The sequence below is a fragment of the Cetorhinus maximus genome, unplaced genomic scaffold (genome assembly GCF_964194155.1).
Source record: "Cetorhinus maximus unplaced genomic scaffold, sCetMax3.hap1.1 HAP1_SCAFFOLD_1655, whole genome shotgun sequence".
In the NCBI taxonomy this organism is placed as follows: domain Eukaryota; kingdom Metazoa; phylum Chordata; class Chondrichthyes; order Lamniformes; family Cetorhinidae; genus Cetorhinus; species Cetorhinus maximus.
In genome coordinates, this window is record NW_027597595.1 from 1 (window position 1) to 57,500 (window position 57,500).

General features: G+C 50.2%; 1 protein-coding gene across 1 annotated transcript; it reads right to left on the reverse strand.

Moving 5' to 3' along the window:
- Positions 1–28,857: 28,857 nt before the first annotated feature.
- LOC144676513 (RNA binding protein fox-1 homolog 3-like) lies at positions 28,858–54,492 on the reverse strand (the record flags this gene model as incomplete). The annotated part of the gene is made up of 9 exons (XM_078536912.1): positions 54,340–54,492; positions 51,707–51,760; positions 48,000–48,092; positions 46,988–47,048; positions 41,727–41,780; positions 39,497–39,635; positions 34,521–34,560; positions 31,003–31,064; positions 28,858–28,936 (listed from the first exon to the last, which is right to left on the reverse strand). Coding segments are annotated over exons 1-9 (735 nt in total), but the record flags the coding sequence as incomplete, so codon positions are not given.
- Positions 54,493–57,500: the final 3,008 nt, after the last annotated feature.

Sequence of the window (57,500 nt, forward strand, 5' to 3'; positions counted from 1 at the left end):
TAGAGAGACAGACAGAGAGAAAGCTGGAAAGAGAGATAAAGAAAGAGATGGGATGGTGAAAGACAGAGAGAGAGGGCTAGAGATAGATAGAGAGAGGGGGGGAAGAATAATAGGCAGAGAGAGACATTGATCAAAACAGAAAGGCAGAGAAAGAATAAGAGAGCAAAACAGAGAGGGAGAACGGGAGAGAGATGGAAAGAGAGAGGGAGAGAAAGACGGAAAGAGAGGGAAGATGATGGACAGAGAGGCAGGGAGAGGTATAAACAAAGACAGAGTGAGAGATAGACAGAGAGGGACAGAGGGAGAGTGATAGACAGAGAGAGGAGAGAGAGGGAAAGAGAGAGAGGAAGAGAGATAGACAGAGACAGGGAGAAATGGAGCGAGATAGAGAGGGGAGAGTGATGGACAGAGAGAGAGTAGGAGATAGCCAGAGAGTGAAAGGGAGAGATATAAGTTGAGAGAGAGATACAGAGAGAGAGAAGGAGCAAGGTAGACAGAGAGAGAAGGAGAAAGGCCGAAAGAGTTGGAGAGAGAGGGATGAAGAGAAGTAGGGAGAGAGATAGAGAGAGGGAGAGAGACAGAAGACCTGTGAGAGATAGAAAGGGAGAGAGAAGGTGAGAGATGGAAAGAGAGGGAGAGGGAGGGGGAAATAGGTTGAGATTGATAGAGAGGGAGAGAGGGAAAGAAATACAGATAACAAGACAGAGAGAGCAAGAGAGATGGAAAGAGATGGAGAGATAAAGGTAAAGGGAAATAGAGAGAGGTGGAGAGAGTTAGACAGAGATAGAAAGAGGGGGAAAGAGAGAGAGAGATGGAGAAAAAATGAGATGGCTAGACAGAGATAGAGAAAGGAAACGAGATAAAGAAAGAGATTCAGGGAGGAAGTAAGAGAGGGAGTGAGATAGTGAGACAGATGGAGAGAGCTGGAGAGAGAGAGGTAGAGTTAGATGAGAGAGATAGAGAGATAGAGGGAGAGGGGGAGTGATAGACAGAGAGAGGGAGAGAGAGACAAAGAGAGAGGGAGCAACAGCGGGAGAGATAGAAAGAGGTAGGGAGAGTAAGAGTTAGGGAGAGTGAGTAAGAGAGAAGAGGCTTAGAGAGAGGGGGAAACAGAGAGAGATAGAGACATGGAGATGGAGAGAGAGATGGAGATAGAGAGAAGTGATAGAGGGGGGAGGGAGATTGAGAGAGGGGGAGAGAGATTGAGAGGAGAGGAAAGAGGAGAGATACAGGGAGAGAGATAGAGAGAAAGAGGCAGTGAGAGGGAGAGAAGTAGAAAGACGGAGAAAGAAGGGAGAGGATGTATGAGGTAGAGAGCGAGAGATATAGAGAGGGGGGAGCGATAGACAGAAAGAGAGTGGGAGATAGCCAGAGAGCGAGAGGGAGAGATATAGATAGAGAGGGAGAGATAGAGAGAGAGAAAAGGAGAGAGGTAGACAGAGAGAGACGGAAGGATATAGGTTGAAAGAGTTGGAGAGAGAGGGATGAAGTGAGAAAGGGAGAGAGATAGAGAGAGGGAGAGAGAGAGACAAAGACATAGTGAGAGATAGAGAGGGAAAGAGAAGGTGAGAGATGGAAAGAGAGGGTGAGGGAGGGGGAAAGAGATTGAGACAGATAGAGAGGGAGAGAGGGAGAGAAATACGGACACCAAGACAGAGAGAGGGAGAGAGAGAGGAAGAAAGGTAGGGAGAGATAAAGAGAAATAGAGAGAGATGGAGAGTTAGAGCACAATAGAGAGAGGGGGAATAGAGATAGAGAGAGAGAGATGGAGAGAGAATGAGACAGATAGATATAGAGAGAGGAAGCGAGATCGAGAAAGAGAGGCAGGGAGGAAGTAAGAGAGGCAGTGAGATAGTGAGACAGAGGGAGAGAGCTGGAGAGAGGTAGAATTAGGTGAGAGCGAGAGAGATAGAGAAATAGAGTGAGAGAGGAAAGAAAGGGAGAGTGATAGATAGAGGGAAAAAGAGAGACAGAGAGAGAGGGAGCAATGGGGGAGAGATAGAAAGGGATAGAGTTAGGGAGAGAGACCAAGAGAGAAGAAGAGAATTAGAGAGAGGAGAGACAGAGAGAGATAGACATGGAGGTGGAGAGAGAGATATAATTAGAGATAGAGAAGAAGGGATGGAGAGGGAGAGAGATAGCGAGAGGGAGGGAGAGAGATGGATAGAGAGGGAGGGAGAGAGGGGAGAGAGATTGAGAGAGAGGGAGAGAGATGGAGAGGAGAGGAAAAAGAGGGAGAGATACAGGGAGAGAGACAGAGAGAAAGAGATAGTGGGGGGGAAAGAGATAGAGAGTTGGAGACAGAAGGAGAGATGGTGTGTGAGATAGACAAAGAGAGAGATGGAGAGAGGGAGAGAGATAGAGAGAGGGAGAGAGGGTAAGTGATAGACAGAGCAAGAGAGTGAGAGAGATAGACAGAGAGAGAGAGAGAGAGAAATAAACAGAGAAAGGGAGAGGGATGGGCAGAGAGAGAGAGAGAGTGGTAGACAGAGAGAGAGGAGAGAGCAATAAACAGAGAAGAGGGAAAGATATAGGCAGAGAGAGGGAGAAAGATAGACAGGGAGAGAGAGAGTCAAAGAGAATGGGAGTGAGATAGATAGAGTGAGGGAGAGTGAGGAAGAGTGATAGAGAGAGAGGGAGATAGAGAGAGATGGAGAGAGATAGAGCGAGGGACAAATATAGACAGAGAGGGAGAGGGGGAGAATAATAGAGAGAGAGCAAGAGGTAGACAGACAGAGAGGGAGAGGGACAAACAGAGAGAGTGAGAAAGATCGGTAGACAGAAAGGAAGAGAAATAGAGAGAGGGAATGAGGAAGAGGGGTAGACAGACAAAGAGAGAAAGGTAGACAAAGAGAGAGAAGGGATGAGAGATAGAGAAGAGGGGGAGAGATAGACAGTGAGAGTGGGATATAGCCAGAGAGCAAGAGAGAGAGAGAGATAGATGGAGTGAGAGAGAAAAAGAGAGAGGGAGGTAGGCGAGATTGAGAAGGAGAGGTGTTGAAAGAGATGGAGAGGGGGATGAAGAGACATACGAGAGAGATGGAGAGAGTGAAAGAGACAGAGAGACATAGTGAGAGATAGGGGAGAGAGAAGGTGAGAGATGGAATGAGAGGAGAGGGAGGGGGAGAGAGGTTCAGACAATTAGAGAGGGAGAGAGAGAAATACGGATACTGAGACAGAGGGATGGAGAGAGAGGAGGATAGATGGAGGTAGATAAAAACAAAGAGAAATAGAGAGAGAGTGAGAGATATATAAAGAGAGAGGGAAATAGAGAGAGATGGAGAGAGAATGAGGCAGATAGACAGAGATAGGGAAAGAGGAAGTGAGATAGAGAAGGGGGAGATAGATGGACAGAGAGAGGGAGAGTGGTAGGCAGAGACAGAGGAGAGAGCGATAGACAGAGAAGAGGGAAAGATATAGACATAGAAAGGGAGAGAGTGATGGGCAGGGAGAGGCAGTGAGATAGACCGGGAGGGAGCAAGATAGACAAAGAGGGACAGAGGAAGAGTGATAGACAAAGAGAGAGGGAGAGAGATGGAGAGGAGAGGAAAAAGAGGGAGCGATACAGAGAGAGAGAAAGAGACAGTGGGGGCAAAGAGATAGAGAGTTGGAGAGAGAAGGACAGAGGGTGTATGAGATAGGCAGGGAGAGAGACGGAGAGAAGGAGAGAGATAGAGAGAGGGTGAGTGATAGAGCGAGAGTGTGAGAGAGATAGACAGGGAGAGAGGGAGAAATATAGACAGAGAGAGGGAGAGAGATGGGCAGAGAGAGAGGAAAGGGGGGTGGAGAGAGATGGACAGACGGAGAGAGGGTGAATGATAGACAAGGACAGAAAGATATAGACAGAGAAAGGGAGAGAGATGGGCAGAGATAGGGAGCGAGATAGACAGGGAGAGAGGGAGAGGGGGACAGAGGGAGAGTGATAGACAGAGAGAAAGGGAGAGAATGAGAGAGATGGAGAAAGATTGACACAGAGACAGATGGACAAAGAGAGAGGGAGAGAGATAGACAGAGATGGAGGAGGAGAGTGATAGACTGAGATAGAGGGAGAGATATACACAGAGAGAGGGAGAGAGATAGACAGAGGTAGAGGAGGAGAGTGATAGAGAGAGATAGAGAGATATACACAGAGAGGGGGAGAGAGATGGACAGAGAGGATAGGCATACAGAGGGAGAGGGAGAGAGATAGACAGCAAGAGGGAGACAGAGGGGGAGAGAGAGATAGAGAGAGGGGGAAGAGATAGAGAGAGAGTGGTAGAGAGATACACAAGGAGAGGGAGAAAGATTAACTTACAGAGGGAGAGAGATAGGCAGAGAGTGAGAAGGTGGGAGATAGGCAGAGATAGAAGAAGGAAAATAGACAAACAGAGAGAAGGATAGAGGTAGAAAGAGAGAGAGGGAGAGTGATGGACAGAGAGAGGGGAGAGCTGATGTATAGATCGATGATGGATGGAGATAGAGAGATGGAGAGATAGAAAGAGGATAGACAAAGACATGGAGAGAGAAGTAGTGAGATAGTGATAGATATATATATATATATAGAGAGAGGGAGAGTGAAATAGTGAGCGAGAGAGGTAGTGAGTGTTAGAGGGAGAGATGGAGAGGGATAGAAAGATAGATTGATAGAAAGATAGAGAGAAATTGAGAGAGCTAGAGGGTGAGAGAGATGGAGAGGAAGACATAAAGGTAGATAGATATAGAGACAGAGAGAGAGAGAGATTGATAGAGATATATATAGGGAGATAAAGAGATAGGGAGAGATGGAGATCTAGATAGATGCAGAGATAGAGAGAGGTAGTTAATTAGACAGAGAGAGAAGTAGAGACACAGATAGATAAAGAGATGAAGAGAGAAAGACAAACAAAAGGGATAGAAAGGTTCAAAAAGAGAGAGATTGAGATGGAGGGTCATAGAGATAGGGAGATACAGGAAGAGGGAGAAATGCAGAGATATAGAGATATGGAGATAGTGATATATATAGAGATATAGAGACAGAGTTTTTTAGATGGATAGATAGGGAGAAAAAGAGGCAGAGAGAGAGAAAATTAGATAGAGAGACAAGGGGATAATGAGATGTCGATAGGTAGCTTGATAGATAGAGAAATAGATAAAGAGAGGAAAGAGAAGGATAGAGACAGAAAGATAGAGAGAGATACTACGAGAGAGGAAAAAAGATAGAGTAAGTGATGGTGCAGTGGAGAGAAAAAGAAAGAGAGAATGAGAAAGATAGAGAAGGATAGACATAGAGATAGAAAGAGATAGAAAGAAGGAGAAGAGATAGTCAGAGAGAGGGTGGTAGAGGGATATACAGAGAGAGGGAGAAAGAAAAACAGACAGAGGGAAAGAGATAGACCAAGAGTGAGAGGGAGGGAGATAGCCAGAGAAAGAAGGAGAGAGATAGACAAAGAGAGACAAGAAAGGCAAAAAGAGATAGAGAGAAAGTGACAGTAGTGGACAGAGAGAAGAGAGAAGTAGAAAGAGATGATGAATAGGCAGAGGTGGATGGAGATAGAGAGATGGAGAGGTAGAAAGAGACATGGAGAGAGAAATAGGAAGATAGAGTGATAGATATATAGAGAGAGAGGGAGGGGAAGAGAGAAATAGTGAGGGAGCGAGATAGAGAGTCATAGAGAGAGAGAAAGAGGGTGAGATAAAGAGAGAGATCAAGAGAGGGGGTAGAGAGATAGAGAGAGAGAAATTAAGAGAGATAGCGAGTGAGAGAGATGGAAAGAATGACATAAAAGTAGGTAGATAGATGGATATAGAGACAGAGAGAAAGGGAGAGAGAGTTGGAGATCTAGAAAGATGCAGAGATAGAGAGAAGTAGGTAATTAGACAGAGAGGTAGAGACACAAAGATAGAGAGATGAAGAGTGAGAGAGAAACAAGAGAAATAGAAAGTTTCAAAAAGAGAGAGATTGAGATGGAAGGTCATAGAGATAGGGAGATACAGAGAAAGAGAGAGATAGAGAGATAGGGAGATGGTGAGATATATAGAGATATAGGGACAGAGTGAGGTAGGTGGATAGACACAGAGAAAGAGAGGCAGAGAGAGAAAAAGTTAGAGATAGAGATGCAGACAGATAACTTGATAGATAGAGAGATAGATAAAGGGAAAGAGAAGGATAGAGAGAGCAAAATAGAATGAGATGCCTCGAGAGTGGAAAAGAGATAGAGAGAGCAAGTGATGGTGCAGTGGAGTGAAAAATATACAAAGTGGGAGAGAGTAAAGAGATAGAGAGGGATAGGGACACAGAGATAGAGAGGAGAGATAGACATATAGAGAGACATGGAGAGATAGCAAGAGAGAGTTAATTGGGGTGAGGCAATATGGAAAAACAGAGAAAGATAGAGAGAAATTGAAGATAGACAGGTAAGTATCATAGGAGGATAGAGAGAGTTGAGAGGAGAGAGATATAAAGATAGAGAAACAGACAGTCAGAGAGTTCGAGGGAGAGAGTGTCAGTGACGTAGATGGGAGAGGGAGAGAGGTGGAGAGTGGGAGAGTGAAAGGGAGGCAGAGACAGAGACAGAGAGAAGAGACAGACTGTAGATATGTGGTTACAAGTAGAAATTAAGTTAGAGATATGGAGATAGGGTGTTTATTCAGATAGAGACTGAGATGTGGAGATAGGTCAGATATGCAGATAGAGTTAGAGATAGAGGGTAGATATAGAGATAGAGTTGGCGATCTCATGATAAGGAAGATATAGAAACAGGGATAGAGATAGGGTAGATATATAGGTAGAGGTAGGAATATAGAGATAGAAAGGAATTACATATAGAGTTAGAGATATAAAGATGGGGTAGATATACAGATAGAGCGAGAAATATGCAGGTACCATAGATATATAGATAGAGATAGAGACATGGAGATATGCTAGATATACAGATAGAGATGGAGATATGGAGATAGGCTAGATATACAGATAGAGATGGAGATAGGGTAAACATACAGATAGACTTACAGGTACAGAGATAGGGTGGATATACAGTTAGAGTTAGAGATATTGAAATTAGGTAGTTATACATTTAGAGTTAGCGAGATGGAGATAGCATAGATATGCAGAGAGAGAGAGATGCAGAGATAGGGCATATACACAGATAGAGATAGAGATATGGAGATGTAGTCTACATTTATATACATTTTGCGATAGAGATATGGAGACAGGTTAGATATACAGTTAGAGTTACATAAATGGAAATAGAGTAGATATACAGACAGGTTTAGATATATAGAGATAGGATAGAGAGATATGAAGATAGGGTATATATACAGGTAGAGATAGAGATATGGAGGTAGGTGTAGATATACATGTAGAGTTCGAAATATGCAGATAGTGTAGATATAGAGCTAGAACCAGAGGTATGGAGATAGACTAGATACACAGAAAGGGATATGGAGATAGCATAGATGTACAGATAGAGTTAGAGATAGGGAGGTAGGGCAGATATGCAGATAGATGTACGGAGATTGGTTGGGTATACAGATAGAGATATGTAGATGGGGTATAGAAACAGGTAGGGATAGAGATATGGAGATGGGATAGATATGCAGCTAGAGGTGGAGGTATGGAGATAGGATAGATATACGGATAGAGATATGGAGAAAGTGTGGGTATACTGATATATTTAGAGATATGGAGATATACCAGGTAGAGGTATAAAAATGGAGATAGGGTAGGAATACAGATTGACACATGGAGATGGAGATACAGATAGAGATAGAGATATGGGGATTCATATACAGATAAAGTTAGAGATATGGAGATTGGGTTGATATGCAGATAGAGTTAAAGATATGGAGAAATGATAGATATACTGATAAACCTAGAGATATGAGAAAGGATAGATATGTTTTTAGTGATAGAGATGAGGAGATAGGGTAGACATACAGATAGAGTTAGAGATACATAAATATGGTAGATATACAATAGAGATAGGGATTTGAAGATATGGTAGATGTAGATTTAGAGTTAGAGCTGTGGAGAGGGTAGATATGCAGTTAGTGAGAGAGTTAAAGAGATAGATAAAGATAAATATATGAAGCTGGGTAGATATAAAGATCAAGTTAGCAATATGGAGTTTGGATAGATATACAGATAGAGTAAGAGATACAGGTATATGGTAGATATAGGGAAAGAAATAGAGTAGATATACAGTTAGAGTTAGAGGTATAGAGATAGGTTAGATATGCAGTTAGAGGGGGAGATATGGCAATAGGTTAAATATACATGTGATATGGAGATGATTTGATAGATTGATAGAGTTAGAGATATAGAGACAGGGTAGATACAAAGATAGAGATGCAGATATGGATACACATTATGGATGTACATTTACATATAGGTATACAAACATAGTATAGATACATAGATAGAGATAGAAATAAGGAGATAGGGCAGATATATAGATAGAGTGAGAGATATGGTGATATGGTAGATATACGGATAGAGATACAGATATGGAGATAGTGTATATTTATAGATAGATATAGGGATATGGAGATGGGATAGATATACAAATAGAGATATTGAGATAGGGTAAATATACAGATAGAGTTAGAGGTATAGAGATTTAGTAGGTATATAGATAGAGTTAGGGGTGTGGAAAAAAAAGAGATTTACAGGTAGTGATAGAGATTTGAAATTAGGATGGATATGCAATTTGAGAGAGGGATGGCAATAGGTTAGATATACAGATAGAGATAGTGATAAGGAGATAGGTTAGATATACAGTTAGAGTGTGAGATATGGAGATAGTGCAGATATACAGATAGGGATAGTGATATGGAGATAGGATAGATATACAGATAGAGTGTGAGATATAGAGATAGTGCAGATATACAGATAGGGATAGTGATATGGAGATAGGTTAGATATACAGTTAGAATTAGAGATATAGAGATTGGGTAGACTTTCAGATTTGGTTAGAGACATCGAGATTGGGTAGGCATACAGATAGAGTTAAAGATATGGAGAATCGGAAATATACAGATAGATTTAGGGAAATGGAGATAGGGTGGGTATATAGGTAGAGATAGGTATATGGAGATAGTTTAGATATACATATAGAGTTAGAATTATGGAGATAGTGTAGATATAAAGATAGAGTTAGCGATATGGAGATAGTGTACATATACAGATACAGCTTGACATATGCCACTAGCATAGACAAACAGATAGACTTAGAGAACTGGAGAGGTTGTAGATGTATAGATAGTTAGAGATATGGTTATAGGGCAGATATACAGATCAGTTTAGAGATATGGAGATGGGCTATGTATATTGATAGAGAGATATGGAGCTAGGGTGGGTATGCACTTAGAGTTAGTGATATGGAGATAGGCTAGATATGCAGATGTAGCTAGAGATACACTGATAGGGTCAATGTACGGATAGCATTAGAAGTATGGAGATAGGGCAGATATACAGATAGAGTTAGTGATATGGAGATAGGGCGGATATACAGATAGAGTTAGTGATATGGAGGTAGGGCGGATATACAGATAGAGTTAGTGATATGGAGATAGGGCAGATATACAGATAGAGTTAGTGATATGGAGATAGGGCGGATATACAGATTTTTATTTTTATTCATTCATGGGAAGTGGGCTTCACTGGCTGGGCCAACAGTTATTGCCCACCCCTAGTTGCCCTTGGGAAGGTGGTGATGAGCTGCCTTTTTGAACCACTGCAGTCCATGTGGTGTAGGTACACCCATAGTGCTGTTAGGAAGGTGGTTCCAGGATTTTGACACAGCGACAGTGAAGGAACGGTGATATATTTTTAAGTCAGGATAGTGACTGACTTGGAGGGGAACTTCCAGGTGGTGGTGTTCCCATCTATTTGCTGCCTTTGTCCTTCTAGATGGTACTGGTCATGGGTTTGGAAGGTGCTGTCGAAGGAGCCTTGGTGAATTTTGCAAGAATTCACCAAGAATTCAGATAGAGATATGGGGATACGATGGATATAAAGATAGGGATAGAGATATGGAGATAACGTAGATAAACAGACATATTTAGACATATGGAGATGGGGCAGAGATACAGGTAGAGTTAGAGATATGGAGATAGGATAGATATGCAGTTGAGATATAGATATGGAGATAGGGGTGACATTTAGATAGCATTGGAGATGAAGAGATTGGGTAGGTTGACAGATAGTATTATAGGTGTGGGGATAGGGGACATTTATAGATGGAGATAGAGATATGGAGATAGGGTAGATATGCAATCGAGATAGAAATATGAAGATTGGCTAGGTATACATTTAGAGTTAGAGATGTGGTAATCGGTTAGATATACAGATAGTGATATGGTGATAGTGATATACTGATAAGAATCTGGAATCGGCATTATAGGAAGGGTGTGATTGCACTAGAGAGAGTGCAGAGGAGATTTACCAGGATGTTGCCTGGGCTGGAGAGTTTTAGTTATGAGGAGAGATTGGATAGACTGGGGTTATTTTCCCTGGAGCAGAGGAGATTGAGGGAGGACATGATTGAGTTATGAGGAGCATAGATAGGGTAGACAGGAAGGAACTTTTTCCCCTGATGGAGGAATCAATAACCAGGGGGCATAAATTTAAGGTAAGAGGCAGGAGGTTTAGAGGGAATGTGAGGAAGAATTTTTTCACCCAGAGGGTGGTGGGAATCTGGAACTCACTGCCTGAAAGGGTGGTGGAGGCAGAAACCCTCATAACATTGAAGAAGTATTTGGATGTGCACTTGCGATGCCATGGCATACAAGGCTATGGGCCTAGTGCTGGCAAATGGGATTAGAATAGTTAGGTAATTGTTTGACCAGCGCAGACTCGATGGGCTGAAGGGCCTTTTTCTGTGCTGTAGACCTCTATAAGTCTATGACTCTATGATAGAGTGTGTGATATGGAGATACACTAGATATAAAGATAAGGATAGAGATATGAAGATAGTGCTGATAAACAGATAGAGACAGAGATAGGAAGATAGATTAGATATTTTTTTTAAAAGGATAGAGATATGCAGATAAGGCACATATACAGTTAGAGGTGGGGATATGGAGATAGAGTAGATATTCAGATTGAGTTAAGAGATATAGAGATTGGGTAGGTATACAGATAGAGTTGGAGGCATGGAGGTAGTGATGTTTTACAGACAGAGATAGAGATATGGAATTACAGATAGGGTTAGAGATATGGATATATCATTGATATAGAGATATGGAGTATGATAGATATACAGGTAGTGTTAGAAATATGGGCTTTGGTAGATATACAGATAGAGTTAGAGAGATGGGGAATAGGGTGAGATATATAAATAGAGATTGAGATATGGAGACAGGTTAGATATACAGATGGAGTTCGAGATATGGAGACAGGGTAGATATACATTTAAAGTTAGAATTATGGAGATAGTGTAGATATAAAGACAGAGTTGGAAATATGGAGATAGTGTAGATATACAGATATGGTTTGAGCTATAGCCAATAGCATAAATATATAGATAGAGTTAGAGATATGGAGAAATTGCAGATATACAGAGAGAGATAGAGTTATGGGGATAGGGTAGATACGCAGCTGGGATATAAATATGGAGATAGGATTGATATACAGCTAGATTTAAGGAAATGGAGATAGTGTAGACATTCAGATAGAGTTAGAGACGCTGAGATTGAGTAGGTATACAGATGGATTTTGAGCTATTTGATAGGGGATATTTACAGATAGAGGTAGAGATATGGAGGTCGGGTAGATATGCAGTTAGAGAGACAGCAATGGTGATAGGTTAGATGTACCGATAGTGATATGGAGATGGGTTGTTATACTGATAGAGTGAGAGATATGGAGATAGGGTTGACATACTGATAGAGTTAGAGATATAGAGATAGGGTGGATCTCCAAATAGAGATAGATATATGGAGATAGGGTAGATATACAGTTAGAGGTAGAGATATAGCGATAGGTTAGATATATAGTTAGTGTTATGGAGATGAACTGATATACTGATGAGTGTGTGATATGGAGATAAGCGAGATATAAAGATAGAGATATGGAGATAGTGCTGATAAACAGATAGAGTTAGGTTTATGGAGATTGGCCAGGTGTACAGTTAGAGTTAGTGATATGGAAATAGGATAGCCATTCAGTTGGAGTTAGAGATATAGAGAATGGGTAGGTATACAGAGCCATTTAGAGGTATGGAGATAGAGGAGCTTTACAGGTTGAGAAAGAGATAATGGAGATAGGATAGATATAAAGAAAGAGATAGAAATATGGAGATAAGGTACATATACAGTTAGAGATGGAGATAATGGAGATAGGGTAGATAAAGCAAAGGAGGTAGCGATATGGGGATAGGGTAGATATATAGGTAGACTGAGTGTTATGGAGATAGGGTAGGTTTACAGTTAGAGTTAGAGATACGGAGATAGGGTAGACTTTCATATATAGTTAGAGATATAGAGGTTGTGTAGATATATAGATCGAGTTAGAGGTATGGAGATAGGGGAGATTGACAGATAGAGATATGGAGATAGGGTAGGTATACAGATAGCGTGAAAGATATGGGGACCGTGTAGATATAAGGATCGCAATAAAGATATGAATATGTGTTAGATGTACAGCTAGAGATAGAGGTACGGACATAATGTAGATATACAGACAGAGAGAGATATGGAGATAGGGTAGATATACAGGTAGAGTGGGAGATATGGATATAGGGTAGTTATACAGATAGAGTTAGAGATATGGAGATAGGATAGATATACGGTCAGAGATAGGGATATGGAGATAGTGCAGATATACAGATAGAGATACGGAAATAGGTTAGACATAAAGATAGGTTTAAGTACATGGAGGTAGGATACATATACAGATCGAGTTAGAGATATGGAGATAGAGTAGATACATGGATAGAGTTATATATATGGAGATGGGGTAGATATACAGATAGATATGGAGATATGGTCATAGGATAGATATATAGAGATAAGACAGAGATATGAAGATAGTGTAGATATCAAGATAGAGATAGAGATATGGATATATGCTAGATATACAGAAAAAGTGAGAGATATGGAGATAACATTGATATACAGATAGAGTTAGAGATATGGGGATAGTGCAGATATACAGATGGAGATATGGAGATAGGTTAGACATACAGATAGATTTAAGTTAGATATGGAGATATGGAGATCATGTAGATATACAGATGGAGATAGAGTAGATATACAGATAGATATAGGGTAGATTGATAGAGAGATAGCGATGGTGCTGAAGGCTGAGACAGAGGTAGAGATAGAATCGGCGACAATAATCGAGACAGAGGCTGATTTGGAGTTAGATTTGGCGACAGTATTTCAAACAGATAAAGAGAGAGGTCAAGTTATGAATAGCGACTGAGACATGGGATTGGGATAATGATCTCTGAGAGAGAATTTGGTAAAAGAGACCTAGTGAGGGTGTTGGAGATAGACACAAAGATAACGATTGCGATGCTATTGAACCCCCTTTTCTAACCATTCAGCCTTTTGGAAGAAAGTGTTTGGAGTAAAGTGTTCTCAGGGTGGGGGGTTACTGTCCTTCAGGCCAGTAGCACCATGGTGTGAGGTAGCCTGCCAAGTGATGCCCACCATACACCCGCCCCGCTATCCTCAGTCCTGTTTGACTTCACCTCCGGTAGGCCGCCCAGGCCATATCATTCCGGGTTTTTTGCCAGAACGCGGGCTGAATTCTAGCCCGCGCCTCCGCCCCGACACCTTCAGCAATGGTGAGCCGAGCTGAGAATGTGCTCGGGGAAGTCAGTTTAGCTCATGTCGGCGCGGGTTTAAGGTTGGGCCCTTCGCAGGCCAAGCCTGGCAGCGCTAACAATCACCGGCCATGACTCGTCTCGATGGAGTTGGTTATTGTCTGGGGGGAATGTGGCAGGCCAGACCTGGTCACCCCACCTCCTTTATGGCACCTTGCCTGACATGACTTTTTGGGTCCGGTGATATTGTAAACAAAGGGGGGGTGCTCAATTCAAGACAAAAACAGGCAATGCTGGGAAAATCTCAGCATCATCTGTGGAGAGAGAGCGAGAGAGAGAGAGAGAGAGAGCTAATGTTTTGGAGTCTGTATGACCCTTCTCCAGAGCTCTGAAGAAGGGTCATAGGGACTTGGAACATTGACTCTGTTTCTCTGCTGCTGAGGTTCCCCCAGCATTGCCTGTTTTTATTTCAGGTTTCCAGCAGCTGCGGCATTTTGCTTCCATCGCACTAAGTTCGAGATAAGTTGGGGGGTGGTCACCGTTCATTGGTTTCAACAAAGCAATGGAATTTCAGAACAAGGGGTCACCCATTGGAGACGAGGGATGAGGAGGAAGTCCTCCTCTCGGAGGGTGATGAGTCTGTGGAATTCTCTCCCCCCCACCCCCACCCCCCCGAGAGCAGTGGAGGCTGGGGAGGGGCTCGCTGAATACGCTCAAGGCTGAGTTAGGTTTGCGATCGGCCAGGGAGTCAAGGGCTACGGTGGGGGGGGGGGGGGCAAGGCGGGGAAAGTGGGAGTTCAGGGCCACAGTCAGGTCAGCCATGATCTCATTGGCTGACAGAGCAGGGTCAAAGGGGCCCGACCCCTGCTGCTAATCTTGTAGCCTTGTTCTCATCAGGGTTGAGGCTTAGAAGATGGGTGGGACTTGCCGCTTGTGTCATCCTGAGTGCAGGAGTATAACATAGCTTTTCAATTGGTCATATAGTGCCATCAATGCAACTGATACCAGGAGGGCAGCTATCCTAATTTAGGGGCTTTGTTTATTTTATCCCTCGTCTTGTTCATTCAGTTTGTTCGGTTGACTCCAAAGGAGTTAATACTGGGAGGGTTTACCCTGAGCAGCCCAGTGCTATTCCAGCTATTCTGAGAGAGAAGGTGAGGGAAATGCTACGTGAATTAAAACTCTACCGCAGTCTTGAATTGGTGGGGGGGGCGGCGAGGGGGTCTAGGGGAGGGGAGGTAAAGTTGAGCCCAGGCGTGGGGTCAGTGGCAGATGTTTCGGGTGCCGTCGCTTTGAGCCAAGAGCTGGAGAACTTCGGGGACGGGTGAGGAGGTTTCAGAGCTTTTTCTCCAAGGCAGAGGCAGGAGTTGAGATGGGCACAGGCGGCAGTGTCGCGACCCCTTGGCGGGGCATTTCACGCGACGGTCAGAAGATGAGGCAGGCACAGGCGAGCGCCGACAGTCGTCCCAGTTGAGAGACAGAGGGGAGAGCATTGAGATAGCTAGAGACGGAGATACAGAGGCAGGTTTAACCAGGCTCTTTCATATAGACAGCCAGCGCCAAGAGTAGGTGCACAGAGATGAGGATGTAGAAATAGCCGACAAATCGACCTCAGTGAGGAGGAGCTGGATAGCATAGAGAGAGACACAGAGATAAACAGGTAGATGAAGCTTTCAACGGAAGGGTTGTAATCGTAGTTCAGTGTCGGCACAGATAGAGACACACACACACAGAGAGAGAGAGAGAGAGAGAGACGGCAGAGCGAGGGAAAAAAAAGCCACTTTAATTACAAGGTTTTCAATACATAAAAAGACAGGTAGAGATAAGAGAATATGCAAACTGGCGGGAGAGAGAGAGAGGCAGACAGTCAAGGCGAAACATCGGAACGGGAAGCGCTGGAAACGAGAGCAACTCAGCAAGGCCACTGGCAGCACCTGCGGAGAGAGAGAGACAGAGAGAGGAGCGGGGGAGGGGGTTAAAGGAGGTTAGGAGCCCCAGAGGACAAAGTAGGGGGGGGTGCCAAGGAGGGTTGGGGGTGGGGGATGGTGGAAGGGAGAAGGAGGCTCGGCTCAGGTATTGGAGGGGGGGAGGGGGTAGGGGGAATGGGGAGGGGAATTCCTGGCCTGGCCCAGCCCCATACCCACCCACCCCGGCTTCCCAGCCTAGCCTTGGACATGGGGGTTCCTGGGGTGGGGTATGGAGACCTGACAATCAAGTCACTTCCCTTTTTTGGGGGGGAGGGGTGTGCGGTGGGGAGGGTGCAGGAGAGAGGGGTGGGGGTTGCAGGGGTATGGGGGGGCGATGGTGGGGTGGGAGGGGGATGTAGGGGGTGGAGGGTGTGGGTTGGGAGAGGGATGTGGGGTGGGAGGGGGATGTGGGGGGTGGGGGATGTGGGCGGTGGGGGTGTGGGGAGGGGGTGGGAGGGGGATGTGGGGGTGTGGGGAGGGGGTGGGTGGGGGATGTGGGGTGTGGGAGTGTGGGGAGGGGGTGGGTGGGGGATGTGCGGTGTGGGGGTGTGGGGAGGGGGTGGGTGGGGGATGTGCGGTGTGGGGGTGTGGGGAGGGGGTGGGTGGGGGGGTGCGGGTTGTGGGGGTATGGGGAGGGGGTGGGAGGGGGATGTGGGCGGTGGGGGTATGGGGAGGGGGTGGGGGGTGTGGGGGGGGGGTGGGGAGGAGGTGGGAGGGGGATGTGGGAGTGGGGGTACGGGGAGGGGGTGGGTGGGGGATGTGGGGGATTTGGGGGGTGGGGGGGATGTGGGTGGTGGGGCTATAGGGAGGGGGTGGGAGGGGAATGTGGGGGGTTGGAGGGGGATGTGGGGGGTGGGGTATGTAGAGGGGGTGGGAGGGGGATGTGGGCGGTGGGGGTATGGGGAGGGGGTGGGGGGTGTGGGGGGGGGTGGGGAGGGGGTGGGTGGGGGGGTGCGGGTTGTGGGGGTATGTAGAGGGGGTGGGAGGGGGATGTGGGCGGTGGGGGTATGGGGAGGGGGTGGGGGGTGTGGGGGGGGGGTGGGGAGGAGGTGGGAGGGGGATGTGGGAGTGGGGGTACGGGGAGGGGGTGGGTGGGGGATGTGGGGGATTTGGGGGGTGGGGGGGATGTGGGTGGTGGGGCTATAGGGAGGGGGTGGGAGGGGAATGTGGGGGGTTGGAGGGGGATGTGGGGGGTGGGGTATGTAGAGGGGGTGGGAGGGGGATGTGGGGGATTTGGGGGGTGGGGGGGATGTGGGTGGTGGGGGTATAGGGAGGGGGTGGGAGGGGAATGTGGGGGGTTGGAGGGGGATGTGGGGGGTGGGGTATGTAGAGGGGGTGGGTGGGGGATGTGGGGGATTTGGGGGGTGGGGGGGATGTGGGTGGTGGGGGTATAGGGAGGGGGTGGGAGGGGAATGTGGGGGGTTGGAGGGGGATGTAGGGGGTGGGGTATGTAGAGGGGGTGGGAGGGGGATGTGGGTTAGGGGATGTGTGGGGTGTGGGGGGTGTGGGTGTGTTGTGGGGGTGGGGAGGGGGCTCCTAATTGGCACACGGCGGTGTGCCCTCGATGGGTGAGAGGAGCTGAGGGGCAGGCCCTGTTTCAGCAGCCTTCCGGGGTGGGATTAGAGCCATTGGGAGTAGGAGGGAGAGGGAAGGTCTCCCTTACCCCTTCACCGCAATCGGTCTGCCGTGATTGGCAAACCGGGAAAGGGTTTCACAGAGCCCCGAGGTCATGAAAGGCGCTACATAAATACAAAAGCCGCCTGCCTAGTGGAACAATCTAAGGAGCGGGGAATCAGAGCCGAAGAAGGTTGAGTAACCCAGAGCGCTGCAGGGACACAGGGTGGACATTTCCCACATGGTGGCTGGATGGCCCTCACCTCCCACACTCAAAGGATGGATGGTTACCTCACCCCACCCAAAAAACCTTGGGGACAATGAAGTTTGGGGTCAACAAGGGAAGGGGAACAAGACCTGACAATTGAACAAGTTCTGATGAAGTCAATAAGCCAAACTCACACAGCATGTGTCAGATACAGAGTAAAGCTCCCTCCACACTGTCCCCGTCAAACACTCCCAGGACAGGTACACCACGGGGTTAGATACAGAGTAAAGCTCCCTCTACACTGTCCCCATCAAACGCTCCCAGGACAGGTACAGCACGGGGTTAGATACAGAGTAAAGCTCCCTCTACACTGTCCCCATCAAACGCTCCCAGGACAGGTACAGCACGGGGTTAGATACAGAGTAAAGCTCCCTCTACACTGTCCCCATCAAAAACTCCCAGGACAGGTACACCACGGGGTTAGATACAGAGTAAAGCTCCCTCTACACTGTCCCCATCAAACGCTCCCAGGACAGGTACAGCACAGGGTTAGATACAGAGTAAAGCTCCCTCTACACTGTCCCCATCAAACACTCCCAGGACAGATACAGCACGGGGTTAGATACAGAGTAAAGCTCCCTCTACCCTGTCCCCATCAAACACTCCCAGGACAGGTACAGCACAGGGTTAGATACAGAGTAAAGCTCCCTCTACACTGTCCCCATCAAACACTCCCAGGGCAGGTACAGCACAGGGTTAGATACAGAGTAAAGCTCCCTCTACACTGTCCCCATCAAACACTCCCAGGACAGGTACAGCACGGGGTTAGATACAGAGTAAAGCTCCCTCTTTAAGACCGTTTAAAACAGTGAGAGGAGAGCCAGGATTTTCACAGTTTAAAACAGTCAGAGGAGAGCTGGGAGCACACGGAGAGCAGACCTGTGTGAGAAGGGCAGCAGCGGTGGGAGATAAAAACTGGCAACAGAGAGCCCCTTCAACCTGTCTCTATCTGACTGACCCTACGTGTGATGTCAAAGGAAAACAGGTCGGTGATTGGTGGCTATCTCTTCTCAGTCTCCTTTGATGGGTCGTGGATTAAAACAGGAGACATCATTACAGCGGAAGAGTACCGTTAAGGAATTCACTTTTAAAATACTTCAATCATCCAGATTAATTCATTAAATAGGATAGCGATGGCTGGGAAGGTGACGTGTTGCAACTGTAGCATGTGGGCACTGATGGACGCCGGTGTGATCCACGGTGACCACATCTGCAGCTAGCGTTGGCAGCTGGAGGAACTTCGGCTCAGAGTTGACGAGCTGGAGTCCGAGCTCTGGACACTGTGACACTTCGGGGGTGGGGGAGAGTTCCCTGGACACTGTGTTTCAGGAGGCACCCACACCTCTTGAGATTAATTACATCCAATTTGGCCTGTGGTCAAGGACAGGAGCGTTTGACTGCGAGCGAGGGAGGTATGGGGATTTTAGCTTTGGAGGAGCCTCAGCCTGTGTCCTTGTCCAATAGGTACGAGGTTCTTGTCCCCGGTGTAGACGAGGGCACAGACTGCAGGGAGGATGAGTGAACTGACCACAGCACAGGGGTACAGAGCACTATTCGAGTTGGGGGAGAAACGGGAAATGTAGTACTAATAGGAGATAGCATAGTTAGGGGAATAGATACTGTTCTCTGCAGCAAAGATGGAGATTACTGCAGGCTGTGTTGCCTACCTGGTGCCAAAGGTTAAGGACAACCTTTCTGGGCTGTAGAGGAACTTGGAGTGGGAGGGGAAGGATCCCGTTGTGGTGGTCCACGTAGGTACCAACGACACAGGTAGGATTAGGAAAGAGGTTCTGCTGAGGGACAAGGAGCAGCTCGGGGCTAAATTAAAAAGCAGGACCACAACGGTAATAATCTCCGGATTACTACCTGAACCACGTGCAAATCGGTGTAGGGTAAATAAGGCTAGAGAGCTGGGTGCGTGGTTCATAGACTGATGTGGGACAAATGGGTTCCGATTCATGGGGCACTGGTACCTGTGTCCTGGCAAATCGTATAACCAGGGTTGTAGATATGACTTTAAACTTATTATTTTGCGGGGGGAGGTTTCAATTGAAGGGAAGTTTAGGAAATCATAAAGAAACGAGAGAGAGCAGAGGTGCAGGGTGGTGAAGAGGCGAGCGATAATCAAAGTGCGACAGAAAGGGGCAGAAAATATAAGCAGAAGAGGGCAGCAGAAATTAGAACCAGAACGAGTAATAATGGTAAAAGGATAAAGCTTAAGGCTCTTTGTCTGAATGCACGCAGCACGTGTAACAAGATAAACGAGTTGACGACATAAACAGAAATAAGTGGATATGACTTGCTAGCTATTACAGAGATGTGGTTGCAAGGTGACCAAGACTGGCAACTCAATATTCAAGGGTATTCGACGTTCCTGAAAATTGGCTAAAAGGAAAAGGAGGTGGGGTAGCTCTGTTAATAAAGGAAGGTATCGGTGCAGTGGTGAGTAGTGAGATAGGTGCAATAGATCATGGTCTGGGATCAGTTTGGGTGGAAATAAGGAACAGCAAGGGGGAGAACTCATGGGTGGGAGTCGTCTATATAACCCCTAGGAGTTGCCTCACTGTAGGACACAGTATAAATCGGGAAATAATGGAGGCGTGTAAGAAGGACGCTACAATTGTCATGAGTGATTTTAATCTGCACATTGACTGGACAAATCAGATTGGCAGGGGTAACATGGAAGACGCATTTGTATAGAGTGCATCAGGGATGGTTTATTTGAGCAATACGCTGCAGAACCTGCCCAGGAACAGGCTATTTTAGATCTAGTAATGTGTAATGAGGTGGGGTAAATAAGAGAGATCGTCGTTAGGGATCCTCTAGGGAGTAGCGATCACAACACAGTAAAGTTTCAAATTCAGTTTGAGGGCGAGCAATTCGAGTCTCAAACCCGTGTCCTCGGCTTATATAAGGGCAGTGACAGAGGTATGAAGAAAGAGTTGTCTAATGCGGGCTGGGAAAATAGACTAAGGGGAAGGTCAGTGGATGAGCAGTGGCAGACATTTCAAGCAGATATTTCACAACGCTCAGCAAAAATTTACTCGATGAGAAGGATGAAGCACCCGTGGTTAACAAAGGCGGTCCAGGAGAGTATCTAATCAAAAACTAAATCATACAAGGTGGCGAAAACTAATGGTAGGCCAGAGGGTTGGGAATTTTTTTTTAGGAACCAGCAGCGGACGACTGAAAAGCTAATAAAGTGGGAGAAAATTGATTTTGAAAATAAATTGGCAAGAAATATAAAAACAAACAAACTTCTACGGGTACACAAAAAGAAGGAGAGTAGCTAAAGTGTGCGTTCGACCCTTGGAGTCTGCGGCTGGAGAATTGGTAACAGGGAGCAGGGAAACGGCAGATAATTTCAACCAATCGGTCTTCACGTGGAGGACACTATAAACATCCCAAAGATATCAGATAAGCAAGGGGCTAATGGGAGGAAAGATCTTGTAACCGTCTCTATCGCGAGGGGCAAAGTATTTGGCAAACTAACGGGACTAAGGGCAGACAAGTCACCAGGACCTGATGGCCTGCATCCAGGGGTTTTAACGGAAATGGCTGCACAAATAGTGGAGGCATTGGTCGAAATATTCCAGAACTCACTGGACTCCGGGAGGGCCCCCGGTGAATTGGAAAACCTGTTCATGTGACGCCCCTGCTCAAGAAGGGAGGGAGACAAAAAGCAGGAAACTATAGGCCAGTCAGCCTAACATCTGTTGGTAGGAAAATGCTGGAGTCCATTATTAGGGAAGAAATAGCCAGACATTGAGAAAACCTTAACACAATCAAACAGAGTCAACTTGGTTTTGTGAAAGGGAGATCATGTTTGACAAATTTGCTAGAGTTCTTTGAGGATGTAACAAGCAGAGCTGATAAAGGGGAACTGGTAGATGTGGTGTATTGGGATTTCCAGAAGGCATTCGATAAGGTGCCACACAATAGGTTATTGCACAAGATAGGAGCTCAGGGTATTGGGGGTAATGTAACAGCATGGGTTGAGGATTGGTTAACACACAGAAGGAAGAGAGTCGGGATTAATGGGTCTTTTTCAGGTTGGAAAGACGCAACTAGTGGAGTGTCACAAGGGTCAGTCCGAGGGCCTCAGATATTGACTATCGATATGACTTGGAGGAGGGGGCAGAGTGTAATGTATCCACCATTATTGACGATACAATAATAGGTGGGAGGGCATGTAGTGATGAGGACATGAGGAATCTGCAAGGGGATATAGACAGGTTGAGTGAGAAGGCAAAAACTTGGCAGATGGGGTTTAATGTAGGAAAGTGTGAGGTCATGCACTCTGGTAGGGAAAATCAAAGGCCAGACTATTATTTAAATGGAGGGAGACTCCAAAAAAGTGCAACACAGAGGGATCTGGGTGTTCTTGTGAATGAACCACAAAAAGTTAGCATGCAGGTGCAGCAAGTAGTTAAGAAGGCAAGTGGAATTTTAGCCTGTATTGCTAGGGGGTTGGAATTTAAAAATAGGGAAGTCTTGTTACAACTGTACAGGGTGTTGGTGAGGCCACACCTGGAGTACTGTGTACAGCTTTGGTCCCCGTATTTAAGAAAGGATATACTGGCATTGGAGGCAGTTAAAAAGAGATTCACTGGGCTGATTCCTGGGGTGAAGGGGTTGACTTATCAAGAACGGCTAAACAGGTTAGGCCTTTATTCATTAGAGTTGAGAAGAATGAGGGGTGATCTTGTTGAAATGTACAAGATTCTGAGGGGGCTTGACAGGGTAGATATTAAGAAGATGTTTCCACTAGTGGGGGAATCTCGAACTAGGGGTTATAATTACAGAATAAGGGGGCATTCCTTTAAAACTGAGATGCAAAGGAATTTCTTCTCTCTGAGGGTATTGAATGTCTGGAATTCACCACCTGAAAGAATTGTGGAGGCTAGATCACTGAAAGTATTTAAAGAGGAGGTAGACAGAGTTTTGAAATATCGGGGAGTTGAGGGCTATGAGGAGCTGGCATGAAAGGGGAGTTGAGGCCTGGGGCAGATCAGCCATGATCTTATTGAATTGGAGGGGCAGGCTTGAGGGGCCGAATGGCCTACTCCTGCTCCCATTCCTTAAGTTCTTGTGTTCTACAATGTGCCCATCAAACACTCCCAGGACAGGTACAGCACGGGGTTAGATACAGAGTAAAGCTCCCTCTACACTGTCCCCATCAAACTCTCCCAGGACAGGTACAGCACGGGGTTAGATACAGAGTAAATCTCCCTCTACACTGTCCCCATCAAACTCTCCCAGGACAGGTACAGCACGGGGTTAGATACAGAGTAAAGCTCCCTCTACACTGTCCCCATCAAACTCTCCCAGGACAGGTACAGCACGGGGTTAGATACAGAGTAAAGCTCCCTCTACACTGTCCCCATCAAACACTCCCAGGACAGGTACAGCACGGGGCTAGATACAGAGTAAAGCTCCCTCTACACTGTCCCCATCAAACACTCCCAGGACAGGTACAGCACGGGGCTAGATACAGAGCAAAGCTCCCTCTACACTGTCCCCATCAAACACTCCCAGGACAGGTACAGCACGGGGTTAGATACAGAGTAAAGCTCCCTCTACACCGCCCCCAGCATCGGGAATAACCCCTGACAGTGGAAGAGCACAGCTCCCCTTCCCAAGCCTCAACAAAGAGGTGGACCAGTCATCAAATGGAGCCGATTCTGTCCCCGGGATAGATATTAAAATGGGGAGGGCTGTATAATGGAGGGGCTGCCTCATTGATATTTGACAACCCTCAAGCGGGAAATGAGTAGGGACGCTGTGTTCCTGTTGGATTCCGCGTGGCATTCCCACACTCTCACCCCCTGAGTGGACAACGGTCTGGATCTGACTCCTAGGCCGGGGAGGGGGGGAACTGACAGGGTCATTTATTTATTTTTTTAAACTTCGCGAAGGAGTCTATCTTCCGGCCGGGGCCCTGATGGTTTAAACGCAGTTGTGGGGACTTGGCGGCATTTCTCGGCATCGAGTGACGCCCGCTCGCTCAGCCCCCATTTCGAAGGGCCCCCCCCTGGGCACTTAAGGCCGGGTAGCAGGCCGAGGCTTCGGGCCCTAGTGGCACATCGCCCGAGGGGGGTCGGGGGTGGGTGGGGAGGGGATCGACGGGTGGGAGATCAGGGGGGGACGATCACACCGATGCTGAGTTAACCCCAGCCCGTCGCTGACCCAACCCCTCGGTCTAACTAACTCTCCTCCCAACCCTGCACAGCTATCGGACAGAAGGGCTTGGCGGCCTCCAGTTGGACATGGAAACCCTACGTAGGCTGGCCCTCCGACCATAGAATCTACGCCACAGCATTTAGCCCACCATCGCTCTGCCAACCTTCTCAAGGTGCCATCCAGTCCGGTACCCAAGCACGAATCCCCCTTCAAGTATTTATCCAAATCCCCCTTCAAGTACTTATCCCATTCCCCTTCCAAATGTCCATCTTGGCCCTCCTTCTGCCCGGCACCTCGGTCCTGATCAAATACCAAAAACTGTAGAAGGCAGGTGGAGGAAAATGCCACCCACTGGTGGCGGAGCCTGGGATGAGGGGGCAGGGCCTCAGGAGGAGAGGGGAAATTAGCTGTGTCAAGAGGGTCCTAAGTCTTTGGAGGTCTCTGCCCCGGAAAGCGGCGTGGACAGGGTCAGTGAATATATATATATATATATATACATGTTTCAGGGAAAGAGGCAGGGTAGGTTCTTGACTGTCCGAACTCTCTCCCCGCGCGTGACAATCGGACAAGGGGATCGGTGGTCAGTTGTGAACCTGAGATCGAGGTTTTCCCTCTCTTTTTCTTTTAAACTCGAGGGAGGTGGGGACGACGGATAGGGACAACGGTTGTTGCAGAGAGGAAAAGAGGGAGGTCGAATCTTCCCGCCTTGCACTCATCAGGACGTTTTTGCGAGAATACCAATGTGAGGCCGTAGCCTCGCCGGTCAATCGGGGCTCTCTTCGCGTGCGGTATAAATTGTTGTTTTTTTCCCCCCTCATCCGGCGTCCTCGCCAAGTGTCCTGCTGAGTGTGAAGGGGAAAAGCTTCCGCGTGTCCCTATCCTTCGTTGAGGCTGGAGCTCGGCGCTACCTGTTTGGGTGGGGATGGGCGAGTGAGATGGAGCGTCACCCCCCCCACCCCCCACCCGCCGACCTCAGTCAGGCTAATGCCTCCCCCTCCCCCCCCCACCCCCCCACCCAGGGACACGGGTTCGAAACCCTGACCAGGGCAGGCGGCAGAGTTTGAAATTCAGTTCGTGATAAATCTAGGGTTGAAGGCTGGTCTCAGTCGCGGTGAGCATGGAACTATCGCCGATTGCGGTTAAAAAAAAAAACCCCATCTGGTTCACTCATGCCCTTCAGGGGAAGGAATTCTGCCCTCCTCACCCTGGTCTGGCCTACACGGTGACTCCAGACCCACACAGCACTGTGGTTGACCCTTAACTGCACCCCCTGACATGGCCTAGCTAGCCACTCAACTCAAGGGGGCAATTATGGGTTGGACAGTAAATGTTAATGGGCCGAATGGCCTAATTTCTGCTCCTATGTCTTGTGGTCTTAACCCTGTTAGTTATGGCCTACATCCCAACGATGGAGTGAAAGAATAATTCTTGATCCCCCACCCCCGCCCCTTCCCTAAAGGGGGTGAGGGAACCAGATGGACTTTTACAACCATTGCCAATCACTATTGCTGTGATGAACCATTAGGTTCGAGGTTTATTATCTGCTCTTCATTCATTGAATTTCAATTTCACCAGCTGCCCATGGTGGGGTATGAACCCATGTCTCCCATACCGTTAGCCAGAGTCTGGTGGATTACAGGATGACCACTAGGCCACACCATCTCTCACTCCCCTTCACCACCCCCCCACCCCAACTTCCATCCCAACCAGAGTCAGCCTGGGACTTCGCAAATTCAGGGGCAAGTCCGGGATGGAGATAACGCTTGGCATTGGCACACCCCGGAATAAACCCCATCGATGTTCCAAATCTACCCCCCAGCCCTCCCCCCAGCTTCCCTCCAGGCAACTTCCACCAACCACAAAGCGTCTAGTGACTCCCTCAAGCCCTTCACACCAGATCCCTCGAGTGGGCCTCAGTTTCGGAAGAGGGTTAAAATGTTGGTGGAGAAACTTCCCTCCACTTCCTGCCCCCACCCCACCCAATCACCCACCCCTCCCAACAAAACACCCCACCCCACCCACCCCACCCACACTCACACCCCACCCTGGCCGCGCACACATCTTCCTCAAGTCAACTCGACAAGTCAAAAGGCACGAGGGCGATCCCCGAATCGGAGCGTTGCACAGATGGGACGGTTAACAGCAGGTCCGAGTCACCTCTCGGCCCAGAGAAGGGCAGAGAGGCGGTGGATGGGGAGAGGAAGGAACTTTACATAGTCCGGGCGGAGGAGGAGGAGGAAGAGGAGGAGGAGGAGGAGTAAGGCTGCTCCGTTTTCGGTGATCGTCTGTCGGCGTCTGTGCCCCGTCGTTGCCCTTGCTCAGTAGGGAGTGAATCGGTTGTAGCCCCCGCGGTAGAGGCTGGCCTGGAATCAGACAGAGGGGACACGCCCCGGTTAGTCACTGGCCAGAAGGCCTCGGGAACAAGATGACACAGCGAGCGGGCGCCTGGGGAACCTGAAGTTAAACCTCTCACGCCAACAGAGAGAGAGAGAGAGGGAGGCCAGGCAATCAGCGGTACGCACAGAGGAGGGGAGCCCGAAAGGGGCAGGGAGCCCACGCCGAACGGGGCCTCGGGTTTAGGCTGCGGCCTAGGAAAAGGAGGTGAGGGTCTTCGAGAGAGGGAGAGAGGTTGACCAAAATTGGTCGCAGGGATGAGGGGTTTTGATGAGAGAGAGAGAGAGCGGGTGCCTATTCACCTCGGGCCTGCCTTCTCTATGGCACATAAGGCGTCAAGTGTGGGGCTGAGGACAGTTCCTCTTACGCCCACAACAGTGACGCCTGACCCAGGGCCGGGGCCAGTCTAGAGACGGACAGAGACGTGTAAAGGCCTAGACTTGGAGCCAGATTGTACCCTAAGCTGTGAGCGTGTGCGTCATTAGGAGTTCCTGCTACCCAAGCCTTGCCGTTAACATCCTCTAGACGCCAGGGACCGCGTCGTGGTGTCCGAGGCAGGGTGGACCCAACTGAGGCATACAAAATGACGAGGGGCCTAGTTGGGGTAGTCAGGAGAGACCTGTTTCCCCCTAGTTGAGGGGTCAAGTACCGGGGGTAGGGGGGGGCGCAGATGAAAGGTGGTTGGTAGAAGATTTGAGGGGACATGAGGAAAAACGTTTTCACTCAGAGGGTGGGTGGGTGGGTGTCTGGAATTCGCTGCCTGGTTTGGTGGTTAAGGGTCTGCACCTGCTGTAACCTGCAAAGCGACGGATCAGGGCGTTGGAAAGAAGGATTAAAATAAAGGGCTAGTTTCTTTTTCTCTCTCTTTTTGGCCAGTGCAGACAGGATGGGCTGAGTGGCCTTGATCTGCAGCATAACTGTTTCCATGGTTCTTCAATGGTGACCATGACAACTGTCGCTTTGTGGTTCACCAATGCCCCCATTCAAGGGAGGGGGTTCTACACCTCCTTGTTGCAACATGCTCTTAAGGGGGCGCAGCATGACATCCCAGGAAAGGATGTGTGTCGTGTAATCCAGTTTTAGTATCACTTTTGTTTTCAACACATACACACGCACACACACACACACACTAACACACACACACACACGCACACACACACTAACACACACACACACACACACACACACACACTAACACACACACACACACACACACACACACTAACACACACACACACACTAACAATCACACACTCACACACACTAACACTCACACACACACACACACACACTAACACTCACACACACACACTAACACACACACACACTAACATTCACACACACACACACACACACACACTAACACACACACACACACACTAACACACACACACACTAACATTCACACACACACACACTAACACACACACACACACTAACAATCACACACACACACTAACAATCACACACTCACACACACACACGCTAACACTCACACACTCACACACACACAGTAACACTCACACACACACACACGCGCACTCACAAACACACACACACACATGCACACACATAAACGCACACACACTCACACACACATGCGCACACATACACACACGTACACACACACGTACAGAACACGTCCATACACACATACATACACACACACACGTACACACACATGCACACATGTACCCACACACACGTACACATACACATGTACCCCCACACACACACACGTACACACACACACACACGTACACACACACATACACACACACATGTACACACACACACACACACACGTACACACACACGCACACATGTACCCACACACGCACACACATGTACACACACACGTACAAACACACACAAACGTCCCTGCGGCCCTGATGTGTACAAAGCTTCACGAATGTCTTTTTCACGTGCACCAAGTCTCAACAAACAAATCCACAAAGTGTGGGCCCACTCCCCCAGAGGGTGAGGGGAGCCTTTGTCTCATGAGGGTCACAACACAGCAGGTCCTGACCCGGGTCAGCTCGACACAGGGCTCCAGACCCACAGCAAATGTGCGAGTGGCTCTCGGATGCCCTCTGAAATGGCCCTCGCCTGCCACGCACAGCAAGGGGACAACTAGGGGCGGGCAACAAATGCCGACCCCAGCCAGCGAGAACCACATCCCGTGAAAGAACACAGGAGCCTCGAGGTTAGGTTGGAGGAGCCGAGGTCATTCACACGCCTTGGGACAAAGGCGACTGAGGGGGTGGGGGGTGGGGTTTGACGGAGGTGTCCGAGGGGGAGGGGGGTTCATATCGAACAGGCAGACAAAGGTCAGCCATTGACATGAGTTGACGGTTACCGGGACGAGAGGCAGAGGGCGACGACGCAGGTGAAAGCCTTTGGGGCAAGAGATACAGCGTGGACAGGGAGAGGAGAGACTCTCCTTTTACCCAGTGAAATTCGGGGGGTGGGAAAGCTCATGAACCAGAGAGACCTGCCTCTGGTGCGAAAAGCCTTCTTGAACCCACCCTCCTGGCTGCTGCAGTCCCCGTGAGACTGGAGGGGAGTTTAAGCCAGGACCGGAATGCCCCAAGATGGCATCGGATGGCAGGGACAATCTGGAGGGGCCAAATGGCCTCGGGCCTGCTCCTGTTCCTCGAGCCCTTCCGTAAGGCCCCCAATTCGCGCAGATGGCACTCACCACTGTTCCAACGCCATACGTGGTGGCAGGTCCCAGGGCAGGGTGATAGGGGTCAGCTGTAGTATACACACGGCCATATCTGTAAAAGGCAAGGAATCAGTTTAGAACCAACCTCCCCTTCAACCCTGAAACCAACATTCAACCTTCCGAGCCAATAGGGTTAGGATCCAACATTGCCCATCAGAGGGAACATCCCAGTCGTCCAAACCATGCACGTTCTGGTGAATGTTCAACCCCCCAGCATCAACCTGAGCTCAAGTGGGGGTGTCGGGATAATCTCCACTATTAATAATCAACATCCTGGGGGTTTACCATTGACCAGAAACTGAACTGGGACCAGCCATAATATAAATACTGTGGCTACAAGAGCAGGTCAGAGGCTGGGAATCCTGCGGAGAGTCACTCACCCTCCTGACTCCCCCCCACAAAGCCTGTCCACCATCTACAAGGCACAAGTCAGGAGTGTGTTGGAATACTCCCCACTTGCCTGAATGAGTGCAGCTCCCACAACACTCGAGAAGCTCGACACCGTCCAGGACAAAACAGCCCCCGCTTGATCGGCACCCCATCCACAAACATTCACTCCCTCCACCACCGACGCACAGTAGCAGCAGTGTGTGTACCATCTACAAGATGCACTGCAGGAATTCACTGAGGCTCCTTCAACAGCACCTTCCAAACCCACGACCACTGCCATCTAGAAGGACAAGGGCAGCAGACGCATGGGAACACCACCACCTGGAAGTTCCCCTCCAAGCCACTCGCCATCCTGACTTGGAAATATATCGGCCGTTCCTTCACTGTCGCTGGGTCAAAATCCTGGAACTCCCTCCCTAACAGCACTGTGGGTGTATCTACACAACAGGGACACAATCCTCACTCCTGGCCCGCAAACCAATGTGGCTGGCTCTTGACTGCCTCTCTGAAATGGCCGAGCGAGTCACTCCACTCAGGTGGCATTTAGGGGGGTGGGCAACCAATGCTGGAGATGTCCGGACCCCATGAAAGAATAGAGGGAGGGAGGGAAGGAGGGAGGGAGGGAGGAAAAAACTAGAAGGGTTCGCTAAGGTTGACTGGAGTGAATTCCTCTGGTTGGTGGGGGGTGGGAGGAATCTTCTAGGAGGTGACATTCTCGAACGAGAGGCCCTTTGGGAGGGGGGGGGTGGGTGATGTCAGGAAGCACTTACGGAATCTGGAACTCTACCCCCACCCACCGCTCAACCCTTAAAAGTCTTAGAGCTCAACTCAAAAGCCCAAGGGTGAAATGGTGGAGATTTCCCTCTTTGTGTTATCGGGTGAGGGTGGTGAAGGACCAGGGCGGCTTGGTATCTGGCTGAAGGTCAACCATGACTTTGACTGAACGGCGCATTGACAGGACCCCTGCCAGTTGGTGGAGCCGAGAGCGAGGCCCAGAGTTTCTCTTTGTTCAGGACACTTGGCAAGAATACCAATATAAGTGGAAAAACAACAATTTATACCACACGGGAAGAGAGTGCTGGCTGGCTGGTTGGCAAGTGGACTCTGACTGACCGAGAGAGAGACTCTGGGGACACTGGTTCAAACCCCACCTGGCGGAATTTCAACTCCAGTTAACAAAGTCTTGGAATATCGACCATGGCCACCATCACCAATTGAGGGAGATCATTGGCTTGTTCAATCTCACAGCCCAAACGCTCAGGAACAATCGGTAACCTGTTCGTGTCAAGCTTAACAATGCGATTGACCAGACATTAACATGGCCGCTGAGAGTACAGGGCCTGAGTGTTTCTGGGAAAAGAGACACGTCAGAGCTTCTGGCCTTGCACTCATCAGGACACACGCGTGAATGCCCATATAAGGCGGCAAACAACTATTTCCACTGCACGTGAAGAGAGGTCGGCAGGTGGCGCTGTCACGGAGAATGCACTCTCTTCACGTGCGGTATAAATTGTTGTTTCTTGCGAGTGTCCTGGTGAGTGCAAGGCGGGAATCTTCGACCTGTCTCCCTCTCCAGCCCACGGAGCCTTGGAGGACGGAGGGGGTGCTGAATGGGCCTCCTCCGAAGTCCCAGCCTCCGTCAAGGTGAAACCAGGAGCCTCGAGGTCGAGGGTGAGATCGGGAGCAATCGCGGAGAGAGTTCAAGAGGGCCGGCAGAGGAGGACTCACCCGTCGCTGTAGGTCGTGGTGGCCGGAGCGGGTTGGGCCACTCGGTATGTGGCATAAGCCCCCTGAAAGAGAGGCAAAGAGGGTAAGAAGCTCATCGAGAGGCGGGGAAAGGAGAAAGAGGGAGAGGAACAGGGGGTAACCGGAGCGGGAAAGAAAACATGAGGCAACGGAAGTAGAGGCAGGTAGCTCAGGACGAAGGTGGGGTACAGGAAAATATGGGGAGGGGCAGAGAGAGGGAGATAGGGTACATGGCAGAGTTCGAAGAGGGGCAGAGAGGCTAGGGTAGTGTGGGCATCGACCTGTGAAGGTGGCTGTACATACTGAGAGAGTTATCTTCACCGTTGCTGGGTCAAAATCCCAGGACTCCCTCCCTAACACCGCTGTGGGTATACCTACACCACGGGGACAAAATCCTGGAACTCCCTCCCTAACAGCACTGTGGGTGTACCTACACCACAGGGACAAAATCCTGGAACTCCCTCCCTAACAGCGCTGTGGGTGTACCTACACCACAGGGACAAAATCCTGGAACTCCCTCCCTAACAGCGCTGTGGGTGTACCTACACTACAGGGACTACAGCGGGTCAAGAAGGCAGCTCACCCACCACCTCCTCGAAGGGGGCAGTTAGGGATGGACACGAAAAGCCTGGCCTAGCCAGAGACCCCCAGACCCGGCGAACGGATTTTGAAAAAAATAAAACAACCACATGGGATCTTGGGCTTGGTAAATTTGGGGCATTGGGTGCAAAAGCAGGGGAGGTGGAGGCCGAATGGCCATGAACCTCTCTGGTTAGGCCCCCAACTCCAGTTGGTGTCCAGTTCTGGGTCCTCTTCCCACGTGGGGAAAGGGCGTAGGGCATCCTGGAGAGAGAGAGAGAGAGGGCGCGGAGGGAGATTTTTTACCAGAATGGATCCAGGGTTGAGGGAACGGGAGCGGCCAGGGATCAGCCAGAGAGGCTGGGATTGTCCCCGCTTGGGGCAAAGCAGATCGAGGAGGGGTGAGGTCTCCGATCGAGGTGGACAAGATGATGAGGGGTTGGGGTCGGGTAGACAAGGCAATTAGCCGATGGTGCAAGGAATGGGGTGTGAGGGAGGGGGAGGGTGGGTGGTGTGGAAACACAAGCTTAAGGTCTTGAGGCAAGCGTTGCAGGGGTGGGTAGGGGATGTGAGGGGAATTCCTTTCGACTCACCGAGTGTCAATGAGGTGGAACTTGCCCCTCAAGAGGTGGGGTGGAAGCCGAGGCGATGGGCGATTCTAAAAGGGAATCGGAGGGTCCAGACGAGGGAAGTAGACTCTCAGGCCCAAGGGGAGAGAGGGGCGGGAGGAATGGGACAGGCTGGGTGGTTGATTGCAAGGAGCTAGCATGGGCTCGATGGGCCCAATGGCCTCCTTCTGTGATGCTGTGACCTCGATAACTCCCCGGCACCATGACAACAGAGATAGGGAGGGATTGTAGGGGGCTGGAGGAGGTTACAGAGATAGAGAGGGTTGTAGGGGCTGGAGGAGGTTACAGAGATAGGGAGGGTTGTGGGGGCTGGAGGGGGTTACAGAGATAGGGAGGGTTGTAGGGGCTGGAGGAGGTTACAGAGATAGGGAGGGGTGTAGGGGCTGGAGGAGGTTACAGAGATAGGGAAAGGTTTAAGGGCTGGAGGAGGTTACAGAGATAGGGAGGGGTGTAGGGGCTGGAGGAGTTTACAGAGATAGGGAGGGTTGTAGGGGCTGGAGGAGGTTACAGAGATAGGGAGGGGTGTAGGTGCTGGTTGAGGTTACAGAGATTGGGAGGGGTGTAGGGTCTGGAGGAGGTTACAGGGATAGGGAGGGGTGTAGGGGCTGGAGGAGTTTACAGAGATAGGGAGGGGTGTAGGGGCTGGAGGAGGTTACAGAGATAGGGAGGGTTGTAAGGACTGGAGGAGGTTACAGAGATAGGGAGGGTTGTAGGGGCTGGAGGAGGTTACAGAGATAGGGAGGGGTGTAGGGGCTGGAGGAGGTTACAGAGATAGGGAGGGGTGTAGGGGCTGGAGGAGGTTACAGAGATAGGGAGGGTTGTAGGGGCTGGAGGAGGTTACAGAAAGAGGGAGGGATGTAGGGGCTGGAGGAGGTAACAGAGGTAGGGAGGGTTGTAGGGGCTGGAGGAGGTTACAGAGAGAGGGAGGGATGTAGGGGCTGGAGGAGGTAACAGAGGTAGGGAGGGTTGTAGGGGCTGGAGGAGGTAACAGAGGTAGGGAGGGTTGTAGGGGCTGGATAAGGTTACAGAGATAGGGAATGAAAAGCAGAAAGGCATTTTTGACCTCAAAAAGGTCTTCATTTTCAGAGAGAATGAGAGGTCAAACAAGCCAGAGAGGGAGGGAATGTGGGAAAGGAAGAGAGGGAGATACTAGAAAGACATGGAGATGCCTAGAGAAAAAGCGAGAGAGGGACAGAGAGAGAGAGAGACAGAGTGAGTGAGAGAGAAGAGTGAGAGAAAGAGAGTCAGATAGAGAGAAAGAGAAAAGGTGAGAGAGAGAGAGAAAGAGAGAGAGAGGGAAAAAGAGAGAGGGGGAAAGAGAAGATGTGTGAGAGAGAAAGACCGGGAGAGAGAGAAGGGGCAAGAGAGATGAGAGGGGGGGAGAGGGAAAAATGAAAGAGAGGGATGAGTGGGAAAGAGAAAAAGGTGAGATAGGGGAGGGAAAATGTGAGAGAGAGGGAGCGAAAGAAAGAAAAAGTGAGAGAGTAAAAAGACAGAGGGAGGGGATGGAGAAAGGGAGAGAGAGGGAAAGGGATAATTGAGAGAGAGAGAGGAGAGAGAGCGGGAAGAGAAAAAGATAGACAGGGAGAGAGAAGTGGGGTGAGGGGGGAGAAAGAGAGAGAAGGAAAGGGAAAATTGAGAGAGAGGGGGAAGTGAGGAGAGAGAGGGGGGAAAATTGAGAAAGAGAGGGGGAAGAGAAAAAGATAGGGGGAGAGAGAGGGAGAGAGGGGGATAAAGAGAGAGAAGGAAAGGGAAAATTGAGAGAGAGAGGGGGAAGAGAAAAAGATAGGGGGAGAGAGAGGGAGAGAGGGGGAGAAAGAGAGAGAGGGAAAGGGAAAATTGAGAGAGAGAGGGGGAAGAGAGGAGAGAGAGGGGGAAGAGAAAAAGAAAGGGGAGAGAGTGGGAGAAAGAGAGAGAGGGAAAGGGAAAATTGAGAGAGAGAAGGGGAAGAGAGGAGAGAGAGGGGGAAGAGAAAAAGATAGGGAGAGAGAGAGGGAGAGAGGGGGAGAAAGAGAGAGAGGGAAAGGGAAAATTGCAAGAGAGAGGCAGAGGAGAGAAAGGGAAAGAAAGGAGAAAGAGGGGGGAAGAGAAAAAGATAGGGGGAGAGAGAGAGGGAAAGGGAAAATTGAGAGAGAAAGAAAAAGGTGAGAGAGAGGAAAAGAGAGAAAGGGAGGCGAGTGCGGGACATAGGAATAATTTAGAGAGAGAGAGAGAGAGAGAGAAAGTGATGACAAAACAGTGAAGGGTGCAGTGACTCTCCGCACGATTTACACCTGATGGTTGAATACCTACGTAAACATCTGGTCCGTATAAACCATCCTGGTACACGACCCTACAATCCAATAGAGCAGAAAGTCCAGTTAGTGTTACACAGGTACATCCGCATTCATCTCTCACAATTCAGGTCAATCCTCACCCCCAACCCCGCCGTGTTCCACCCATTAACCCCCACCTTCCCCTTCCCCTTCCCCTTCCCTCTCCCCACCGTCGCTTTCCTTCAAAACACCAGACGGCCCGGGGTTCCTGTCCCCCTGAAAGGGATCGCCGTCAGCCTCCCAGACCAGACCCCGCCACCGGGAATGGGAGGGAGGGGTCCTGAGCGTCGGCGATGGGGCCAGGTAGCAGGGAAAACGCCGGAGAGACTCAGGAGGTCTGTCGGCGCCTGGTGGGAGGGAGGTAGAGCTAACGTTTCCGGTCAGTGGGCTCTCACCAGACCCGGGACACGTACATTCGGGGTGGCACCGGGTTGCGAGAGAGGAGGGTGGGTGGGACTTGGGGTGAAACGAAGGTGTGTGATGGGGAGGAAGACAGGAGAGTGTGAATGGCAAAAAGAGTTCATCCAGGGGCCAAGGGAACGGTGAAGGGACAGGGGCAAAAAACAAAGAGGCAACAGACATACCGAGAACAAGTGTTATATTTCATGAGTGTCACTGGCCCAGCATTTATTGCCCATCCCTAACTGCCCCTTGAGAAGGTGGTGGGTGAGCTGCCTTCTTGAGCCGCTGCAGTTCCCTGTGGTGTGGGTACACCCACAGCGCTGTTAGGGAGGGAGTTCCAGGATTTTGTCCCTGTGGTGTAGGTACACCCACAGTGCTGTTAGGGAGGCAGTTCCAGGATTTTGTCCGTGTGGTGTAGGTACACCCACTGTGCTGTTAGGGAGGGAGTTCCAGGATTTTGTCCCTGTGGTGTAGGTACACCCACTGTGCTGTTAGGGAGGGAGTTCCAGGATTTTGTCCCTGTGGTGTAGGTACACCCACAGTGCTGTTAGGGAGGGAGTTCCAGGATTTTGACCCAGCGACAGTGAAGGAACGTCCGATATATTTCCAAGTCAGGATGGTAAGTGACTTGGAGGGGAACTTCCAGGTGGTGGTGTTCCCCATGTGTCTGCTGCCCTTGTCCTTCTAGATGGTAGTGGTCATGGGTTTGGAAGATGCTGTGGAAGGAGCCTTGGTGAGTTGCTGCAGTGCATCTTGTAGATGGTATACACACTGCTGCTACTGTGCGTCGGTGGTGGAGGGAGTGAATGTTTGTGGATGGGGTGCCGATCAAGCGGGGCTGCTTTGTCCTGGACAGTGTCAAGAGTGACTGCCCTTGACATCAAGGCTGCATTTGACCAAGTGTGGCATCAAGGAGCACTAGAAAAACTGGAGTCAATGGGAACCAGGGTTGTGGTTGTTGGAGGTCAGTCATCTCAGCTCCAGGACATCACTGCAGGAGTTCCTCAGGGTTAGTGTCCTCGGCCCAACCATCTTCAGCTGCTTCATCAATGACCTTCCTTCCATCATAAGGTCAGAAGTGGGGATGTTCGCTGATGATTGCACAATGTTCAGCACCATTCGCGACTCCTCCGATACTGAAGCAGTGCATGTTCAAATGCAGCAAGACCTGGACAATATCCATGCTTGGGCTGACAAGTGGCAAGTAGCATTCGTGCTAAACAAGTGTCAGGCAATGACCAGCTCCAACAAGAGACGATCCAACCATCGCCCCTTGATGTTCAATGGCATTACCATCACTGAATCACCCATTATCAACATCCTTGGGGTTACCATTGACCAGAAACTGAACTGGGACCAGCCATATTAATACTGTGGCTACAAGAGCAGGTCAGAGGCTGGGAATCCTGCGGAGAGTAACTCACCTCCTGACTCCCCAAAGCCTGTCCACCACCTACAAGGCACAAGTCAGGAGTGTGATGGAATACTCTCCACTTGCCTGGATGAGTGCAGCTCCCACAACACTCGAGAAGCTTGACACCATCCAGGACAAAGCAACATTCACTCCCTCCACCACCGACGCACAGTAGCAGCAGTGTGTGTACCATCTGCAAGATGCACTGCAGAAACACACCAAGTCTCCTTAGACAGCACCTTCCAAACCCACGACCACTATCATCTAGAAGGACAAGGCTGGCAGACAGATGGGAACACCATCACCTGGAAGTTCCCCTCCAAGCCACTCACCACCCTGACTTGGAAATAAATTACCGTTCCTTCACTGTCGCTGGGTCAAAACCCTGGAACTCCCTCCCTCCTCAATGGCTCAAGAAGGCAGCTCACCACCACCTTCTCAAGGGGCAACATGGGATGGGCAATAAATACTGGGCCCAGCCAGTGACACCCCATGAATAAATAAAAAAAATGTTCCTGAGTGTTCTTGGAGCGGCCCCAATCCAGGTAAACAAGGGGAAAATCTGGGAATGTGGGAAACACTGAGGGGATAACAACAGTCGTCAGGATTATATAGACAGACTATAGGGGAAAGCTGGACACACACGCTCACACGCACACACACACACGCATACATACACACATACACATGCATACATACACACACTCAGACACACACATACACATACACACATACGTACACACATACACATGCATACATACACACACTCAGGCACACACACACACATACACACACGCTCACACACACACGCACACATACACACATACACATGCATACATACACACAGGCACACACACAGATACACACACACGCACACATACACTCAAACACACACAATCACACACATACACACACCCACACACACACACACAAACACATACAGACACTCACAGACAGACACACACATACTCACAGGCACATATACACACAGACACATACACACAGAGACACTCACAGACAGGCAGACACACACACACTCACAGACACATACACATACAGACACTCAGACAGACACACAAACACTCACAGACACATACACACACAGACACATGCACAACCAGGCACATACACACACAGACACATGCACACACACACACACTCACAGACACATACACACACAGACACATGCAGACACACACACACACTCACAGACACATACACACACAGACACATGCAGACACAGACACATACACACACAGACACATGCACACACACATACACACACAGACACACACTCAAAGACACATACACACAGACACATGCAGACACAGACACATGCACACACAGACACACACACACACAGACACATGCACACACATGTACACACACAGACACACACTCACAGACACATACACACAGACACATGCACACACAGACACACACACACACAGACACATGCACACACATGTACACACACAGACACACACTCACAGACAGATACACACAGACACATGCACACAGACACATGCACACACAGACACACACACACACAGACACATGCACACACATGTACACACACAGACACACACTCACAGACACATACACACAGACACATGCACACAGACACATGCACACATGCAGATACTCACAGAAACTCATACTCACATACATTCACACACACACACACATACACACACACAGCAGTTGGTGTCCTCTGTGTTTGAAATTGTTTTACAGCGCACGTCAGCACGGAGATTCATCAACTCATTCCTCACACCCTCTTCAGGCCTCAGGCTGAAGAGTCTTGTCCAATATTAGGAAGGAAGTCAAGGCCCTTGGAGAGGGTGTGGGGGCAATTTACCCACAAATGGGTGCAGGGACGTGGGACCTGAGAGACGCGGAGAGACTGGGGGAGCTGGGACTGACCTCCGGGGGGTCGGGGGAAGGTTAAAGGGAGATGAAATAGGGGCGCCCAAAATCCAGGAAGGGTTGCACTCAGATGAAATAAGGAGAAACCCTTTCCACGGGCGATAAGGTCAGTGCAGAGAGGGACACAGGTTTAAGATAATTGGCAGAAGGACCAGAGGTGACATGAGGGAGAAATGGTTTCAGGCAGCAACTTGAGATCTAGAAGGTTTATGGTTAGACTGTCTCTTGTTGGAGATGGTCATTGCCTGGCACTAGTCTGGCACAAATGTCACTTGCCACTTATCAGCAAAACCTGAATGTTGTCCACATCTTGCTGCATGTGAGGAAGATGGTTGTGGTTGTTGGAGGTCAATCATCTTAGTCCCAGGACATTGCTGCAAGAGTTCCTTAGGGTAGTGTCCCAGGCCCAACCATTTTCAGTATCTGAGGAGTTCTAAATTGTGCCAAACATTATGCCAACATCACCGGACATCCCCACATCCGACCTTATGATGGAAGGATGGTCATTGATGAAGAAACTGAAAATGGTTGGGTCTAGGATACTAACCCTGGGGAATGTCCCAGCAATGTCCTGGGACTGAGATGATTGCAAGGGTGGTATCTGCCTGAAAGGGTGGGGGAAGCAGATTGAAGAGGAACTTTCAGAAGGGGGTAATCTGATCGGGAAAACAATGCTGGGAGAGGGACGCAGTTCAGGGAAGGTTCACTCGGCCGGTTCCTGGGTTGAAGGAGGTTTGTCTTCTGAGGAAGAGCTTGAGCAGGTTGGGCCTGTGCCCATTGGGGTTGGGAAGAATGATGGGCGATCTTATTGAGACATATCAGAGTCTGAAGGAGGAGGGAGGGGGCTTGACAGGGAGGATATTTCCCCCCCTTGTGGGGAGAATCTAGAATGAGGAGGGGGGCCACAGTTTCAGAGTAAGGGGTCTCCCATTGAAGACGGAGATGAGGAGCGATTTCTTCCCTGAGAGGGTCACGAATGGGTGGAATTCTCTTCCCCCCCTCCCAGAGAGCGGCGGGGGCTGGGGGCTCAATGAACATATTGGAGGTTGGGATAGGGAGACCTCCGATCGACACGTTCCCCATTCCTGTTCCCCATCTATACGTGCTAAAGGTTTTAAGTGAAGCGTAGTGGGCTGGTTGGAAACTTCCTTGCGAAGGCCAGCGATCCAGGGTTCACACTGGAGATGGGAGGGGAGGAACAGACTTACCCTCCATAGGCTGGCATGGGCGATGGGGCAGTGACCGCTCGGATGGTGTTGTACACTGCCCGGCCGCGCCCTCGCAGGTGGCTCCCCCTGTAGGCCATGGCTGGAGCTGCAGCCGCCACCGGGTACGGGAATCCAGCCACTGAATGGGATGAGAGAGAGAGAGAGAGTTAGAGAGAGAGAGAGAGAGAAAGAGAGAGGAGTCAGTCCAGCCCAGGGACAATGCCTTCAAGCCGAACAGCACTGAGGGGTCCCGAGTGCAATGAGAGTCCCAACAGATCTGGGAAATCCTGACGGGGTCTGAGAAATCTCAACAGCCCTGGGAATGCCGACGTTTCCTGGGAATCCCTAAGTCCCTGGGAAAAGCAACGTCCCTGGGAATCCCAACAGCCTCAGGAATACCAGCGGCCCTGGAAATCCCAACATCCCTGGAAATCCTAACATTCCTGGGAATCCCAGCATCCCTGGAAATCCCAACATTCCTGGGAATCCCAGCATCCCTGGAAATCCCAACATCCCTGGGAATCCCAGCATCCCTGGGAACCCCAACATCCCTGGGAATCCCAACATCCCTGGGAAAAGCAGCATTCCTGGGAATCCCAACATTCCTGGGAATCCCAACATCCCTGGGAAAAGCAACATTCCTGGGAATCCCAACATCCCTGGGAATCCCAGCATCCCTGGAAATCCCAACATCCCTGGGAACCCCAACATCCCTAGGAACCCCAACATCCCTGGGAACCCCAACATCCCTGGGAACCCCAACATCCCTGGATATCCCAACATCCCTGGGCACCCCAACATCCCTGGAAATCCCAACATCCCTGGGCACCCCAACATCCCTGGAAATCCCAACATCCCTGGGAACCCCAACATCCCTGGAAATCCCAACATCCCTGGGAACCCCAATGTCCCTGGGAATCCCAACATTCCTGGTAAAAGCAGCATTGCTAGGAATCCCAGCATCCCTGGGAACCCCAGCATCCCTGTGAAAAGCAACATTCCTGGGAATCCCAACAGCCTCTGGAACCCCAACATTCCTGGGAATCCTAACGTCCCCGGAATTGCCAGCACTTCTTGGGAATCCCAACAGCCCCGGAAGTCCCAACAGCCATGGGAACATCAGCATCCCTGGGAACACCAAGGCTTGGAGAATCCCAGTGCGCTGCAGATCCCTATGAGATTGGCTGCTCCCTATCAAGGCTTGGGAATTCCAGTGCACCGGACCAAGATAATGGGAGCTTCCGTTGGCTTTAAGACCCTGTGAGGATGTGATCTGGGAGGATTTTGATGCTGGTTCAGGAGTTTCCACAAACGCAATTGTGTCCCAAGTCGGATGCAAGTTTCAGTACTGAGGGAGTGCTGCACTGTTGGAGGTGCAGACTTCTGGATGCAACATTCAGCCGATGGGAGGCCCATCCTTCTCTCAAGTGGACATGAAAGATTCCGCGGCCAAGAGGGGAGAGTTCTCCCCCCCAATATCCTGGTGGCCTCATAGGCATTCCTGTCAATCAACAGCTCTTACACCCGAGAATGCAGAACTCTCTACCTCAAGGAGTGGTTGAGGAGATACATTCAAGGGGAGGCTGGATAAACACACGGAATAGAATGTTTTTTTTTAATTATTTATTTGTACGTGGGATGTGGGCATCACTGTGGGCCTGGAGTCACGTGTAGACCAGGCCAGGTAAGGAGAGCAGAATTCCTTCCCTAGAGGGGCTTTAGTGAACCAGATGGGGCTTTAATGACAATCGATACCATTTGATTCTAGAATTGGACTCACTCATCCGCCATGCGTTGGGATTTGAACCCAGGTCCCCAGAGGATTACCCTAGGTCTCTGAAATGCTCGGGCAATGACAATACCACTAAGCCTCCCGCCCCCACCCCCTAACAGGGTGAAATGAGCTGGAGGTGGGAGGAGGAATACTGGTGAGACCGAATGCAAAATTTCTAAGGTTCAGTGCAACGTCGGTAACGCCGATGACTTTCATTGCCCACGTCCCTGAATTGCGCTCGGGAACGACCTGCGCTCATTGGCGCGTCGTGGGATCGCGCTGTGCGCCAACCAACCGACCGACCGCACGGCCGTCCAGCGCCACGACAGCAGCCGCGCTCGGGAGCGGCGCTCCCTGGGCTAGGACACGTGGGGGGGGGAGGGGGGGGCACCCTGACCTGACCGAAAGGCACCGCAGGGAAAGAGAGACGCCCGTTGTTTTTCTCGCCCTTCTTACCTGTGTAGAGCTCCGGAGGGTAGACGGCTCCCATCACCGGGTTGAGCTTCCAGGCTGCGGGACAGGGAAGGAGGAAGTCAGGGCAGGGGCCAGTGGAGAGAAAACAAGGAGGTTGGAACGAGGAGCGAGAGGCTTTAGCTTCGAAGACCGCCTTTAATCACCCGTCCCCTGAAGGAGGCGATGGTGAGCCACTTTCACACGAATTAGGCAGGACATTCGGCCCCTCGAGCCTGCTGCCCCGCTCAACCAGATCATGGCTCAACCTCAGCCCCGCATTCCCGCCTATCCCCGATAAACTTTCACCCCCTTGCTTACCGAGAGGAGCAGACTCGATGGGCCGAATGGCCTAATTTCTGCTCCTATGTCTTATGGTCTTAAGAGTCTATTTAATTCTGCTTTAGAATTAGTCCAAGGCTCTGCTTCCTTTTGAGGAAGAGAGTTCCAAAGACTCACCACCCTCTGAGAGAGAAAAGTAATTCTCCTCATCTCTGTTTTAAATGAGCGACCCCCTTATTTTTAAACAGTGACCCCCTAGTTCTAGATTCTCCCACGAGGGGAAACATCCTCTCCACACCCAGCCTGTCCAAGACCCCTCAGGATCGTAAAGGTTTCAATCAAGTCGCCTCTTACTCTTCTAAACTCCAGCGGATACGAGTCTAACCTGTCCGACCTCCCCTCATAAAACAGCCCGCCCATCCCTGGTATTAATCTGGTAAACCTTCTCTGAACTGCTTCTAATGCATTTACATCCTCCCTTAAATAATGAGACCAATAGTGTACGCAATACTCCAGATGTGGTCCCACAAGTGCCCTGTACAACTGAAGTATAACCTCCCTGCTTTTGTATTCAATCCCCCTCAGAATAAACAATAACATTCTATTAGCATTCCTAATGACTTGCTGTACCTGCATACTAACCTTTTGCAACTCATGGACTAGGACACCTAGATCCCTCTGCCACTCAGAGCTCTTCAATCTCTCGCCACTTGGATAACATGCTTTTTAAACTCTTCCTCCCAAAATGGACCATTTCACATTTTCCCCCATTACACTCCATTTGCCACATCTTTGCCCACTCACTTAACCTATCTATAACTTTTTGTAGCCCCCTTATGTCCTCTTCACATCTTACTATCCGACTTACCTCTTTGTAGCATCAGCAAATTTAGCAACTATTCCTTCAGTCCCTTCATCCAAGTCGTTTTTGTGAGTTGAGGCCCCCCAATCACATCTTGCCAACCAGAAAACGACCCATTTATGCCTACTCGCTGTTTCCTGTTAGCTAACCAACCTTCTATCCATGTCAATATCCATGCCACCCCACCCCCATACCAGGAGCTTTTATTTTCTGACATAACCTTTGGTGGCACTTTATCAAAGGCCTTCTGGAAATCTAAGTACAGCACATCCACTGATTCCCCTTGATCCACACCACATTTCACTTCTTCAAAGAGCTCCAACAAATTGGTGAAACGTGATTTCTCTTTCACGAAACCATGTTGACTCTGCCTGGTTGCCTTGAATCTTTCTAAGCGCCCACCAAGGCTTTAATAACAGCTTCTAACGTTTTCCCTATGACAGATGTTAGGCAAACCGGCCTCTAGTTTCCTGCTTTCTGTCTCCCTCACCCTTTTGAATAAAGGAATTGCATTCGCTATTTTCCAATCGGACGGAACCATCCCTGAATCCAGGGAGTTTTGGAAAATCAAAACCAACGCATCAGCTATCTCGCCAGCCACATAGGATGAAGCCCATCCAGAACTGGCCACAGCCCGAACAATTTACTCAGTACCACTCCCCTGGCGATTGTAATTTTCTTGAGTTCCTCCAGCCCTTCCGCTTCCTGATTTACGCCTATTTCCGGGATGTCACTGTGTGTCCTCTACAGTGAAGGCCGATGCAAACTACCCGTTCACACTATTCTTCATTCTTACACCGGGTGTGGGCATCGCTGGCGAGGCCAGCATTTGTTGCCCGTCCCTAACTGCCCCTTGAGAAGGCTCGAGCGGCTTGCTAAGGTTGTCGAGAATCAACCGCATCGCTGTGGGTCTGGAGTCACGTAGGCCAGACCAGGTAAGGACAGCAGATTTTCCTTCCCTAAAGGGACATTAAGTGAACCAGACGGGTTTTTTTTAACAACAATCATCGATAGCTATGTGGTCACCAACCTGCGACTAATTTTATCATTCCAGATTTATGAATTGAATTAAATCTCCACCAGCTGCTGTGTTGGGGTTTGAGCCCCTGTTCCCCAAAGCATTAGCCTGGGGCTCTGAGCCAGTACTCCAGCGGTGACAGACTGGGGAATGCTTGCAAACCGAGGGATCTGGGTGTCCTTGTCATTGAATCACAGAATGTAGAGCAAGCAATTAGGAATGTAAATGGTATAAGCCTGCCTTTTGTTACAAAGAGATTGGAGTTTAAGAGTTAGGATGTCTTAACACAGTTATACAGGGCACTGGTGAGAGCACTCCTGTAGCAGTGTATACAGTTTTGGTCTCTTTACCTAAGGAAGGACCTATTTGCCCGAGAGAGAGAGAGAGAGAGTGCAAGGAAGATTCACTAGACGGCTTCCTGGGATGTGTAGGAGTAATTTGACAAGGAAGTATTCAATGAACAGCCATGGCGCTAGGAAGTTCTGAGGAACAAAGGGACCTTGGCGTGTTTGTGTCCATAGATCTCTGAAGGCGGAGGGGCATGTTAGTGGGGTGGTGAAAAAGGACACTTGCCTTTATCAATCGAGGCATAGATTACAAAAGTAGGGAGGTCATGTTGGAGTTGTGTAGAACCTCGGTGAGGCCACAGCTGGAGTACTGGGTGCAGTTCTGGTCGCCACATTATAGGAAGGATGTGATTGCACTGGAGGGGGTGCAGAGGAGATTCACCAGGATGTTGCCTGGGATGAAACATTTAAGTTATGAAGAGAGGTTGGATAGACTTGGGCTGTTTTCGTTGGAGCAGAGAAGACTGAGGGGCAACCTGATCAAGGTGTACAAGATCATAAGGGGCATGGACAGGGTGGATAGGGAGCAGCAGTTCCCCTTAGTTGAAGGGTCGGTCACAAGGGGGCACAATTTCAAAATGAGGGGCAGGAGGTTTAGGGGGGATGTGAGGAAAAAGTTTTACCATTGACCAGGAACTGAACTGGACCAGCCATACAAACACTGTGGCTACAAGAGCAGGTTAGAGGCTGGGAATCTTGCAGAGAGTAACTCACCTCCTGACTCCCCAAAGCCTGTCCACCATCTACAAGGCACAAGTCAGGAGTGTGATGGGATACTCCCCACTTGTCTGGATGAGTGCAGCTCCCACAACACTCAAGAAGCTCGACACCATCCAGGACAAAGCAGCCCCACTTGATCGGCACCACATCCATAAACATTCACTCCCTCCACCACCGACGCACAGTAGCAGCAGTGTGTGTACCATCTACAAGATGCACTGCAGGAATTCACCAAGGATCCTTAGACAGCACCTTCCAAACCCACCACCACTACCATCTAGAAGGACAAGGGCAGCAGATAGATGGGAACACCACCACCTGGAAGTTCCCCTCCAAGTCTCTCACCATCCTGACTTGGAAATGTATCAGCCGTTCCTTCACTGTTGCTGGGTCAAAATCCTGGAATTCCTCCCTAACAGCACTGTGGGTGTACCTACACCACAGGGACAAAATCCTGGAATTCCCTCCCTAACAGCACTGTGGGTGTGCCTACACCACAGGGACAAAATCCTGGAACTCCCACCCTAACTGCACTGTGGGTGTACCTACACTACAGGGACAAAATCCTGGAACTCCCTCCCTAACAGCACTGTGGGTGTACCTACACCACAGGGACAAAATCCTGGAACTCCCTCCTTAACAGCACTGTGGGTGTACCTACACCACATGGACAAAATCCTGCAACTCCCTCCCTAACAGCACTGTGGGTGGACCTACACCACAGGGACAAAATCTTGGAACTCTCTCCCTAACAGCACTGTGGGTGTACCTACACCACAGGGACAAAATCCTGGAACTCCCTCCCTAACAGCGCTGTGGGTGTACCCACACCACAGGGACAAAATCCTGGAACTCCCTCCCTAACAGCACTGTGGGTGTACCTACACCACACGGACAAAATCCTGGAACTCCCTCCCTAACAGCACTGTGGGTGTACCTGCACCACAGTGGAACTGCAGCGGTTCAAGAGGGCAGCTCACCACCACCTTCTCAAGGGGGGCAATTAGGGATGGGGCAATAAATGCTGGGCCCGGCCAACGATGAATTAGAAAAAAATTCTTGTGACTTTATGGATTATGTCGTTTAGGGAAGGAGATGGAAGATTAGAAAAAACAGAAATTAGAAGCTAATCACAGAGAGGACAAGGAATGAGATGAGAAGCACAATCACAGAATTTTCTCTACAGTGCAGAAGGAGGCCATTCAGCCCATCGAGTCTGTACTGGTTCCCTGAAAGAGCTTTCCACTTAGTCCCACTCCCCTGCCTTATCCCTGTAACCTTGCACATTCTTTCTTTTCAGATAGCGATCCAATTCCCTGTTGAATACCTCGATCAAACCTGTCTTCACCACCCTCTCAAGAAGTTTGTTCCAGACTCCAACCACCCTCTGGGTGACAAATTTTTCCTCACATCACATTTACCCCTTTTGCCAATTGTTTTGAATCTGTACCCTCTGGTTAGACCATAAGACCATAAGACATAGGAGCAGAAATTAGGCCATTCGGCCCATCGAGTTTGCTCCGCCATTCAATCATGGATGATAAGTTTCTCAACCCCATTCTCCCGCCTTCTCCCCGTAACCTTTGATCCCCTTACCCAATCAAGGACCTATCTATCTCGGTCTTAAATACACTCAGTGACCTGGCCTCCACAGCCTTCTGTGGCAATGAATTCCATAGATTCACCACTCTCTGGCTAAAGAAGTTTCTCCTCATCTCTGTTCTGAAAGGTCTTCCCTTTACTCTGAGGCTGTGCCCCTCGGGTCCTAGTCTCTCCTACTCATGGAAACATCTTCCCCCACGTCCCACTCTATCCAGGCCTTTCAGTATTCTGTAAGTTTCAATCAGATCCCCTCCCCCTCATCCTTCTAAACTCCATCGAGCGTAGACCCAGAGTCCTCAAACGTTCAACGGCCAGGAAGGTTCACTACCTGGTTCACCTGCAGAGCAGTGAAGATTCCTTATAGAACCAGCCTCTTCCCTATTAACTCCGTTTACTCCCGACTTTACCCTCCGCCATATATTGTGCCCCCACCTACCATTGATAAAAGGCGTTGGCATCTTCTTGGGTGTCACAACCCGCGCTGTCGCGTTGTTGACCTGAAGAACAAGAGGGCAACATTGAGTAGAGGCACTGGCACAGCGGCACTGTCTCTGGGCTAGCAAAGCCAGGGTAATACTCCGGTGGACCTGGGTTCGAATCCCGCCATGTCAGGTGGCATTTGGAGTTCAAAAACCCAATGAAACCATCCTCAATTGGGCACCAGCATAAAAAAAGCACCCGACTGTTTAACACATGCCCTTTTGGGAAGGAAATCAGTTGTCCCTTTGGAGCTCTCTTCCTCCAAAGGTAGTGGGAGCAGACCCTGTGAATATCTTTCAAGGCAGAGGTGGATAGATTCTCAGTGAGCAAGGGTGGGTGATAGGTTATCGGAGGGGGGGAGGTGGGATGCAGATTTCAGGTGACGATCAGATCAGCCACGATCTTATTAAATGGGGTAGCAGGCTCGAGGGGGGCTGAATGGCCTCCTCCTGCTCTTTGGTCAGGCCTACACATGACTCCAGACCCCACAGCCAACTCTTAAGTGTCCCTCTGTGAGGGGGGGTTGGGTGGTGAAAGAAAGGGGGGGTGGGGATGGAGGAGAGAGTTGGCGGTCGGAAGTTGTTGGACTCGATGTTCAGTCCGGGAAGGCTGTAAAAGTGCCCGGTCGGGAGATGGGGTGCTGTCCCCTCCAGTTGGCGTTGGGCTTCACTGGGACATTGCAGCAGGCCAAGGACGGGCATGTGGGTGTGAGAGCAGGGTGGGGGTGTTGAAACGGCCAAGCGACAGGGAGGTCTGGGTCATGCTTGCGGACAGGCCGAAGGTGTTCCGCCAAGTGGGTCACCCAGTCCGCGTTCGGCCTCCCCCAGGTCTGGAGGGGGCCGGCGTTGGGAGCAGTGAGGACTAAGCGGGGCCGGCTCGGAGCTCCCCTCCGCCCCCCCCACCTCCCCGGGCAAACTGTAAGGGAACGCCACCGGCGCTAAGATCGGCCAAGGGCGGGGCGGACGCACCTCGATCTTCCGGCCTTCCACGATGGTCGCGTTCAACTTGTCACGGGCTCGATCGGCGTCACTGCTGTTCTCAAAGGTCACGAAACCAAACCCCTGGAAAGCAGGAATGGAAAGAGGGAGTGATGGCCAGAGGAGTTAAGGATAGAAACATACAAACTAGGAGCAGGAGTAGGCCATTCGGCCCTTCGAGCCTGCTCCACCATTCATTACGATCATGGCTGATCATCCAACTCAACAGCCTGCTCCCGCTTTCTCCCCATATCCTTTGACCCCTTTCGCCCCAAGAGCTATATCTAACTCCTTCTTGAAAACATACAATGTTTTGGTCTCAACTACTTTCTGTGGTAACGAATTCCACAGGCTCACCACTCTCTTGGTGAAGAAATTTCTCTTCATCTCAATCCTAAATGGTCCACCCCATATCCTCAGACTGTGACCCCTGGTTCTGGACTCCCCCAACCATCGGGAACATCCTTCCTGCATCTACCCTGTCTAGTCCTGTTAGAATTTTATAGGTTTCTATGAGATCCCCCCTCATTCTTCTGAACTCCAGCGAATATCGACTCAATCTCTCCTCATATGTCAGTCCCGCCATCCCAGGAATCAGTCGGGTAAACCTTCGCTGCACTCCCTCTATAGCAAGGACATCCTTCCTCAGATAAGGAGGCCAAAACTGCACAGTCTTGCTGCATTTATATAGAGCCTTGGTGAGGCGGGGGAGGTCTGTGCACGGTTCTGGTCTCCTTACCTAAGGAAGGATACACTTGCCATCGAGGGAGTGCAGGGAAGGTTCCCTGGGACGGTGGGGGGGTGGGGATTGTCCTGTTGGGTGGGGGGGGGGATTGAGGAAATTGGGCCTATGCTCTCTAGAGTTTCAAAGGGTCTCACTGAGGCATACAAAACTCTTCCAGGGCTCGACAGGGTAGAAGCAGGGAAGATGTTCCCCCTGGTTTGGGGGTTGGTGGGTGATGGGGGGTTAGGGGGTTCTAGAACCAGGGGAACACCGTCTCAGAATAAGGGGAAAAGCCGCTTAGGGCTGGGATGAGGAGGAATCTCTCCACTCGGAAGGGGGGTGAATCTTTTGGAAGTCTCTACCCCAGGGGCCTGTGGAGGTTGAGTACGTGCAAGAGAGAAATCGATCGGGTTTCTACGTATTAGAGATAACGAGGGATATGGGGAAAATGGCGCTGAGTTAGAGCAGCAGGTTCGAGGGGCCGAATGGCCTACCCCCACCGCTGCTATTTCCTATCCCCCCCAAGGCCCTAGGCTCCTAAATCCTAGTCACGTGGTAGGCAGAACGGGTATTAGGCTGTTTCCCTTTAAGGGGCTGCTCTTTACTTTGTCACTGGTTTTTGACTCAACAGAGTTACAGTTAATTGTTCAGTTGGGCATGATAAGGGTGACTTGGTATCATTTCACCATCGATGTTTAAGCTTGTTCGGCGGCAGTTACCGGGTTATAGTCGATCGTTAAACCCGACGTGACAAGGAATGAACGGGGAGCAATGCCACTGTCGGTCTTTCAACTGGACTTTATTCACTACAATGATTGATATGGAACATGACTGAAAAGAAAGACATGTCCAGGTGGTTGAGCTAGCCACTTAACGCTGCCACCATGTAGTGGCGACCGGAGTGCTATTTTCCACTAACAGGGTGCGGCCGTCAGCCTAAAAAAACCCATTCTGCCTACCACACGACTGAGCAACGCCGCGCCCGAGTTTCAGTCCCGACCCAACGATTAGCTGACCGAATCAAACAGCTTGTTCCCTCAGCTCGGACAGGCCGCACTCCACCAGCCCCCGGTTCGCAAAGCCCAAAACAAAACGTCGACGGCGGGATGGGAATCTGGTGACTGGACAGCACTGGCTGAGCAATCCCGAGTGCGCTGATAACTACACTAACCACCAACTGAAGGCCGTCCGTTGAGCGCTTATGCTTGCTAGAAGCCGCACACACAGGGAGCCATTCTCTGCCAACAACAAGGAATCAGTTCGAGCCTTTCTTTTGAATCACTCAAGGGTTTGGGGAGCCCGTGTTCCTCCCTTCGCTTTCTCCATGGCAACGCCTCGGCCAATCAGAGTCCACTTGGCAACTCATCCACAAGGTTTCCACTATAAATTGTGGCGATATCCGAAATTCGGCACCCTTGTGTTTACCATGATGGGTGCAAGATGAAAAGCCTCGGCCACATGTCCGTCTTGTCGACAAGATCAAAGTTTTGTACCAGCAACCTGAACGTCGATAATATTATTGGAAAATATTTTTCTTTTAGAGTAGAGGTTTAGTCTATTTGTGTGTCTCAATTGGATTACAGCCAGCTCGTCTGGGTGCTTTGGTATGAACTAGTTTTGAGATGTAAGAGAGGTAGTGTGCATTTGCATATTTTCAACAGAATATTCAAGAAGTGGGGTGAAAACTGATGCCTATCTAGCAGCTACCAAGCCATATGTTGATATTACTAATACAATTGCTACTGCGTTTACAAAATTGTGAGGGGTATAGACAGAGTAAATGCGAGTAGGCTCTTTCCACTTAGATTAGGAGAGATAAACACAAGAGGACATGGCTTTAGGGTGAAAGGGGAAAGGTTTAGGGGGAACATTAGGGGGAACTTCTTCACTCAGAGAGTGGCGGGAGTCCGGAACGAGCTAACATCTGACGTGGTAAATGCGGGCTCACTCTTAAGTTTTAAGAATCAATCGGATAGATACATGGATGGGAGAGGTCTGGAGGGTTATGGACTGGGTGCAGGTCGATGGGACTAGCGGAATAATATTTCGGCACAGACTAGAAGGGCCGAATGGCCTGCTTTCTGTGCTGTAGTGTTCTATGGCTCTATGGTTTTATGAAAGGGGCTTTATTGTTAGAGAGGTTTAGTTCAGAGGTTGTTGATACAATGAGAATTAGCATTCAATGGGGGTGGTAGGTATAATTTCAGTAGTTTTTGGGTGTGCTGCGCAGAGGCAATGTGAGATCAAAAGGCAGCTGTAAGCCTCCAACAGGCTCCACAGGAACCAAAGTGAACAGAGCCTCATTTTGAATTCGTAAGGTGAAAACGTTTTGCCTGGTGTCTGGTTAAGTCTATGTTGCTATTGCCTTAATGTTTAGTGTTTAGATTCGTTTGGGAATTAGTTAAAAGTAATGCTAGCAGCAATTTGTATCCATGTGTATATATATTTTAACCTGTGTAAATTAATCAAATGTTTCATTTACCTTAATGTAAAACCTCTCGAGAACTGGTAGTCTGATTCCTGAATTTAGAGTCGCATCCCAAATGCAACACTTAAAAATTATAGGTTATGACAGTTGTTTAAAGTTTTCCCTCTGGGATTTTTTTTAAAAGCTCAGCTTTAGCAACGGCGTCGGCCATAACAAATCAATATTAAGTTATGGTCAATTATTAAACAGGGCCCGATGGCCAATCATAAAGGCAGAGCCGATAGTTAACAGTGGGTGGTGAAGTGGAACTTGAAGACAATCCATTGGCTCAATCATTACGGTGGGCACAGAGGGACAGAGGGAGGGAGAGAGGTGGCCGCAACGACATGAGGGTAGGGAGGAGGGAGAGAGGGTGGGAGGGTGAAGGGGGGATGGGATGCCGGGATGAGGGTATGAGGTAAAGAAGAGAGGAAGGAAGAGAACAAAAGGAAGTTTGAGCGAGGGGGCAGGAGGATGGGGGAAAACATTGAGTAAAGTGACACCCACCTTGGAGCCTCGCTCGTTGAAGATAATTTCCACATCCAGGATTTTCCCAAATTGCTACGAGAGACAGAAACGGAGTTTAGAACAGGCAACCGCTTTCTTATTCTTCCTCTGTTGGTTGATGGGGGTGTGGGCTTCACTGGCAAGGCCCAGAATTTGTTTCCCACCCTCCCTCCCTAACTACCCTCGAGGGGCTGGCAGAGACGCACCAGAGGGCAGCTAAGAGTCGCCCGCGTTGGCGCGGGGCCTGCAGTCACGTGTAAGGCTGTGGATCCGGAGTCATGTGTAGGCCAGGCCAGAGAAGGGGCGGCCGATGTGTCTTTATGACTAGTGGTGGAATTTGAAGTTCTGCCAAGGCGCCGTGGTGAGATGTGAACCTGGGCCTCTGCATCGCTAGCCCGGCGACATCACCACTTGGCTACCCTCTACCCCCCTTTTGGCAACAGCCATTCCCCTTGTACACACCCTGGTGCGTGTACCACCAAACGTTAGTATACTGGTGCAGCAAGTGAAAAGGGAGCCAAATGGGACATGTAGGCTTTATTGCAAAGCGGGAGAAGGGGTATAAAAGTAGGGATATCTTGGCCACAGCTCCACAGGGCATTTGTGAGACCGGACCTGGAGCACGGTGTGCGGACCTGGTCTCCTTACGGAGGGAGAGGTAGACTTGGCATTGTGAGCAGTCCAGAGAAGGTTCAATCGTGCCGATTCCTGGGATGAAGGGGTTGCCTTATGAGAGAAATCTAGGCAGGTTGGGCCCATGAGTGGCGATCTTATCGGAACGCATCAGATCCTGAGGGGAGGTGGGGCCTTGACAGGGTGGATGCGGAGATGATGTTTCTCCCCCCCCAACCTCGGTTGAGGGAGTTTAGGATGTTTCAGGATAAGGGGTCTTCCCGGTGAAGACGGAGATGAGAAGGAACCTCTTCTCCGAGGGTCGTGAGTTGTGTTCCCCAGGGAGCAGTGGAGGCTGGAGTGCTCACTGAACACACACAAGGCTGAGTTAGGCCGATTTTTGATCGACAAGAGAGTCGAAGGTGTTTGGAGGGCACAAGACAGCAGAGTGGAGGTCACAGCCAGATCAGCTATGAACTGATCAAATGGTGGAGCAGAATGAAGGAGCCAAATGGCCTCCTCCTTCTGTTTTATTCACTCACGGGATGTGGGCGTCACTGGCTGGGCCCAGCGTTTATTGCCCATCCCTATTTGCCCCTTGGGAAGGCGGTGGTGAGCTGCCCTCTTGAACCACGGTGTTGTAGGTACACCCACAGCAGTGTTAGGGAGGGAGTTCCAGGATTTTGTCCCTGTGGTGTAGGGACACCCACAGTGCTGTTAGGGAGGGAGTTCCAGGATTTTGTCCCTGTGTTGTGGGTACACCCACAGCGCTGTTAGGGAGGTAGTACCAGGATTTTGTCTCTGTGGTGTAGGTACACCCACAGTGCTGTTAGGGAGGGAGTTCCAGGATTGTGTCCCTGTGGTGTAGGTACACCCACAGTGCTGTTAGGGAGGGAGTTCCAGAATTGTGTCCCTGTGGTGTAGGTACACCCACAGTGCTGTTAGGGAGGGAGTTCCAGAATTTTGACCCAGCGACAATGAAGGAACGGCTGATATATTTCCAAGTCAGGATGGTGAGTTGCTTGGAGGGGAACTTCCAGGTGGTGGTGTTCCCATGTGTCTGCTGCCCTTGGCCTTCTAGATGGTAGTGCTCGTGGGTTTGGAAGGTGCTGTGGAAGGAGCCTTGGTGAGTTGCTGCAGTGCATCTTGTAGATGGTACACACACTGCTGCTACTGTGCGTCGGTGGTGGAGGGAGTGAATGTTTGTGGATGTGGTGCCGATCAAGCGGGGCTGCTTTGTCCTGGATAGTGTCGAGCTTCTTGAGTGTTGTGGGAGCTGCACTCATCCAGGCAAGTGGGGAGTATCCCATCACACTCCTGACTTGTGCCTTGTAGATGGTGGACAGGCTTTGGGGGAAGTCAGGAGGTGAGTGACTCTCCGCAGGATTCCCAGCCTCTGACCTGCTCTTGTGGCCACAGTATTTATATGGCTGGTCCCAGTTCAGTTTCTGGTCAATGGTAACCCCCAGGATGTTGATAGTGGGGGATTCAGTGATGGTAATGCCATTGAACGTCAAGGGGGCGATGGTTGGATCCTCTCTTGCCGGAGATGGTCATTGCCTGACACTTGTGTGTGGTGCCTGATCCTAATTTCCATGTTAGGGGGTCAAGAGCCATGGGAGCCAGTAACTCGCCGCAGGGTCCCCAGCCCCTGATCTGCTCTGGTAGCCGCACTATGGAGACGGCTGGTCCCAGTCCGGAGGCCTTACCTCCTGCTTTCCCCGTCTACCCCCGCCTGCCTTTGTGCATTGAAAAGCCGCCTAACTCATCCTCGAATATCGTGGTGGTGGGGGTGGGGGGGAAGAAAGGAAAAAAAACCCTCACCCTGGAGACGCTCTGGGGAATTCACCCCTCTCCTCCTAGCCCCTGTACCCTCCCTCTCCCTTCCTCTCTGTCTCTCTCTCTCTCTGTAGGGACATTGAACCCTATCTCAGGACGCAGGACCCGCTCCCCCGGCTCGGGTACCCCCTCCCCCAATCCCCCCCACCTCCCCCCCACCCCCAATCACCCCGCAGACTCACCCCGAACATCTGGCGGAGGTCCGGATCACGGAAGCGGAAGGGGATGTTTGAGACATGCAGCCTCTTGGGTTCCGCCTTGTTCCCCTCGGGGTCCGGGGACTGCTGCTGGAGGTGGGACCCGTCCGACTTTCCCCCTTCCTCGGGCTGCTGCATGGGGTGGCGGGGGCCAAGGTTGGGGGCAAAGGGTGGGGTTAAAAAAAAACAGAGACAGGTTCAGACGGAGAGGCGGTGGCCTTGGGTAGTCCCGCGCTGCTACCCGGGTAGGCGGGAAAAGGCGGGGGGGGTGGCGGTGAGGGGAAAAAAGACCCCCCTCGGGCGGAGCGGAGGGTCTTCCACTCACCTCACGGACGCCTCTTGGTCAAGGCCGAACTCGCTCGAACCTGGGAGACCCCCCTCCTCCTCCTCCCCCCCCACAACCGTCCCCCCTCTCCCCAAGTCATTAGGCCCCGGAGAGCATCTCGCAAGTCAGGCCCAGACTTCCCGTCTCTCCCTCCTTTAGCCACGTTGCCGGGGCAGGTGTCACAAGCAAAGAAATATTCCTCACGCCCGCTTTCAGGTCCTGATATAGCCCAAGAGGTTCGCGGCCAGAGCTACCCTTAGCGTATACCCGCGTTCAGCGCCCAACAGGCCGCAGCGAGGGGTCAACCAACTGTCAACCAACTCTTACCTCCTGATCTCCAGAGTCTCCAGCTTGGGGAAGGGCCTCTTGCCCTCTGCGCCACCAGGTAGATCAGGAACCCTCGCTCACGGGGTGTATGGGCGCCGCTGGCCGGGCCCACCATTTATTGCCCATCCCTCATTGCCCCCTTGAGAAGGTGGTGGTGAGCTGCCTTCTTGAACCAGTCCCTGTGGTGTAGGTACACCCACAGTGCTGTTAGGGAGGGAGTTCCAGGATTTTGTCCCTGTGGTGTAGGTACACCCACAGCGCTGTTAGGGAGGGAGTTCCAGGGTTTTGTTCCTGTGGTGTAGGTACACCCACAGTGCTGTTAGGGAGGGAGTTCCAGGATTTTGTCCCTGTGGTGTAGGTACACCCACAGTGCTGTTAGGGAGGGAGTTTCAGGATTTTGTCCCAGTGACAGTGAAGGAACAGCCGATATATTTCCAAGTCAGGATGGTGAGAGACTTGGAGGGGAACTTCCAGGTGGTGGTGTTCCCATCTATCTGCTGCCCTTGTCCTTCTAGATGGTAGTGGCCGTGGGTTTGGGCGGTGCTGTCGAAGGAGCCTTGGTGAGTTGCTGCAGTGCATCTTGTAGATGGTACACACACTGCTGCTACTGTGCGTTGGTGGTGGAGGGAGTGAATGTTTGTGGATGGGGTGCCGATCAAGCGGCTGCTTTGGCCTGGACGGTGTCGAGCTTCTTGAGAGCTGTGGGAGCTGCACTCATCCAGGCAAGTGGGGAGTATTCCATCACACTCCTGACTTGTACCTTGTAGATGGTGGACAGGCTTTGGGGGAGTCAGGAGGTGAGTGACTCTCCGCAGGATTCCCGAGCCTCTGACCTGCTCTTGTAGCCACAATGTTTATATGAACCCTTGCACGCTCCCAAGGTATTGGGAGATCTGGATACACTCCCAGACCTGACCTCTGAGGGAACCTGGACCGCTACACTCTTAGATCCTACAATCTGGTGTCTTCTTTGCCTGGCAGGCATGGGCAGCGCCAAGGGAGAGTTCTGCAGCTGCTGGTGATGCCCTCATCACCACCCAAAGAGCCTACCTGGTGGGCCCCCTGCACCCTCGCTAACCTCCGAGATGGCAAGTGTCCTTGGCGTGAATCGCCCGCTGTTGAGGAAGCAGCGTGGGTACACATGTCGTCCGCTCCTGACAGGTCCCAGGTTCTCCCTCACCTGCGCCCCTCCCACCTCCCTGACAGTGCATCAGTCAACACAGGGGAAAGGAGCAAACCTCAGGGAGGGTTCCTCCCTGGGAGTGTCCAAATGGACCGGACAATAATTTGATTGGACCAATCATTGGGTCACCCGCATTGTGTCACATGATGCACGTTATCCCATCGACGTTACTTTTTTTCCTTTATCCTTTCATGGGCTGGGTGGTTTGCTGGCATGTGTTGCCCGTTCCTAATTGCCCCTTGAACTGAGTGGCTCGCTAGGGCCATTGCAGAGGGGCGGTTAAGAGTCAACCACATCGCTTGTGGGATCTGGAGCCACATGTCGGCCAGACCAGATTTCCTTCCCTCGGGGACATTGGCGAACCAGATGTTGGTTTAAGCGACCATCAATGGTCGTTTGGTTGTGCATGTGACTGAAACTGGCTTCGTCATCCCCCGATTTTATGAATCGGATTGAAAATTCCACCACCTACCGCGGTGGGGATTTGAACCCACATCCCCCGAGGGCATCAGCCCGGACCTCTGGATTACTAGCGCAGTGATGTTACCCCTCCACCACCCCCTCCCCCCCCCCCTCCAACAACAACAATCGTGGGCAGATCTACAACCGTAGACCCCCCCCACAAGAGAGTGAGTTGAGAAACTTGAAGGGAAGCGTTGGCCGGGGTTTTGGGGAGCAAGGTTTGGGTCGGGGGGTTTGGGAAGCGGGGCTAGCACAGACACCGGGGGCCAAACTGCCTCCTCCCGTGCCATCAGCATTCGGCAGTTCCCGTTGCGGCGAAAGGTTTCCCGCCGGGAAATTTGGGAAGGAAACTCTTTCGAGTTATCGACAGATCGCATGTAACTCTTTCGAGTACATTCACAGTTCTTGGTTTCCGGGAGTGGGACATGAACCCACAACCTTCTGATTCAAAGGCGAGGGTGCTATGAACTGAGCCATCCAGGAATGGGGGGAGGCATTTGCAATAGAGCAACGGGACCCCCCCACTGCGTGAGGCTAAAATATCCTCACACGGTAATGCTCCAGCAATGGGCATCCATATTATTACTCAGGAGTAACCGATATGGATGATGCTTAATACTGAAGGGGGAGTACCATACCGAGACACACTCATGACATCCATTATCATACGTGCATAGTTTGTTGGGTTCCATTGCACGGAATTCTGGCCGTGAACCACCGCCTAGCGATTGGCTCACCCGGGAATTGGTTCTCTTTCCGTTTGCTGTCTCGCGGGCTTCACTTAAGCTGAGAGGGAGTAAGTCCCTCCCTTGGTCAAACTCTAGAGCCTTCTACCATGTACAGCAACCC